This window comes from Nicotiana sylvestris, chromosome 5 (genome assembly GCF_000393655.2).
Source record: "Nicotiana sylvestris chromosome 5, ASM39365v2, whole genome shotgun sequence".
Classification (NCBI taxonomy): domain Eukaryota; kingdom Viridiplantae; phylum Streptophyta; class Magnoliopsida; order Solanales; family Solanaceae; genus Nicotiana; species Nicotiana sylvestris.
This window is the reverse complement of record NC_091061.1, coordinates 140,806,870-140,874,857: the sequence shown is the minus strand read 5'-3', so window position 1 is coordinate 140,874,857 and position 67,988 is coordinate 140,806,870. Positions and strand designations below refer to the sequence as shown.

Genomic DNA, 67,988 nt, shown 5'->3' with positions numbered 1-67,988 from the left:
ATGATTATGTCAGAATGTTTGGCAATGAGGATAAGTTTTGGACTCATTTACGGAACATGGCATGCATTTTGGCGAACAAGCCCATAACTTATCATAATTTCGTTAACATCATTAATTCTTTCTTTTTTGAAATTTTTTCATAAAATACTATCTTTTAGTGGTAATTAGCTATTTATAGATATCATTTGCTATATTATAGATTGTAGATACGTTTTCTGTTGTTATAAGATGTATTAGATGTATTTAAGCTATTGTACTCATGAATACAGTAGCAAAAATAAGCGTGAATCAGGGAAGTCCAGCTAATTAGTTGTTGTATTCGACTGTATTCCTGGCGTGAAACATGAGATTATATATAAATTTTGAAATAAAGGTATTTAATAAAAAAAAAATTCGAAAATGATTTTTTTTTTTAGTATAAATTTTCCAAAATGAATTTTGACTTTATTAAAATTAAATTTCAGATACAAAATGAGCACCACACAAAGTCCCTCATCCACAAGTACGGAAGAATTTCTATGTCAGCTTCAAATGTGGTGGTATGATTTAGGCGAAGACAGTCAAAAATGGGTCGTCAAGCATTTGGGAAATCTCACGGACATTATGAAAGTTAAACCCCGTGATGATCTGATTGCGGCGTTAGTAACTTTCTGGGACCCTGTTCACAATGTTTTTCGTTTCTCTGACTTCGAGCTTACTCCTACATTAGAGGAGATAGCTGGCTATGCTGGTTTTGACGGAAGTCTAAGAAATCAAAGCTTGATATTCACAAAGGCTCCTTCGGTACATCGATTCTTCGGTCTTCTGAACATCAGCAGTCAAATCAGGAAAAGCAATGTCATCAATGGATGTTGTTCCTTCAACTTTTTGTATTCAAGGTTCGGAAAATCAGATGGGTTCGAAATTCATGAGAAAGGCCTTACTAATAAGCAAAACAAAGACACTTGGCAGATTGCACCGTCGATTTGCTTTCATGGTGGCTTTTCTAGGAGTCATGGTCTTCCCAAATAAAGAGCGAACAATTGATATTCGCACCGCAAAAGTTGTGCAAATCCTCACCACTAAAGAAAATCACACCCTTGTCCCCATCATTCTATCAGATATTTATCGGGCTTTGACTTTATGCAAATCAGGAGCAAAAGTCTTCGAAGGATGCAAAATTTTGTTGCAAATGTGGGTGATTGAACATCTCCAACAACAGCCCAAGATCATACAGTATGGGTCAAACAATGATAATTGCATCGAAAGCTATGAGGAAAGAACAAAAAATTATCAGGTTCCAGAAGGGATAGAAGCATGGGTATCTCATCTAAAGGCTTTAACGGCAAATCAAATTGAATGGACCCTGGGATGGCTCCCGATGAGGGAAGTAATACATATGTCAACCTCAAATAGTTATCTACTACTATTGGGATTAAGAAGCATTCAGCCGTATGCACCACTAAGAGTCTTAAGGCAACTAGGGAGATATCAAATAGTTCCTGATGATGAAGATTTGAGTATGCAAGTAATCGAATTACACCCAGAAGCCACTATTCCCGAAGCTCTACTTCAGCAGATGTGGAATGGATGTCGATACTTGAAAAGTGATACTCAAGTCCCAGACACTACAAGGGGTGAGATAAATCCTGGATATGCAAGGTGGTTTGAAAAACGATCTCGCGTGGATGATGTATCAGAGCCTGAGCTAAGAAGGCCAACAAAAAGACCCCATGTTCAAAACTTCAATGATAAAATCCAAGAACGGTTGATCTGGGGAGAAAAGGAAAAAGGGTACAAAGCAACTATCCATGCCCTAAAAGAAAATCTAAGAAGCCTCAGTTTGGAGAAAGATTTGCAAGAACAAGAAGCCGAAGGCGAGAAAAAGAGTCTAGCTTGTGAGAATGAAAATCTTCATGCTCGATTCCAAAAAATGAAAAGAGTTTCTGAAACGCCAAAGAGGAGCTGGAAGGATCAAAAAACCATCGCCAATCCTCTTTGAAAGAATGCAAGATTATGATTCCATTCTTGCGGAAAATGAAAGGGCGTTGAGCAAAGCAAAAGAAAGGATCCAACAATTAAACGAAGAAGCCAGATCTAACAAGGAACGCCAGGATAGGCAATCCGAAAAAGACAAGGCACAATTCAAGAAGGAAAAAGACTATTGGACGCGATCAGAAGACCAGCTTCGTGCACAACTAGAAGAGGCAAGAAGATGCAACAGAGAACACCAACAAGCAGACCTCGACAGGGAAAGATCACAAGCAAGATTAGAGCAGGCCAGACTCCGAGCTCTATTAGAATCAGCTTTAGATCGTGAAAACCGTGTCAGAGACATAGCCACCACTCGTCAGCAGCAATTGCAAGACCAAGACCAACGTCTCCAAGGTTTCAGGGCACAAGTCCACGACTTGGCAGTCTTCACATCTCAAAGTTATGTAAACTGCCAAGGAATGGATTATGAAAGGTTTACAGAGCATGCGCCCACTTTTGCTCGTCATCTAGCAATAGAGTTGGAAAGGATGTATCGTACGCTGGGAGGCCATCCAGGTCAAGCCCCACATTGAGCAGATAATCCAATATTAGAGAACAAAAGTGGAAAGTGGGGCATTTTGTGAGATGTTATGAATTGTATCTTTTATTTTGATTTAAGTGTGTGTGTTTCAAGCTATTTTCTTAAAGTTTTCAAATGTAATTCCATCTTTGTGTAATAAAAAAAAGTGATTGCCTTTGGTCCGAACTACGCAAGGTCTGATTCATGTAAGGCATGATACGTAGGCAATCTCTAAGATTCGACCACCACGATAAAAGATATATATAATAAATAAAAGTGAATAACAATAAAAATTTCAAGAAAGCTGGGACGACACAAGCAGCCGAGCAAATGCATAATAGAAAGGGATTATTTGTCTAGGAGCATTGCATCTCAACGTGTGATTATATATGTGTTAAACTCTCAAAACTAACAAGTTTGTTCATTTTCAGAATTCAAGCAGTTAGTTTCTCTAAAGAGTATACTGGCATATTATCACTATCACACAAGATCAAAAGGACCAATACCCGAAAGTATGTCTATCCCAGATGTTGACACAGGTATGGAGCTAGAGGAGATGGATGTCGGGAAAATGAAAGAAGAGATGTTTAAACTCAAGCAGCAAATGGCTGAGATGTACCAAGCCTGGTCTACAGGACAGTTACCCCCATCTCACCCAAATAACCCTGCTCCATCAATGACCCAAACTCAGGATAATATCACCACTGAATTATCCCCAAATTTCCCCATTTACCAGCACTACCGAGGCACCACCTCTCAGACACCACAGTCTCCACCTCCAAAACCAGTTCCATATTTTCCTCCAACTATGACTCCTGTTTTCGTAGCACCTCCCCTGCTACATTTCACAAATCTCCTAGTGAGCCTACATTTCAGGCCCAAGACAACCAATATTACCCCCCGGAGCCCACCTTCAAAGCCTCCGAAATCAATTCAACTGCTCCTCGGTTTGATCTCCCAACCGAAATTGACAAGCCAGCCAAAAATGCTGAACAAGAAGAGATGTTCAGGAAGGTCAAAAGTCTAGAACAATCGTTCCGAGACATGCGGGGATTAGGTGGGCAAGTCAGTGTAGCATACAAAGATTTATGCTTATTCCCCAATGTACAATTGCCAGTTGGCTTCAAGATGCCCAAATTTGACCTATACAGCGGGCACGGCGACCCAGTAGCCCACTTAAGGGGTTTCTGTAGCAAGATGCGAGGAGCTGGGGGAAAGGATGAATTATTGATGGCTTACTTCAGTCAAAGTCTAAGCGGATCAGCTTTGGAGTGGTATACACGCCAGGACCATGGAAGATGGTACACCTGGGATGACCTGGCACAGGCATTCGCATACCATTTCCAATACAATCTGGAAATCATCCCAGATCGATTATCTTTGACAAAATTTGAGAAGAAGCACAATGAAAGCTTCAGAGAGTATGGTTTTCGGTGGAGAGAACAGGCAGCAAGAGTGGATCCTCCTATGAAGGAGAGTGAAATGGTAGACTACTTCCTCCAAGCCTTGGAACCGACTTACTATGCCCACTTGGTTTCAGCGGTTGGGAAATCATTCAACGAAGTAGTGAAGATGGGAGGTATGGTGGAAGAAGGCCTCAAGACAAATAAAATCATGAGCTATTCAGCAATTAAGGCAACTACTCAAGCTATTCAAGGCGGGGTAGGAGGAATCGGAAGAAAGAAGAGGGAGGAAGCAACAGTAGTTGATTTAGGAATTTGGTCGGGACCCAGAGGTTCACCGCTTTACTATAATCAACCACGACCTCGCCAATCAGCTTACCACCATGATTCATCCCAACACTACTATCACCCTTCAGAGCCTCATTTTTCCATTAACCATGCTCAAGCATACAATCAGCCACCTGTTCACACCAATTGGCGTGCTCCTGTCACACCAAATACTTACCCACGAGCCTATCCCGGACCAGGTTTCAGGCCTAGGCCAGCATTCAGGGGAGAAAGGGAACAGAAAAAGAAAACTTACACTCCATTGGGAGAGTCTTACACCAGTCTGTTCCACAGGCTGAGACAGCTAGACATGCTGAGACCAATACAATCCAAGCTACCCAATCCTCCTCCAAAGAATCTGGATTACACCATTAGCTGTGAATATTGCTCCGGTGCACCAGGCCATGATACGGAGAAATGTTGGCATTTGAAAAATGCAATACAAGAGCTGATTGATACTAATAAAATCGAGGTTCAAACCCCCGAAGCCCCAAATATCAATAGAAATCCAATGCCAGCCCATCAAGAGGCTAATATGATAGAAATCATACAAGCTGATGGGGAGACAAAGAAGCCGTCACAAACTGTCATGATGATCAAATCTCATGAAACCAATCCAGATAAGCAGTTAACAGAGGAGAAGCCGGTATCTAAGCAGAACAGAAATGGTGATGGACCATCTATGATAATCGAGGAGGGATCATCGAGCAAAGTTGCCGCAAAACAAGAAAGGCCGAAAGTGATAGTACCAGGGGTTGCTAACAAACCCATTATATTTGTGGAAGGAGCCCGTACAGATCGGGTTATTATTGCACCTGTAATCCAGCTGCCGGTCATCAACAACAAAGCCATCCCATGGAACTATGAACGGGTGACTGTAATGTACAAGGGCAAAGAAATCAAGGAAGAAGTGTGTGAGGTGCAAGGCTTGACACGTTCGGGAAGATGTTTTACTCCCGAAGAGTTGAGAAAAACTAAAAACAATCCAACGCCAACAAAGAGAGCTGTGACGGAAGAAGAGGCGGAGGAGTTTTTAAGAAAAATGAAACTCCATGATTATTCTGTTGTGGATCAATTAAAGAAGACCCCCGCTCAAATTTCATTGTTGTCATTACTGATCCATTCAGAGGAGCACCGTCTGGCTTTGATGAAAATCCTGAATGAGGCTCATGTTCCTGAAAAGATCTCTGTAAATCATTTGGGAAAAATAGCCAACAAAATCTTTGAGACAAACATAATTACATTTGCTGATGATGAATTACCTGTGGAAGGTACCGAGCACAACAGAGCTCTTTACCTCACCGTGAAATGTGAAAACTCCGTAGTAACCCGGGTATTGGTTGACAATGGGTCCAGTGCAAACATATGCCCTCTCTCCACTTTAAACAAATTAAAAATTAAAGAGGAGAGGATCCAGAAGAATAGTATCTGCGTACGAGGATTTGACGGTGGAAGCAGAGATTCATTTGGCGACATAGTGTTGGAACTAACTATAGGGCCAGTTGAATTCACAATGGAATTCCAAGTGTTGGACATGACTGTTTCTTACAACTTGTTGTTGGGTCGACCATGGATCCATGCTGCTAAAGCAGTCCCGTCAACACTACATCAGGCTGTCAAGTTTGAATGGGATCATCAAGAAATAGTCGTGCATGGAGAAGAAAGTTTAAATGCTCACAACAGTACCATTGTACCGGTCGAGGGAACAGAAATTGACCAAGGACCATGGGTATACCAAGTGTCCGACACGGTGTCAGTAGAGAAAATTCCAGAAGGGAAATACCTTCCGAATCCAAAGATATCCTCTGCATCAGTCATGGTAGCTTATGAAATGTTAAAGAATGGCTTTATACCCGGCAAAGGTCTGGGCTTATCTCTGCAAGGAATTGTACAACCAGTATCTCTCCCCGAGAACTGGGGAACATTCGGTTTAGGGTTCATACCCACCGCCAATGACGTGATAAGGGCCAGGAAGTTGAAACACCGAGCATGGGTTCTTCCAAAACCAGTACCACATCTGTCAAAGTCTTTTGTCAAGACCAGTGCTAAAAATCGCCCGATAACAACAATTCCTAAATCCCGGGTCAATCCTGAAGAGGAATTAATTGAAAGGTTCGAGAAATTGTTTAGTGATGTGAATATGTTGGAAAGCGGAGAAGGGTGTAGCAACGCAGAAGTTCAATTCGTTGGGCCAGAAACAAAGCTCAATAATTGGAAAGCCACTCCTCTCCCAATTCGAAAGGAGTCTTGGTAGTTTATTTTGATTTTCTTTCAGTTTGTTTGGGTTACTTCAGGGTTGTAATCCCAAAGCTTATCTTACAGTTTGTTTGAAGTGTGCAAACCTTGTTATCTTTCATCATCCAATAAAAAGCAGTTTCCTTTTTATTATCATTCCTGATAGTTTTCTTTTCTTTTTCTTCTTTTCTGTACAGTTCCTTTTACGCTGGCTCTAGTGATATGGCATGCATGAGGAATCCTCAGCCCAGTCTTAAAAATCAATCTGGTTCCGAAGTAATAATTCAAGAAATATATTGTGATTATGAATCAGAATATGATGAAGATGAGGTTTTTGAAGAGATTAGTAAAGAGTTAATTCACTTTGAGGAAAAAATCAAACCTAACTTGAGTGATACCGAGGACGTCAATATAGGGGACACGAGTAATGTCCGGGAAACTAAAATAAGTGTCCATCTCGAACCAAAGATCCGAGAGGAGTTAATTAAAGCACTCATAGAATTCAAAGATGTTTTTGCATGGTCGTATGACGACATGGTTCCTAAACCTTGTCCGACTAGATGGAATTACATGTATGAAAGTTTAGATATGGCATATGAATATAGAAACTCAATAAACGCAATGTTTAATGCTCGTGTTGGTGGTGATGATGATGATGATGAGCACCTTACAAATCAGGATTGGACTAATGTTAAAATTCTTGTAGACTTTTTAGAAAAATTTCATGTTGCTACAAATGAATTATCTGGGCAATATTATCCTACTATTTCTAACTGTTTAGTTAATATTGCAGCACTTGCAGATTTGTTTACTCAATTTTCAGAGGGTGAGGTAATTTATCAACTTGCTATTAATTCTATAAAAGATAAGTTTAAAAAATATTTTTTTCCTATCCCCTCTATTTTTGGTGTTGCTGCCATGTTAAATCCTACCATGAAATTAGGAGGTCCTCACTTTTGGTATACAAATATTTATAAGGCTTTATCACTTTCAGATGAGTAATTTTCTACACTTGCAGATGCAAAAGCCTCAATTAAAATAAATGCTCAAAAAATTTATTATGCTTATCAACTTGCCTTAGATCATGCTAGACCAAATATTCCAACTCCTACTTCGTCTAGTTCGCAATCATCTAAAAGAACTGCGTGCCTAAAAGCACTTAGTTCTTGGATGGAGTTCAGGGGTTCTCGAGGTGATAATATTGGTGATAGTTCACAACTAAATGAGCTTCAAGTTTATTTGTCGTAGGGACTTGAATCAGAGAATCCTGACGGCTCCTTTGATGTTTCGAAATGGTGGAAGGACAAAGAAAAATACTATCCGGTTCTTTCAAGGATGGCTCGAGATATTTTAAGTATTCAAGCTTCAACAGTGGCATCGGAGAGCGCTTTCAGTCAAGCAAGACTTCAAATCGGTGATCATAGAGCGTCTATGAGGGAGAGCTTGGAAAAATCAGTACTCTTCAGAGATTGGATCTGTTTAGAAAGAAGAAATTTTGATGTAGATGACAGTAGTAAACAAGATAGGAGGCTGAAATATAACAACAACAAGAAGGTCTACGCATTACCCTTAATTGGTTTATTGGGTAGGCTTCTTAGAAATTCTTGTACAAGTCTTACTGCTGAACAAGTATTGAAGCACATGCCTTCTTTAGCTAGACGTTTGGAGAGTTGTGCATTGTAGAGACTCATTTAACGGGAAAAAGATTAATTAGAACAATTTATTAATATGCGTGAAATCTGATATCTGACTTGAATCAGGATTAGCTAAAGTTTTCTGAAAAATCAACTATCACCAGAGATAGGCGATCAAACACTTAGCTGACTTAGGCCATTTGCGGTTCTAGTCAACACCGGGCAATGTATAGAAGTACATGAAGAAATGAAGCCAAGCAAAAAGAAAAAGTAACAGACTTCAAAATGCAAATGATTGAAAGGATTCTCTTTAGATATCTGAAGTTAGCTTCTATTGTGCTCTAAAGATTTGATCTAATTTATAGCCTCTCCTTTTTCATTCTTTCCACAAACAAGTAAATGGACTTTGAATTCTGAACGGAATATCTAAAGCTTTCTAGTACATACATTTGATCATACCAAATACCCAATTTTGGTTCCATTTATTAAATTCTATACATTCAGAAAAATTAGTCCAAAAAAGTGAAATTTGCAGCTTCTTTTCAATCTAGATTTATAATATATAAAATTTTAACTGCAAAGAAAGTCTGAAAAAGGGGCACTTTATAATTTCACATCATTTAAACGCTTTACAATTAATTTTCATACCTATAAATTAACATAGATTTATAATTAATTTGCATCAATACAAAATAACACTAATAGTTTAGAGTTAATGTGCGACAAGAAATCAAATTTGAAGGATGAGCATATAAATCGCATGTTAAGAGTACGACTTCTAAATCGCGTTGATGAATAAGACTTATAAATCGCATTCTTCTATTGCAATTTATGCACAAGTTTTTTATCTCGTGGAACTTTGTGCAGTGACGGAAAAGGAGGACTGTTCAATCAGGTCGGTTATTTTCATTTTCGTTATTTGTCGAAGATTCAATAGTAGTAAGTATTTTATTATGCTCTGTTTGGTTGCACATTTAGAAAATTTCCTACCGTTAAGCTCAGCTTTAGGTAAATTTGTTGATTTATGATCTCTTCTTTTGTTATTTTCAAGTGTTGTGTCTCCTGTCTTAGTTTTAAGAAAGTGATATATTTTGTTTTGATTTTTTTGGTTAGTGTTACTCCCTCCGTCTCAAATTATCTGTCGTATTTATGTTTTACATGTCTCTTAAGAAAATAATAATTTGAAGGTTCTTTTGACTATTTTATCCTTATTTATGTCTTATTAGTATTTGAGCAATCATAATACTACCCCATAAATTGAGGTATTTATAATCTTCAAGAATAATTACTATTAAGGGTAAAATAGAAAAAATAATTAAGTTTGTCTTGAGCTTCTAAAATAACAAACAATTTGATATAATTATTTTTAAATATCACGACAGATAATTTGAGAGGAGGAAGTATTATACAGTGCAGCGTGTAAAGTTTCCCCTACTTTTTCTAGAGTTATGTCCTAAAAAGGAAAGAATGAATGAAGAAGAAGAAAAATCTATGTCCACAAATTGGATTTCATCAAATTTAAAATTTAGCCACTATTTTCAATGCAATAAGAAAGTGCCTACTATATGATTTTAAGATTTAAGTTATATATAATAACAAGGTAATAATTTTTTTTACACAATTTGTACAATTTAGTCTGTTAAAGCAGGTTATTTATCATTCATTCTAGATTATCAATCAATGCTATTAAATAAAGTAACTTGTAATTACCTTTTAAGTTTTACGTTATTAGTGCATAAAACTTAAACTCATAATTTGGGATCTGGTTAATTTCAAGATAAAACTCTATTCCATCTGTAATAATACAAGCTTTCCATTGCCTATTTTTCAACTGTTGTACAATCTATTTAGAGCTATCATTTACAAAATATGATGTCATGACTTAGTAAATAAGGAGTTGTTGGTTTCCACCTTGGTGCAAATAAGAGGTTGAACAGCAACATGAAGTAATTGAAAGAAGCAATGCTTTGTGAAAATCTGCAGCAACTACGCCTTTCTTGATTAGTGAAACGATGTAGTCCATGAAGTCTGAATCACACGATAATGTAATAGGTCCACCACGTGGTAGCCCGAACTCTTCTTCATACATGTTTAAAAGTTGCCTAATGACTTCAATTTCAAGATAAGCCAAGGGAATTACGAAGCGCTTTTGATCAGTTGTATAGACTACAAAATGGCCTTTTATGGCAATTGAGGATGAAGATGTACTACAACTGTTTGCATCACTACCATTTCTTGGAAATGAAATCCTCTTCCTTTGCTTGGCCGCAAACTTTTGCCATCTCCTGGTCATCTTGATGAGTTTCTTAGCACTGATCATATTCGTAAGCTAAAAATGTAGAGTCTTTTGATAACTGGATAAAAAATGTTCATTCTTGATGATGAAAAGGCTCTTGGAAAAGGGATTATATATATACAAGAGGATGTAGACAAGCTTTGAATTGCAGCTAAAGTTTTGTCACTAATGAATAAAGGCAAAGCCATGTGCTGATGACTGTTGGTCACGTAGATTTGGGCCCTTAAATTGGTGAAAAATTCCTCTCTTCACTTTGGTAGACAACAACTTGGACCTATTAGTTAGGCTATCAACTCATACTTGGGAGTTGGGACTTCTCACAAAAAGCCAATAATTTCAAAACCATTAATGAATAAAGAATTGTTGGTAAAAGAACAAATCATGTGCTAAGGGGTCTTTAAATTGTCATCTTGGCTGGTTTTTCTTTACATAAAAACCACTGCATTAAATGTGATTAAAACCAGTGCAACTTATTTGAATCATAGAGAGACAGGAAAGATCATCACGAGATATTATGGTTTTTTTTTTTGCTTTCTGATCACTCACTTTTAGTTAGGGGCGACAAAATGGTTAAAAGAAAATAGTTAACCACCCATATTATCTACTAAAAAATGAGTTGGATAATGAGTTTTTTAAAAACGGATCAAATATGGATAAAAACCATATTATCCATTTAGAAAATGAATAACTAATGGATAACCAATGCGTCAAACTTTTACATTTGTAAAGTCTCAAATTGGGGTTCCTCAAGTTAGGGAGACTAAGAGCCCGTTTGGACATAAGATTTTTTTTTTGAAATTCTTTTACTTTTTTTTTTCGAAATAGCGTTTGACCATAAAATTTTCAATTTTCACTAATGAATTTTGGAATTTTTCGAAAATTTGAAAAACTCAAAAAAGTTATTTTTCAAAATTTTCACTCAGATCACTCATAAAACTTCAAAAACAACCCAAAACTATATTCATGTCCAAACACGACTCTAATTTTAAAATACAATTTTCACTTGAAATGTTTTTTCAATTGTTTTTTGGAATTTTTACAATTCTTATGTCCAAACGCCCACTTGAAATGTCATGGATAATATGGTTACCCATGTTATCCACCGGTTAACCCGTTTTTTATCCATATTAAATATGGATGGGGTCGGATAATTTATCCATTTTTTTCATTACCCGTTTTCGACCCGAACGATATCCGACCCGCCCCGACCGTCCTACTTTTAGCTATTGGTTAGCAGAAATTAGAAGAGCTTGAATTGAATAAAAATAGAATAATCGTGTTGAACTAGTACTTTTCACCTTTAGTTCTGTTAGTATGAGAATTAGAGACTAAAGTCTTCCATTAGAAGAGTCATGGTTCTTGATTTTTGTTTCAGGATAGCTAAATAATAATAGTACAGAAGTCAATATTCGAACAAAGCTTTCTAAAAACACGTGAAAACTCACCTAATATGTATTCAGTGCGACTAAAGTGTCAAGTAGAGTGGCATTTTAAGAATACTGCATCATTCATTACCTAAATGAAGTCTATGTTTCTCTTACAAATATATTGTAAAAAGAAGTTTTTGTTTTGTGTCCAACCTTTGTTTCCTACAAATTGTTCGTCCAAAGGAACAAAAACCTTTCCGCCATCTGGAGCAACATTCATATATAACAACCATAACAAAGAGCACAAACGCTTGAATACTATTCTATTGCTCTCTTTGACTCTATCTATAGGGAGAAAAAAGTTTTTGTTAGTAAACTGTATTTGTAAAATAATTCTGGAAATATAAATGAACATAACCAGAAATGAACATAAACAAAAGTGAACAACGAAATAACAGAAAACCAATTCGAGCCCACTGAATTCACAGTGTTTCCTTAAGGAATTTAATCCCCCCATAGTGCCCAAGGTTATGGATTATTTCCTTTCAGGATAGAACAAATTACGCACTGGTGTAGTGGTACTTCAAACCCCAGTGTTTCAATGAACACAAAGTTCGGTAGCAAATCACACTTACTATTGCTTTATTTGATGCTAAAAGTATGCAGAAGAAGGAGGAGAAACTCAGAAAATTGTAGTGAAATTCTGAGCAGAATAGTGTTGTATTTATAGCCAAAGTTGGGCTGAAATCCGAAGAGGTGCAACTCTTCAGAATGGTTGTTTCTGCAAAACGGCCACAGCATAAATGCCATTACATAAATGACTATTTACTCAATAATAAAGAGGGAAAATTGAAGAGGGAAGTTAGTTTTCTGTTACCAAAATAGAAAAATGGATTGGATTTAATATTAATATTCTATTATTAAAATAAATATTTAATAACATTTCTGTTAATATTTTACTATTAACAAATAAATTTGGTCCAAAAAGTTAATCAATTAATCGATCATTTGACCAAATCCGAATCCGAATCCAAATTCGAATCCGAATCCGAAGCCGAGCCGAGCCGAGCGAGCGACGACGACGACACGAGGCTTGCCTTCTTCTCAACTCTTTAAGAGCTAGAAGAAGAGCAATTGCTTATATACCCATAAAAACCTCTTCCTCTTCTAATATGGGACAATGACCATTTACCAAGGGGGAGGAAACTTAAAATTTCTCTCAAAAATTTCATTTTCCATTTCCTATTCACTCTCTTTTAAGTATTTAATATATTAATTAAATACATAAAAAACCCAACAATCCCCCACATGAATGGGGAATGGCTATATCACGGAAGTATGCATGAAAAACTGTGTGATTCGCAAGTAAGGATTAATTGCATCTGGATAAGTAGGTTTCCCTTTGAACTTTCCGTAGTGAACTTATGTCGGATATACTCGATCAATCGGTAGATTTGATATCTTTGAACCATCAAACTTTGGTGTATACCTAGATAATCACAAGTCACACAACCAACCCTTAACCGTCTTTGGTTCTCATTGTTATGTTCGTTTCAGCCATGAACACCGCCTAGTTTCATAAGTGCGTAGAGAACTGGCCTTACAAAGTTCTCCTTGAAGCGGCTAACACTTCACACTTACATAGGTGATTCCTATACGTGTCATCCCGTAGATACACTATTTGATATACCCCGTATCAAAATTAGAAATCATTAAAAAGCCTTAATGTTTTATCCTTGGTACTAAACATTGTCTCATCACGAGAATGGACCAAAAGTTTAGTTGACAATGTTGAACCGTCATTAATGACTCTGTTTGATCTCCTTGAACCTAGATCTTGGGATCTCCGGTCTTCTAGGTAGAGTTACCGCCACTATGACTTGTTCTCGGCCGCAGTCCTATTCTCCTTGATGACTTCTCAACTACCTCTCTAGTTAGGCCTTTTGTAAGTGGATTTGACACATTATCATTTGACTTTACATAGTCAATCGTGATAATTCCTCTAGAGAGTAATTGTCTAACGGTTTTATGTCTTCGTCGTATCTGACGAGATTTAACGTTATACATAACGCTCCCAGCCCTTCCAATTGCCGCTTGACTATCACAATGTATGCATATTGGTGCCAACGGTTTGGGCCAAAATAGAATATCTTCCAAGAAATTCCGGAGCCATTCAGCTTCTTCACCGGCTTTATCCAAGACTATGAACTCAACCTCCATTATAGAGCGGGCAATACAAATTTATTTGGATGACTTTCAAGATACCGCTCCTCCACCAATAGTGAATACATATCCACTTGTGAACTTAGAATCAGTTGAACCAGTTATCCAATTTGCATCACAGTATCCCTCTATCCCTGCAGGATATTTACTGTAGTGTGATAACTAGGGATTTTGATACATTTTATACTCCTTCTTGCTTAAGTTTTGATTAGAAATGTGTACAAAATAGTCCCAAAGGCTAACAAGTTGTGCTTGATTGGAGGTTTGATCAACAAAGTGACAAGAAGTCAAATATCAGCTCAAAAGGAGTGAAACTTGCACAAGTATCAAGACAAGACAAAGCTTAAGCAAAACAAGGCCAGTGCGGCCGCACACCATTTTGTGCGGTCAGAGAGCATGACATTCAGGCATAAAGGCAATGCGGCCACACTAGGATTTGTGCGGTTCGCACTAAGATCAATACGGCCGCACTCGATTTAGTGGGGTCCGCAGTAAGGAGGATCAGAGAGTTGCCAAATTCCGAGTTCAAGCCAATGCGGTCCGTGCTCCATTTTATGCGGACCGCACTAGAAGCCTCAGTGGCCGTAGTCCATTCTCTGCGGTCCGCAGTACTCGAGTTCAGAGAGTTAGATTTTCAAGCTTATATCCCTAGTGCAGCCGCACACCATTTTATGCGGTCCGCACTAGCCCCGCAGGGGTATTTTTGTCCAGATTTTTTAACTTAATATAAATAGCTTCTTTTCCCATTTTTAGGGTATCAGATAGTTTTAGAACATAGCTGCGCTCGTGTGTTCGAATATTTTAGCCATTTTGGGCAATTTTATCTACATTTCATCATTGAATCTTATTGTTTATCTTAGTAATTAATTAATATGAGTTGTTCTTCATCTATTTTTTGTTTTTCTTCTTTAATTATGAGTAGCTAGACCCATAAGCTAAGGTTGTGGCTCAACCCTAGTGTGGGTAATTGACGGGTCTTGAATTGTAGGGCTAAATTGACTATGGGTATTTGATATTTGGGCCATTTCATGGTTAATTGCTGAATTAGTGGTTGCAAACACTATTTTGTATTTAGTTGACTTGAGCTCTTCTTGAGAAAGAGAGCCTAAGTCTTCGAAATTGGTCCAACAAGGAATTGGGGCGTACTCAAGAGATTGACAACCCCAATTAAAGGGTTAAACCTCGAGAGAGTAATACCCGACTTGAACAAAGATTGCTTGTGCAAATTTGCATACCCAATTGGTCTTGAGAAAGTCAATTCAGGCATAATCACTCAAACCACCGAGAGGTGTAGAGTGGGTAATATCGTTCAACGATTATATCATACTCCCCAATTATGTCAATCGTGTCTTAGACTCAATTACCCGTCAATTGACCACCTAGGCGAAAGTCACTACCCTAGTGCCTTTTAAACCATTTGAACAATCCTCATTAGTTTTACTCTTCGCTTAATCTAGTTTTATTTACCATTGTAGTTTGATAAAAGTAGAAGTAAATCAAAAACCCCAAAAATTATTAGAAGTGCAATTTGGAATACATACGCAACTCTAAACTAGATAGATACCCGACTCCAAATTCTAGCTCTCTGTGGAAATTGATCCCGACCCTAAATCGGGTAAAAGCTCTTCGACCCTCTCTCTCTACTCAATAGTAGTGCAGGGTAGGCTGTGATTACTTTTTGGCACCGTTGCCGGGGAGTTAACGGTTTTGGTTATCTATATAGTTAGTTTTGTGTATTGTTCTTCTTTCCTTCTTTGTTACTAACTTGTTTGTGTCACAACTCAGGTACTAAATGATAGCGAACAACGCTAATGACCCTCTTGGAAATGTGATTGCGGGGGAGGAGGTAGATGATGTTGGAGATGATGAGGTACCTCTTGTACCTCAAGGACAACGTAGAGGCAGCCAGGCTAGTGCTAATATTAATGACAATATCTCAGACCCTCCTCCGCCACCTCCAAGAGTGGCCCCTAGAGTGCTTCTGAACCAGGGCTATGCAAGTGCTATTGTTCCACCCCGAATCGGGGCGGGCAATTTTCAAATAACCAACGTGATGTTGACCTTGCTTGAGCAGCGTGAGTATTTCACGGGCGCTGCAAATCAAAATGCTTACAAGCATCTCAAGGGGTTCGTGGATACATGCTAGGGGAGCAAATAGACTAATGTGTCCGAGGATGCTCTTAGGTTGAGACTTTTCCCATTCTCACTTAGGGGGAAGGCTTTGGATTGGCTCGAGCGTCTTCCCAACCATTCCATTACAACTTGGGATGAGTTGGCGGATAAGTTCATTGCTAAATATTTCTCATCGGGACATATGGCGGCATTGCGAGATGAAATATTGGTCTTCAAGCAAGAGCCTACAGAACCTTTGCATGAGATTTGGGAGCATTATAGAACAATGGTGAAAGAATACCTCAACAATGATATGACCGAGGCTATGATCCAACCAACTTTCTACCGGGGCATTAACACCACAAACCAATGCATAGTGAACCAACTTGCCGGGGGCAACTTTATGAAGCTGTCATATGATGAGGCATGTGATATACTTAACGAGATGGCTGACACTTCTTCTACATGGCAAAGTAGAGCCAATGTGCCTCAAGGTGACCCCATGGTCACTCATTTGCACAAGGAATTACATGATCACGGGAAAGCTATAGCTGAGCTGACAACTACTATGAACCAATTAGCAAAGTCACAGTTGCAACAAGTCCAAAATCCTCGCCAAGTGAATGCCATGAAGGGAGTCAATATGCTTGTCAACAAAAGAAGGCAACAAAACCAAGGGAACTCTGAGCAATTTGATGATGACTGTGATGGATTTCAAAACGATGGTTATGATGAACAAAGTGAAGTTGTTCAATACGTGAATAATTATCAAGGCCAACGGGGAAACTCTTCCAACCAACAACAATGGAGACCTTAAGGCAATTGGGGAAATCAACAACAAAACAATGGTAATTGGGGGAACAACAACCAAAACAACAACTGGGGCAATCAGAATAACAATCAGAGCAACCAAGGGAATTGGAATGGTAATAACAACAATTGGGGTGGCAATAGCAATCAAGGTGGATGGAACAATGGAAACCAAGGAAACCGAGGGCAAGGCTTTCAAAGGCCCCCAATGTACCAACAACCGAACAATCCACCCCCATTTCCATCCCAAGGTCCTAGTTCTTCTAGCAATTATATGGCTAGAATTGAAATGATGTTCGAACAGATGATGAAGAAGAATGTGGACTCGGATGCTCAGTTGGCTTCCCACAATACCTCTATCAGAAACTTGGAGGTGCAGTTAGGCCAAATCTCACAGTCTTTAAATACTCACCCTAAGGGTGCTCTACCAAGTGATACGGTAGTGAACTCGAAGGGTGGGAACAACCATGTTATGGCGGTTACAACAAGAAGTGGGAGAGGCGGTGATGTGAATGCTTCCAAATAAAAGCAAATCTTGGATGATGATGTTGAGTTGCAAGAAGATGAAGTCCCTTTGGTAGTTGAAGATGCGGTTGATGAAAATGTGAACAAAAAAGTGAGAATTGATATTCAAGATGTCGAGGTGGAAACTCAAAATGATGTGAACCCATCTAGGGAACACATAATAGACATGCCAGAGCCGGTTGTGCCAAAAGCCAAGGCTCCTTTGCCAAGACCACCTCCACCTTATCCTCAAAGGCTTGCGAAGAAGAAAAATGAGAATCAGTTCAAAAAGTTTATTGACATGATAAAGAGCTTATCCATCAATGTGCCTTTAGTGGAAGCTCTGGAACAAATGCCGGGCTATGCAAAATTCATGAAAGACTTGGTCACAAAGAAGCGTTCTATGGATTGTGAAACTATAAAGATGACTCACCAAGTTAGTGCTATAGTGTATTCAATGGCCCCGAAGCTTGAAGATCCTGGTGCTTTCACCATTCCTTGCACCATTGGGAGTGCGGACTTTGCCAAGGCCCTATGTGATTTAGGGTCTAGTATCAATTTGATGCCCTACTCAGTTTTCAAAACCTTGGGTATTGGGAAACCTAGGCCGACTTCCATGCGATTTCAAATGGCGGATAGATCGATGAAGAGACCATTGGGTATTATTGATGATGTGCTTGTCCGAGTGGACAAATTTATTTTGCTAGCTGACTTTGTGATCTTGGACGGCGTGGTGGATTACAAAGTTCCTATCATATTGGGAAGACCTTTCCTAGCTACGGGGAAGACCTTGGTTGATGTGAAAGCAGGAGAACTCACCTTCCGGGTGGGTGACGAGAAAGTGGTCTTTCATGTGTGCAAATCAATGAAGCAGCCCAACAGTACCAAGGTGTGCTCTTTTGTGGACCTCATCACAGCAGTGATAATTGATGACACCAGTGCAATGATTAATGTGGAGGACCCATTGGAGGCCGTACTATTGAATCTTGATGTCAATGAGGATGCAAGCCGGGTGGAGTGCATGAATGCTTTACATGGAATGGGCTCTTATTCGTATGTGCCTAGGAAATTATCTTTGGACATCGAGAATAGAAATACTCCACCAACAAAACCTTCAATTGAGGAGCCTCTGGTGTTTGAGTTAAAACCACTGCCTCCACACCTCAGGTATGAGTTCTTAGGCTCAAATTCTACTTTGCCAGTTTTCTTTCTTCTTGTCTTACTAACCTGCAGGTTGATGCCACATTGGTGGTGCTTCAAAAGTGGAAAAAGGCAATTGGACGGATTTTAGCTGATATTCGAGGGATAAGCCCCGCATTCTGTATGCATAAGATTATTCTGGAAGATGATGCAAAGCCTTTCTTGGAGCATCAAATGAGGTTGAACGAGGCAATGCAAGAAGTTGTGAAAAAGGAGGTGATCAAGCGGTTGGCTGTCGGGGTTGTGTATCCCATCTTTGATAGCTCTTGGACTTCACGTGTGCAATGTGTACCGAAGAAGGCTGGCATGACCGTGGTTGCAAATTCACAAAATGAGTTGATTCCTACCAGAACCGTCACCGGTTGGAGGGTATGCATGGATTACCGCAAGTTGAACAAAGTGACACGCAAGGATCACTTTCTTTTGCCTTTTCTTGATCAGATGTTAGATCGACTTGCTGGGCGTGCCTTCTACTATTTCTTGGATGGGTATTCTGGGTACAACCAAATCTTGATTGCTCCGGAAGATCAGGAGAAGATCACATTCACTTGTCCATATGGCACTTTTGCCTTCTCTAGGATGCCTTTTGGGTTGTGTAATGCACCAACTACATTTCAGCGATGTATGATGGCCATTTTCACCGATATGGTGGAAGAAATTTTGGAGGTGTTCATGGACGACTATAGTATTGTGGGGGATTCATTTGATGAGTGCTTGAAGAATCTTGATAGAGTTTTGGCCCGTTGTGAAGAAACCAATCTTGTCCTCAGTTGGGAGAAATGCCACTTTATGGTGGAAAAAGTAACTGTTCTTGGGCATAAAATTTTGAAGCATGGCATTGAGGTGGACAAAGCAAAGATCGAAGTGATTTCAAGGTTCCCTCCCCTACATCTATGAAGGGAGTTCGAAGTTTTCTTGGGCATGCGGGGTTCTACCGGAGATTTATCAAAGACTTTTCGAAGGTAGTGAATCCCTTGTGCAAGTTGTTGAAAAAATATGCTAAGTTCGTGTTTGATGAAAAATGTATGCAAGCCTTTGAACTTCTCAAGCATAAGTTGACCACCACTCCTATCATTACCATGTCTAATTGGAGCTTACCCTTTGAGCTCATGTGTGATGCGAGCGATATTGCGGTTAAGGCAGTTTTGGGTCAAAGAGTGAACAAAATGTTTCATCCGGTGTACTATGCGAGCAAGACAATGAATGATGCTCAAGTGAACTACACGGTGACCGAGAAAGAACTTTTGGCTATTGTGTTTGCAATGGAAAAATTCCGGCCGTATCTTATGGGTGCTAAGTTTATTATTCATACCGACTATGCCGCACTCCGGTACTTGATGACGAAGAAGGATTCCAAAGATAGACTGATGCGATAGGTCTTGTTACTTCAAGAGTTTGATTTGGAGATTGTGGACCGGAAGGGTAGTGAGAACCAAGTGGCGGGCCACTTGTCCCACTTGGAGGAGGAGGGGAGGCCTCGTGATGGCCTAGAGATCAATGATTCATTTCCCGACGAACAACTCCTTTCGGTGTCGATAAATAATATGCCATGGTTTGCCGATATTGCTAATTTCCTTGTGACTGGTATCATCCCGTGTGAGCTCTCTTCTAACCAAAGGAAGAAGCTCAAGCGGGATAGTTTGGACTTCTATTGGGATGAGCCGTACTTGTTCAAGATTTACACAGATGGTGTGATCCGAAGGTGTGCCCCGAAGGAAGAGCAATTGAGTATCTTGGAGGCTTGTCATTCCTCTCCCTATGGTGGCCATCATGGCGGGGCGAGGACGGATTCTAAAGTTCTTAGTTGTGGGTTTTATTGGCCAACTTTGTTCAAAGATGCGGGTAATTTTGTGAAGAGATGCGACGAATGCCAAAGAGTGGGTGGAATTTCAAAGAAAGATGAGATGCCTCTCAATCCCATCCTTGAGGTTGATATTTTTGATGTGTGGGGCATTGATTTCATGGGACCATTTGTTAGCTCTTATGGGAACATTTACATTCTTGTGGCGGTGGACTATATTTCAAAGTGGATTGAATCCGTGGCTTTGCCCAACAATGAGGCCCGAAGTGTTGTTGCATTTCTCAAGAAAAGCATTTTTACAAGGTTTGGTACTCCGCGTGCAATCATAAGTGATTGGGGGTCTCATTTTTGCAATAGAGCTTTCAATACTTTGCTTTCAAAGTATGGTGTCAATCACATAGTTTCTACTCCCTATCATCCTCAAGCAAGTGGTCAAGTTGAAGTCTCCAACAGGGAAATCAAAAGCATATTGTCAAAAACGGTCAATGCAAATAGGATCGATTGGTCAAATAAGTTGGATGACACTCATAGGCTTATAAGACTGCTTACAAGACTCCGATTGGTATGTCTTCGTATCGGTTGGTGTTTAGGAAAGCTTTCCATCTCAGTCGAGTTAGAGCACAAGGCCATGTGGGCTTTGAGGAAGCTAAATCTTGAGTGGGATGTTGCAGCCAATCTTCGTGTGGAGCAGCTTAATGAACTTGATGAATTCCGATTCCATGCCTACTCTAGTTCGTCCTTATACAAGGACAAGATGAAGTACCTTCATGATAAATATGCTCGTGGAAAGGAGATCAAAGTAGGCGATTTGTTTCTCTTGTTCAACTCCCGGTTATGGCTTTTTTTGGGAAAGCTCAAGTCAAAATGGAGTGGACCTTTTGAAGTGGTGTGTGTGACACCGTTTGGTGCTCTTGATTTAAAGAACAAAAATGGTGAAGTATTTATAGTGAATGGGCATAGGGTTAAGCACTACTTGGAAAAAATTGATGACAGCCACTTGGCGGCCCTTCTTTATTTCAAATGATGTGATGGTAACCTGCGTCGTGCCGCGATGTTAAATCTGGTGCTTCTTGGGTGGCAACCCATGTATTTTTCTTCTTGTTCTTATTTGATTTTCATTTGTAGTGTAGGATTGATTTTTGGGCTAACTGGTTGTGAGATATTACAAGATTGTGTTGATACAGTGCAGGACATAGTGGAAAAAGTGTTCAGGTCTCTAAACTTTGCAATGCGACTGCACTACATTTAGTGCGAACCGCACTGGTGAAGGAGGAAATGTCCAACTCTCTGAAGTTTGCCACCGCGGACGAAATACATTTTGTGCGGTCCGCGGTGGACCACTGTGGCCGCATGCCATTTTGTGTGGACCGCGGTGGGTTGTCTATGTAATCTTGAAAAAGGCTATGTGGTGCGGACCGCGGTCCATTTTGTGTGGTCCGCACTAGGTATGTAAGCTGGGCCCCAGGACTTTTTCTATAAATAGTGCCTGAGGCCCAACGTTCACACTTTTGATCCTTTAATTCTCAGACTCACAAAAGTACTGTTCATTCTCCATCTTTCTCGTAATTACTGCTTGGAATCATTAACTTTAAATTTTTCTCACATCTGGTAACATTCCCTTCCATTTAGTTGTCTTTATTTTATTATTTTCATTAACTTGTTGTCTTCTTAGTTTATCTCTTGTATTACCATACTTATTTTGATTTGATTAAAATTAGATTAGTTAATATCTTGTTAGAGTAGAGTTGGATACTTGACAACACTGGGCAAACATGTTGGGACACTACTTAGGTGGAAAAATAGACTTAAAATCAAGATTTATGAAACCCTAAGTAATGTTGCTTCTGGGCACTCAGTGCGGACCGCGGTCGATTCTGTGCAGTCCGCGGTGCCCTTGTGCCGTCTGCATTACCATTTTGTGCGGACCGCATTGCTAAAAGTCCTGAAAGCTGAACCTTGGGGACTGCGGCTGTACTACATTTTGTGCGGACCGCATTGGTCCTTGTGCGGCCGCACTACATTTTGTGCGGTCCGCACTGCCTGGATACAAAGAGTGGGTAGTCTGAGCCCCACCTCTGTGCGGACCGCATGGCCATTTTGTGCAGTCCGCATTGACCCTTGTGCGGCCGCACACTATTTTGTGGGGTCCGCACTATGTGACTTCTGAGAACTGTCTGCAACTTTTCCTCCCTGTTCTGCAAATCTGTTTCTTAACTGCTTCTATTGATACTATCAAGCTTATTGGATTGTATTTGCAGACAATGGTGAAACAACGAGGTAAAGGTTCTAAACAACCAAGCAGAGGAGAATCCTCCCGGGGAGGGAAACAAAAAATGGTGAGATTGACTATTCAATCCCGGCAAAACATTAAAACAAGAGGAAAATGATTAAAGCTGTTGATAGGGTCATTGACATGCCGGGGAGTGAGTACAAGCCCTCCTAGGAGATATCTTTAGACTCAATCCCAGAATACATCCCTGACTGGCCGGAGAGGCACAGACTACGAGACACTCCTCCCACTTCACCCGCTGCCCAAACATCAGTAAATGTGTCTTCTGGGTCGTCTGAGGGCTTAGCTGAAGGCGGTGGGGATGAATACTCCACCTCTCCTACAGCTTTATTATCTGGAGAGGGTGCAATAGGTGATGATGAGGAAGTATGCGGAAAAGAAGTAGTTGGAGAAGGGGGTGAACCTTAGGTGTGGGGTATTTCTAGAACTAGGAAACCGGAGGTGTGGCAAGACCGATTTGTTAGTGAGGTAGCGTACCACAAATTCAGGGAATGATGGCCGGTAAGGAAATTAATCCCGGAGCGTAGTTTTGTTGTTAGAGATCTACTGCCTCACAACCCCAATATGAGGAGGCAGTTTAGGAAGAGAGTTGATTGGGAGCATTTTCTAGATGAATGTGTAGATGCCAATGAACACTTGGTAAAGGAATTCTACACCAATGTTGCCCACATCAAAAAGGGCTCCAAAGTGACCAAGGTGCGAAACCTGAAGGTGCTATTTGACGGAAAAACCATAAATGACTACCTTGGCTTTAATGAAGAGGATGAGTCACTATATATGGCGAAGATGGAATTAGGCAAGGAGGTCCGTCCCTGGTTGACACAGTACCTGGCAATCCCATATACTACCCCCAATTGGTTGACTGCGAGAGTCAAGATTTTGAGACGTAGTTTGAATTTCGAGGCACAGGGGTAGGAAACATTTGTATGTAGCAGGTTGGACCCCACGGCTCATGACAACTCCCTCCCTCTTCACCGGGCAGTTTTGGTGGCTTCGATTATGGCGGGGTATCCAATCAATGTGGGAAATGTGATGTCGAGGATAATTACAATTGTGGGTGCTGAGAATAACAAAAACTTACCTTTCCCCAGCTTTTTGACTATGTATTTCCGGGTCCTCAAAGTTGAAAAGAGGCCATTCGAGATTAAGGTCAAAGTGAAGGCCCCATTTTCGTGGTACAACATGCAGGGGGATGATAACACCAAGAGCAAGAAATTCAAGGGAACAACTACTGCTTCAACTGGCCAGTCTGAAGAGCTAGTTGTGGTAGTGGCTTCTGCTCAGCCTGCCTCCACCTCCACTGATATCCCTCCTGGCCCATCCACCTCAGCAGACCCAGAGATCCCTTCTTCCCGTGCCTATTCAGTAACTGCCCACCGACTGAGCCAGGCTCTCCTCAGTACCAACAACTGGATGTAGACTGCGTCATCCAAGTTGTCTACCCTCACTACCATAGTAGAGGCTCAGTCGGCACCTCCACTTACATAGGTCCCCCAGTCCATAGAGGATGCTCTTAAGGAGATTTTGGCCAACCAGCAGAAAATTCTCGACACTCAGAAGGTGCTCACAGAGGTAGTTGATTCACACAGCAAGGCTCTCAAGGAGCTTTCTAGGAAGCACAAGAAGCTGAGGAAGACACGGACCTCCATGGAGTCCGTGAAGGCGCTGAGGGTTGATGTTGACAGAATGAAGGCAGATCATCAACCTTTGGACTTATTACTATAGGACCCAACACCATCAGCTCATCCCCAGACCGAGCAGTCCCATAGGCCTCCCAAGAGGAAGAGGATGATTCCCAGAGCGGACGATGCAGTCATCCAGTTGGCAGACCCTTCGGAGACCTCCTCAAGTCAGCCACAGGATGCACCTCGGGAGCCTGTCCAGGCCTAGGTCACAACAGCACAGCAGCAGGCCACAGGAAACCAGTCTGAGGTTCCCGAGCACAGTGAGGACCCAGGGACCACTCAGGAGCCCATGCAGACATACATGCCATAGGGAGTCCCTATATCCTTTTTCCCTTTCTCTTTTTGGTGCTTTATTTAGTTTAGTTGGCATTGGGGACAATGCCAGCTTTCATTTGAGGGGGTAGACCCTACTTTTATGGATTCATTCGGATGATTGTATATATATTTGATACTTTTTATGCTTTCCTTATCTTTTCATCTTTGGGTTGTATATAATTTTAATATTCGTTACATTTATTACACTTTTAACTTTGGGTATGTATATAAAGTTATGTTATATATTGTACATATTCATCCATCTATTATATATTCAACAAATCCCCTCTTGTATATATTCATTTTACTTTTCGCAACTTTTCGTTCTTAGCTTCTTATTTATGATTCGTAGCTTCTTGTTTTGAAAGTTTGCAATAAGCCTTTGGTTTTCTTAAAGCCACGGTTCTTTCCAAAGGTGGAGTTTTGTGTGAACCGGGTGGCTCTTCCCAATGATGGATGGCATGACAACCTTCTTAAGGGTTTGAGTCCATTTTTCTTTTTTGTTTTTAGTAGTTAGTAGTTAAGGGTGCCTCAATTAAAGCTTCACTTGGGCCTAGCACATTTGCCTTTGATCTTATGATTTTAAAACAAATTGTTGTGTTTAGGATGGTGAAAGTCATGACCTTGAGACTCTTATGTTGACCGAAAATCATCAAGTGATTTTTTGGGACCAGTGTGTGCTCAAATCTTATCTAAGGTTGTTGTGCGCCCCTAACTCTATGTCTTTAGCGACCCCATAGCTTGTGTGGTGAGTAATTGCATTGCAAGTCCAAGTCCCGAGCCATTGGTCTAGAACTTGCCCTGAATGTTTGTTGAGGCGAAATACTAAGTGAATTTGACTTGAGACATGATTATAGGCTCTCCTTAATCCAAATGATAAATTGAACACTTCCATAACCTACCAATGATAAGATCCCTAGTCAACCCTTTTGAACCTTAGACCTTTTCCCTTCAAGACCCATAATACAAGCCTATACCCGTTCTAAAAGATACCCTTTCTTAGCACCCAATCTTTCCTTTAGCACATGGCTTTGGGGGGGAGACGAGGATTGCAACAAAGTGGTAAAAGGGCACAAAAAAATGAAGAAAAAGAAAGACAATGAAAAAGAAAGAAAAGCAAAAAAAAAAGAAGACAAAAAGAATGTTCAATGTGAAAAAGAATAAAAAGGGACTCAAGAAAAGCAATGAATTAAAGGTGTGGAAAGTTGAAAAAAAGAGAGAAAAAGTTTGAAATGTATAAGAAAAAGTGACAATGTGTCTCTCTAACTCCTTAGAAAGAAGTGAAATGACTCAAAGAGTCAAGTGAAAGTGTGCCAAATGAAACAAAAGAAGTGCTTAAGGGAAGATGAAACCTACTTAGACCAAAAATTTCCTACCCTGAACCAAAAGACTTCACAATGTCTCCACAAAAGCCCTATATGATCTTGAGTTGAATGAAGCTTACATTAGTGGTGACTCAGATAAGGGGCAAGCATATGGTACTTAGAGCCGGACTTGTGACCTTTTTCTTGAGAGATATGAGTGGATTTCCAATAACCTCGTTCTGGGTGCCACTATTCTAAAGGTGAGGTTTGTTTAAGGAGAGTTGAGGATGTGTGAGTTTGGGTTCCACAATGACCAAAGTAATAGAAAGTTCTTTGATGTGTTAAGTCAACTCTTGATGCTCCTGTGTCACACTTAATCCATGGAGTTTCAAAGAGTAAAAGTTGTTAATGATTCATTTGTATTGAGGGCAATTGTTAGTCCCAATTGATACTAGATGAGGTTACTTTAGGATAGCTGAAATTTTCTTGGATGTTCTCTTGAGGGACGGGTCTTATTTTGTTTACTTGAGGACAAGCAAAAGCTTAAGTTTGGGGGAGTTGATAATTAGGGATTTTGATACATTTTATACTCCTTCTTGCTTAAGTTTTGATTAGAAATGTGTACAAAATAGTTCCAAAGGCTCACAAGTTGTGCTTGATTGCAGGTTTGATCAACAAAGAGACAAGAAGTCAAATATCCGCTCAAAAGGAGTGAAACTTGCACAAGTATCAAGACAGGACAAAGCTCAGGCAAAACAAGTCCAGTGCGGCCGCACACCATTCTGTGCGGTCCGCACTATGAGGTTCAGAGAGCATGACATTCAGGCACAAAGGCAATCGGCCGCACTAGGATTTGTACGGTCTGCACTAAGATCAATGCGGCCGTACTCGATTTAGTGGGGTCCGCAGTAAGGAGGATCAAAGAGTTGCCAAATTCCGAGTTCAAGCCAATGCGGTCCACGCTCCATTTTATGCGGACTGCACTAGAAGCCTCCGCGGCCGCAGTCCATTCTCTGCGGTCCGCAGTACCCGAGTTCAGAGAGTCATATTTTCAAGCTTAGAGCCCTAGTGCGGCCGCACACCATTTTGTGCGGTCCGCACTAGCCCCGCAGGGTTATTTTTGTTCAGATTTTTCACCTTAGTATAAATAGCTTCTTTTCCCATTTTAGGGTATTAGATAGTTTTAAAACATAGCTGCGCTCGTGGGTTAGAATATTTTAGCCATTTTGGGAAATTTTATCTATATTTCATCATTGAATCTTATTGTTTATCTTATTAATTAATTAATATGAGTGGTTCTTCATCTATTTCTTGTTTTTCTTCTTTAATTATGAGTATCTAGACCCATAAGCTAGGGTTGTGGCTCAACCCTAGTGTGGGTAATTGTTGGGTCTTGAATTTTAGGGCTAGATTGACTATAAGTGTTTGATATTTGGGCCAATTTCATGGTTAATTGTTGAATTAGTGGTTGCAAACACTATTTTGTGTTTAGTTGACTTGAGCTCTTCTTGAGAAAGAGAGCTTAAGTCTCCGAAATTGGAGCATACTCAAGAGATTGACAGCCCTAATTAAAGGGTTAAACCTCGAGAGAGTAATACCCGACTTGAACCTTGATTGCTTGTGCAAATTTGCATACCCAATTGGTCTTGAGAAAGTCAATTCGGGCAAAACCACTCAAACCACCGAGAGGTGTAGAGTGGGTAATATCATTCAACGATTATATCATACTCCCCAATTATGTCAATCGTGTCTTAGACTCAATTACCCGTCAATTGACCACATAGGCGAAAGTCACTACCCTAGTGCCTTTTAAACTATTTGAACAATCCTTATTAGTTTTACTCTTAGCTTAATCTAGTTTTATTTACCATTGTAGTTTGATAAAAGTAGAAGTAAATCAAAAACTCCAAAGTGATTAGAAGTGCAATTTGGAACACATATGTAACTCTAAACTAGATAGATACCCGACTCCAAATTCTAGCTCTCTGTGGAAATCGATCCCGACCCTAAATCGGGTAAAAGCTCTTCGACCCTCTCTCGCTACTCAATAGTAGTGCAGGGTAGGTCGTGATCATAGTTCAAAGCAAAGCCCCGGGTATGTTCTAAATATTCCAAAACTCGTTACATTGCCATCCAATGAGATTGGCCTGGATTGCTCGTATATCGACTCAATTTACTTATAACACAAACTATATCTGGTCGTGTACAATTCATGATGTACATTAAGCAACCCAACACACGAGCATAATCCAATTGTGATATGCTTTTGCCTTTGTTCTTTGCTAATGCAAGATTCACGTCAATTGGAGTCTTTGCAACTTTAAAGCCCAAGTGCTTGAATTTTTCAAGTATTGTCTTAATATAATGAGATTGTGACAATGCCAGACCTTGAGAAGTCTTATGGATCTTAATTCCCTGAATTAAATTAGCAACTCCCAAGTCTTTCATATCAAACTTGCTAGTTAGCATACGCTTAGTAGCATTTATGTTGGCAATGTCATTATTCGTTATGAGTATATCACCACATAGAAACAAACAATGACTATGTGATTTGGAACATTTTTAATGTACACACATTTATCAGATTCATTTATCTTAAATCCATTTGACAACATTGTTTGGTCAAATTTTGCATGCCATTGTTTGGGTGCTTGTTTTAATCCGTAAAGGGACTTAACAAGTCTACAGACCTTCTTTTCTTTACCTGGAACCACAAACCCTTCAGGTTGTTCCATGTAAATTTCTTCCTCCAACTATCCATTTAAGAAGACCGTCTTTACATCCATTTGATGAATTTCAAGACCATAAACTGCAGTTAACGCTACTAACGTTCGTATGGACATAATTCTTATAACTGGAGAGTATGTATCAAAATAGTCAAGACCTTCTCATTGTCTATACCCTTTGACCACAAGTCTTGCCTTATATTTGTCAATAGTGCCATCATATTTCATTTTCCTCTTAAATATCCATTTAGAACCCAACGGTTTATTTCCAGGAGGAAGATCAACCAATTCCCATGTATGGTTGTTCAATATGGATTCTATTTCACTATTGACTGTCTCTTTCCATGACAATGATTCCGAAGAAGACATAGCCTCTTTAAATGTTTGAGGCTCATTTCCCAATAAGAAAGTCACAAAATCTAGTCCAAATGAAGTAGACGTTCTTTGACGTTTACTACATCTTGGATCCTCCTGGTTAAGTGTACTTTCTTTTGTTTCTTCCCGAGGTCGCTTAGATCCTTCACCAATCGACTCACATTCCTTTTTATACGGATATATGTTTTCAAAGAACTCATCATTATCTGATTCTATAACCATATTATTATGAAATGTCGGGATTTTCTGATTTATGAACCAGAAATCGATATGCTTTACTATTAGTCGCATATCCTATGAAAACACAATCAACGGTTTTCGGTCCTATATTTACCCTTTTAGGTTTAGGAACTTGCACTTTTGCCAAACACCCCCACACTTTAAAATAATTCAAGTTGGGCTTCCTTCTTTTCCATTTTTCATATGGAATGGATTATTGTATTTTGCTATGGGGTACTCGATTTAGTATTCGGCTAGCCATAAGAACGGCTTCCCCCCCAAGTTCTGTGGCAAACCAGAACTTATCAATAATGCATTCATCATCTCCTTTAATGAACGATTCTTTCTTTATGTAATCCCATTGGATTGGGGTGTGTAAGGGGCCGTTGTTTGATAAATAATTCCATATTCTAAACATATTTGTTCAAAAGGAGATTCATATTCACCACCCCTATCACTTCTTATCATTTTGATTTTCTTGTTAAGTTGCGTTTCAACTTCATTTTTGTATTGCTTGAATGCGTCTATTACTTTATCTTTACTATTAAATAAGTAAACATAGCAATATCGAGTACTATCGTTAATAAAAGTTATGAAATACTTCTTTCCACTGCGAGATGGTATTAACTTCATGTCACAAATATCTGTGTGAATTAAGTCTAAAGGATTTGAATTCCTTTCAACTGACTTATAAGGATGCTTAACATACTTAGATTCCATACATACTTGACATTTTCATTTATCACATTCAAACTTAGGCAATACTTCCAAATTAATCATTTTCCGTAAGGTTTTATAATTAACATGACCCAAATGTATATGCCATAATTCATTTGACTCAAGTAAGTTCGAAGCTGAAATTTTATTATTATTTTCAACAACCATTACATTCAGCTTGAAAAGGTCCTCAGTGAGGTAACCTTTTCCTACAAACATTTCATTCTTACTTATTACAGGAAACAAAAACACATTTAAAACCATTCTTAACAAGAAGTCCAGTAGAGACTAAATTCTTCCTAATCTTGGGAACATGACTTTGCCGGAAGTCATTTTGAGAAATATCTTCCCACATCCTTCAATCTTGGCCTTTGCAGCATTTCCTATAGAAATCGTCTCATCGGGTCCAACAGGAGCATAAGTAGCAAAAGCTTCTTTAACAGCACAAATATGGCGAGTGGCTCCAGAATCAATCCACTACTCTTTAGGATTGCCCACCAAGTTGCATTCGGAAAGCATGGCACATAAGTCATCAACATCGTCATGCTTTTCAACCATGTTTGCTTGACCCTTCTTCTTGTCTTTTTTCGGAGTACGACACTCCGTAGATTTGTGTCCGATTTTTCCACAGTTGTAGCAGTTTCCACTGAACCACTTCTTGCTTGGGTTGTATTTCGGTCCAGAAGCCTTCTTCCTCTTTTTGTTCTCTTCAACAATATTTGCTCCCATTATTGTTGAGTTTCCACGGCCTCTCTTTTCAGTAGCTTTGTTGTCCTCTTCGATTCTCAACCGAACAATGAGATCTTCAAGGGACATCTCCTTACATTTATGTTTCAAGTAATTTTTGAAGTCCTTCCACAAAAGAGGCAACTTTTCAATCATCGCTGCTACTTGGAATGCTTCATTGATGACAAGACCTTCAATGAAATTTCTGTTAGTAAAAATACTAAGATTACTACTTTTAAAATCAATATTAATTTGATTTATACCTTCAGCAAGGAGATCGTGAATAATCACTTGCAATTCTTGGACTTGGGTAATAACAGACTTGCTATCTACCATTTTGTAGTCCAAAAACTTTGCAGCAACAAACTTTTTCAATCCGACATCTTCAGTTTTGTATTTCTTTTCAAGCGCAGTCCACAGTTCCTTTGACATTTCCACGCCACTGTAGACGTTATACAAAGCATCCTCCAGCCCGCTTAAAATATAATTCTTGCTCAAAAAATCTGAATGCTTCCACGCCTCAATCACGAGAAAGCGTTCAGTTTCTGGAGTTTCATCGGACAGCACATGAACATCTTCCTTGATGAACTTCTGGAGACTCAGAGTAGTCAAATAGAAGAACATCTTTTGCTGCCAGCGCTTGAAATCAATCCCGGAAAATTTTTCGGGTTTCTCCGCCGGTGCCAATGCTGCCGGTGTTGTTCAGCTTGTTGAGGCATTGGCAGTCACTATCGGAACAACTTGGTTTTCGTTATCATTAGTCATTTCTGTAAAAGAATGACACAAACATTAAAATCACGTAGATTTTAATCTCCAATAGAGTACAAAACCACAAAAGTTTTACTCTCGAGAAACAGTGAGTACAAATATAGAAAATAGTTAAATTCCATAAGCTTGTTAGTAAATTGTATTTGTAAAATAATTCTGGAAATATAAATGAACATAAATAGAAGTGAACAACGAAATAACAAAAAACCAATTCGAGCCCACTGAATTCACAATGTTTTCTTAAGGAATTTAATCCCCTCCTAGTACCCAAGGTTATGAATTATTTCCTCCCAGGATAGAACGAATTACACACTGGTATAGTGGTACTTCAAACCCCAGTGTTTCAGCGGACACATAGTTCGGTAGCAAATCACACTTTCTATTACTTTGTTTGATGCTAAAAGTATGCAGAAGAAGGAGGAGAAACTTAGAAAATCGTAGTGAAATTCTGAGCAGAATAGTGTTGTATTTATAGCCAAAGTTGGGCTGAAATCTGAAGAGGTGCAACTCTTCAGAATGGCTGTTTCTACAAAACCACCACAACATAAATGCCATTACATAAATGACTACTTACTCAATAATAAAGAGGGAAAATTGAAGAGGGTAGTTAATTTTCTGTTACCAAAACAGAAAAACAGATTGGATTTAATATTAATATTAATATTCTGTTATTAAAATAAATATTTAATGACATTTCTGTTAATATTTTACTATTAACAAATAAATTTGGTCCAAAAAGTTAATCAATCAATCGTTTGACCGAAGCCGAAGCCGAAGCCGAGCCGAGCGACGACGACGACGAGGCTTGCCTTCTTCTCAACTCTTTAAGAGCTAAGAAGAGTAATTGCTTATATACCCATAAAAAACCTCTTCCTCTTCCAATATGGGACAATGTCCATTTACCGGGGGGAGGGGGACTTAAAATTTCACTTAAAAATTTCATTTCCCTCCATTTCCCATTCACCCTCTTTTAAGTATTTAATATATTAATTAAATACATAAAAAACCCAACAGTTTTGTTGTATATATACACATTGTTGAATCCTCCTTAAAATAACGGAATCTTCTAATGCAGCGACAACTGCCTTTTTCAATTTTCTGTTTACATTCCTAATTATTAGTTTTGTATTTTCGTTTCGGTTGTCAAATTTGGTTTGCTTGTTATTGTCCCTTCCATTTATCTTTCCTGAGCCGAGGGTCTACCGGAAACAATCTCTCTGCCTTCTTAAAGGTAGGGCTAAGTTCTGCGTACACTCTAACCGCCCCACACCCCACTTGTGGGATTACATTGGGTATGTTGTTGTTATTGTTGTTCAAATGCAGTGACAAATGGGATTCAAAAATTATTTTAACTGATATGTTCAAATAAGTGTTGCATTCTTGCTTGTTTGTAAATTCTTTTATTAGAATTCCTGACTGTACATGTGATAACTTTTGCATAATATTTTCTTCTTTTGTTAAACAGCCAGTGATTGCTTATTCTCAAAAGACACGAAACTTGAAATCCGGACAACCTATGCATTCTGAGAGTGGATATTGGAGACCTAAACTCGACGGGACTATTGAAGTCGTCTTTGCTCAGAGCACTGGTCTTGTTGAAGTCCAGGTGTTCTAATTTCCTTATGAATTACATGCAATTTATTGCATCCATAGACATTTTACATAAAAACTTTGCAGCGATAACCCAAATTTGAGAGACATTTTGTGGAGTTTAAATTCTGTGCACGGACATATTTACAAAATCAAGTCACTTATAAGGTAATTATAGCTAAATATATATTACAAACATTAGTTGGTAACCTGATAAAACAGTAATTAACTTACTATCAAAGGTAAAGTTTCACTGATAGTGTACAAAAATGTGAACTGTCAAGTGTTTATAATTTAAATTCATTTCTGTGCTTCATGGATCATGCCTGAGAATTTCGTGTTATCAGATTTTTTACATGTGCGAAGACAATTTTTTCCATGATTCAGCGAGCAGTACTAATAGTGAGCTGGTAATTTGAAGTGACTTTTGATGCTAAAAAAACAAGACTCATTGACAATCCAGGAGGTCAATTGTATATGTTGGCGTGTTCGGGTTGTTTATCCATTTGGTTAACCATAAAATTGTAATCTTTCTAGTTTGATTCTAGAGAAAGGAACATATGACATGGAAGAGGGAGTTGCGAAGCTCAAGAGCGAACATATAACTGTATCGACATTTTATCTGGTCTTACCACAAGTATGATATTGAATGTTAATTTCAAGATAAGGCTCTATTCCCTCTTTAATAATACAAGCTTTCGGTTGTCTATTTTTTTCAACTGCTATACAATCTATTTTGTGCTATCATTTACAAAACATGATGTCATGACTCAATAAACAAGAATATGTTGATTTTCACTTTCTTGCAAATAAGAAGTGGAATAGCAACATGAAGTAATTGAGAGGAGCAATGCTTTGTGAAGATCTCCGTCAAATACACCGTTCTTGATTAGTGAAATGATGTAGTCCATGAAGTCTGAATCACACGGTAATGTAATAGGTCCACCACTCGGTAGCCCAAACTCTTCTTTAGACATGCTTAAAAGTTGCCTAATAACCTCATTTTCAAGGTAAGCTAAGGGAATGATGAACCGTGCTTGGTGAGCTGTATATACTACAAAATGACCCCTTTCAACTATAGAGGATGAGGATGTACTACAACTGTCTGTGTCATTGCCGTTTCTTGGACATGAAATCCTCTTCCTCTGCTTGGCCGCGAACTTCTGCCATCTCTTGGCCATGTCGATGAGTTTCTTAGTACTGAGCATCTTCATTTCTCTGGAAGACTAGAAACAAGAAAGTAAATTAGAACCTTAGGGATCTTTGATGAATGAACTGATAATGCTTGTTTTATGATGAAAAGGCTCATGAAAGGAGGATTATTTATACAAGAGGCTGTAGATAGGCTTTGAGTTAGAGCTGAAGTTATGTTACTAACAGCAAAAGGCAAAGCCATGTGCTAATGCCTTTTGGCCAGGTTGATACAGGGCCTTAAATTTGTGGATGAATTTTGTTTGAAATGATAAAAGATGATAAGTTTCTACTTTTCTTCACTTTGGTCGACAACCGAGGCCTATTAGTTATGAGAATTTTGTTGTCGTTCCACAAATATGGCATTTTCTTCTAAGTGCTTGTCAAAGAGTTAGAAGACAATGTTTTAAGGGTGTCTTTTTCTGTTCCAAATCATAGAAGCAGTAGGGCCTAGTGAAACTTATGGTCTGAATACTTTTACAATAATAGAGTAGGCAAAACCATGTAAAACTTCATGTGCCATTGTCCCTCACCAGTAGCCACAAATTTCTCTTAACCACTAAACATTTGGATATGAAACTTGTCATAAACTTATATATAATGAGACACAAAGCATTTGAGCAAAACACAAGTATCCTGATATTCAAAAAACATTTTATTTTTGTGCAATTCTCAAAATTCTTGTTATTTATTTTCCTTCATCATTTACAAGTTACATCATATTCCTTGAGACAATGGGTATCAAAGTGACTCCATTTATTCAGGCTAGTCGAATCCTAAGGATGTCTTCAACAACTGGAAGCGTTCCAAAAGGACATTGCGCAGTATATGTAGGAGAGAGCCAGAAGAAGAGATTCATCGTGCCAATATCATACCTGAGCCAGCCTTTATTCCAAGACTTATTAGCTCAAGCTGAAGAAGAGTTTGGATTTGATCACCCAATGGGCGGTCTCACAATACCTTGCAAAGAGGATGTGTTCGTTGATCTTACTTCCCGCTTGAGGAGATTATGAGTAGAACCATGGTGCAGATTCTTCGGCCCATGAAATTTTGTAAAGCAATAGTTTTAGAAATGGGAAAGATGAGAGATAGTAGAGATGTCACTTCCATTTAAGTGGGACTTGACGATGAGGGAAACAATTCCTTGTTTTTTCTTAACCATTTTATATAGTAGTAGTAGAAAACAAGGATTTTCTGCTTGTAACTATTGAGTTAAAATGACTAACCTCCTGTCAAATGGATATAACCAATTTTTATATAAGCAAATTGTTTCAAGTCACTTTATGAGAAGACTCAATACTTTATATATTCATGTTTCCTAATTCAGCAGACAGATGTACCTGACATTTTGCACAATTGTGCTGCTGGCTCTATTGACACCATCAATTAAGTACTACTATCGCTTTTTATAGCTCTTCGACCCTCCTTTGTATGTCTGGTAAAACTCCTAAGTTTACAAGCTCCGGATCTCCAAATGCTTTCTTTTGTGTTTTCTATCTCAATTCTAAATTTAGCAACCGATGGATCTCTCAGAGAATCAAGAGAATTGTTTGTTGCTTTACAAAGATGAGAAGTTCTGTTTCATTGAATGAATAGGCCATAGTTATGTTGCTCCATAATTAGTCCAAACTTAAGGCTGCTTTACTCTTCAATTCCACTAAGCCTATCAGAGACCATGTCGCGAAATGCACTATTCAAAGTCTTTTTCAATTGTTCCAACTTACTAAACTACTTGTTCTTGGCACGTGGTTTGTCTTGCAATCTTTGCAGATATTATTACTTATTTACATCCGAGTTATAAGGTAATTGAAATTACACATGTAAATATCTTGACATATTTGTGAGCATGTCACCATCTCTTAAGACCTACTCTCTGGTGTTATGGCCCGAGGAAAACTTGTGGGATCTATTTTTACATCTGGATATGAATGACCTATTACCATAAACAATAATCAAAGTGGTGGCAGTTAGGGTGGCGTAGGAGTAACCGTTAAGCTTTGTTATTACTTTCTAAATGGTTGCTGTAATTTGCAGCTTCCTTTCAATCTATATTGATCAAATATGAAATTTAACTGTCAAGGAAGTGTCGAAAAGGAACAGTTAATGACTTCACTTCATTTAAACTCTTTTCGATTCACTTTTCATGTCATTTAAACTTGCATTGTTTGGATTCTTATGTCTTTAAGTTTCGATAGACAATAGTTGATTGCCTGCAATAAAATAATAGTGCTACTCCAAGCAGAGGCGGAGGTAAAAGTCGAGTTATGGGTTCGGACGAACCAAACAGCTTTTGCTCAAACAATATATTTGTATTAAGAAATTTATTATATATGTGCACATTTTAAATTTGGAACCCAATAGAAATCATTGTTCTAGAATACAGAACCCAAAGAATTTAAATTCTGGCTCCGCCTCTGACTACAAGATGAGAATGTTAAAGCTCTATTCCATCTGTAATAATACAACTTTCAGTTGCCTATTTTTGATGTGCTATACAATCTGTTTTGAGCTATCATTTACAAAATATGACCATTTCATGTCTCAATGAACAAGAATCTCTTGATTTCCACTTTCTTGGTGAAAATAAGAAGTTGAACAACAACATAAAGGAATTGAGAGGAGCAATGCTTTGTGAAGATCTCCAGCAGTTACACCTTTCTTGATTAGTGACATGATGTAGTCCATGAACGCTGAATCACAGGGTAATGTAATAGGACCGCCACTTGGTAGTCCAAACGCTTCTTCAGACATGCTCAAGAGTTGCCTAATGACCTCATTTTCAAGGTAAGCCAAAGGAATGACAAAACGCTTTTGATCAATTGTATAGACTACAAAATGAACTTTCCGAGCGATAGAGGATGAAGATGTGCTACAACTGTCCGCATCACTACCATTTCTTGGAAGTGAAATCCTCTTCCTCTGCTTGATCGCTAACTTTTACCATTTCCGTGCCATTTTGATGATGTGATGATCTTTTTACTTGTTTTAGAAATGAATTCTGCATTCTAAGGCCTTAAAAACCTCTTTCAGCATCACCTCGATTTGCATGATCAGTTCAGACGCGTAGTAGGAAAACCAATATGTGAAAATTTATGAAAAAATTCTGAATTCTGAATTTAAAATGAATTTAAGTTGACTTTTGGTCAACATTTTGGGTAAACGGACCCGGACGAAAATTTGGGACTTGAACGTATGCCCGGAATCGAATTCCGAGGTCCTAAGCCCGAGAAATGAATTTTTAAAGAAAATTTTTTTCTGGAATATTTATGAGTTTTTGAAAGTGAAATGTGTTTAAAGTTTGGTGGTATCGGCTCGTATTTTGGTTCCGGAGCCCGGAACAGATCCTATATGTGATTTAAGACGAGTCTGTGAAATTTGGTAAGAAACGGAATTGAAACGACGTGAATCGGACCGTATTTGAGAAAGTTGAAAAATTTGAAGTTCTTAGGAAATTTCATGATTTTGATGCTAAATTCATAGTTATTGATGTTATTTTGGTGGTTTGAATGCACGAGCGAGTCCATATGATGTTTTTAGATTGGTGTGAATGTTTGATTTGGAGCTCCGAGGGCTCGGGTGAGTTTTGGATAGGCCACGGAGTAGAATTGGACTTGGAAAAATTGCAGGTTTTCAGCTGGTATGCGAAGCCTGACTCGCAAATGCGACAAACCTTCACAAATGCAAAGAATGGACCTGGCAGCCTGAGTCGCAAATGCGATTGTTTTCTCGCAAATGTGATTTCGCATTTGCGAATGGTCTCTCGCAAATGCGATGATGACTGGAAAGCTGAGTGGGTCGCAAATGCGGAAGTCCCAATTTTCTGAAGGGTTCGTAATTTGCGAACCCTGGTCGCAATTGCGACATCAAAGACTTGTAAATTCACACTTAGATGCATTTTCAACCATTTTTTACATCTTCTCAAAACATAAACCCCCTAGGGCGATTTTTCAAAGGCAACTTCTCTTCCTAATCGATTGTAAGTGATTTCTAACTAGTTTTCTTCAATTCTTAACATCTTTTCACATGATTTCAACTCAAAATCAATGATTTTCATGGGGAAAATTGAGTGTTTTGGGTAGAACCTAAGTTTTTCAAAAATTGGGGATTTGGACCTCGATTTGAGGTCCGATTTCAAAACAAATTATATATTTGTGTTCGTGGGGGAATAGGTAATCGGGTTTTGGTTCGAACCTTGGGGTTTTGACCATGTGGGCCTGGGAGCAATTTTTGACTTTTTGGGTAAAACCTTGGAAAACTTATTTTCATGCATTAGAATTGATTCAATTAGCATTTATTGATCTAATTAAGTAACTTGTGGCTAGATATGAACGAATTGGTGGTGGAATAAAGAGGTAAAGCGATAGTAGAGACTTGAATTATGTTCGTAGCATCGAGGTAAGTGTTTGGTCTAACCTTAGCTTGAGGGATTAAGAGTCGTGTCTTATTTGCTACGTGTTAATTGTGGAGTACGACGTATAGGCATGGTGACGAGTATCTATACGTCGGTGTCAAGCATGCTCGTGAGTCTTGTATTGTAATTGTTATGACTCCGTTGTGGTTTATTGTGCTTCACATGTTATTATCATTATTGTTCCCTTGCCGGGATGTTATTATCATTATTGTTCCCTTGTCGGGATATTATTGTCATATTATTGTTCCCTTGCTCGGATGTTTGTTTTGATATTATTGATCCCTTGCCGGGACCCCTTTTTTTGATTGGTGTTGACAAAAGAAATGGGAGAGGGTTGCACGCCTGCAACGGTAATATAAAAAATAGGAGCGGGTTGCACGCCTGCAACGGTAATATGTGAAATGGGAGCGGGTTGCACTCCTGCAATGGTAATATAAGAAATGGGAGCGGGTTGCACGCCTGCAACGGTAATATGTGAAATGGGAGCGGGTTGCACACCTGCAACGGTAATATGTGAAATGGGAGCGGGTTGCACGCCTGTAACGGTAATATGTGAAATAAGAGCGGGTTGCACGCCTGCAACAGTATTACGTGTGTGCCTGTTTCTTATAATTCCTTATTTTTATGCTGGTAATTGATTTATGACATTCCTTATGTTTCTCTACTTTCGTTTTGTTATTACCTGTTACTCCCCGCAGCATGTTTTCCCTATCCAATTTTGATTGTAATTATCTGCTTCTATTTCCGCTGTATATGATTTAACTGCACAAGTTTATTTGGTATTCTAGTCCTAGCCTCGTCACTACTTTGCCGAGGTTAGGCTAAGCACTTATCAGCACATGGGGTCAGTTGTGCTGATACTAGACTTTGCACTGTATGCAAATACTGATACCGGAGCGCTTGAACCGCAGTAAGGGTGTTGTCTTCAGTCCACACAGGCGACCCGAGGTAGTCCTGCAGACGTCCGCGGGCCTTGGCGTGACCTCCTATCTTTCCTTTATCCCGTTTCCTTTACTTATTTCAGAAACAATGTATCTTTTATCTTTCAGACTTTGTATGTAGTATTCTTAGACCGTTTGTAAAATTGTGACACCAGTTCTGGGTAGTCGATGCTCAAGCAGTTGTATTGGATACATATTCATATAGTTTATTGCATTTCTTCCGTTTATTGTAAATTCCGCTGTCTACATGTTATTGCTTCATAATTGTTAAAGAATATAAAAAGATAATTTGTTCAAACAGTCGGCTTGCCTAGCTCACATTAGTAGACGCCATCACGACTCCCGAGGGCGGGAAATCCGGGTCGTGACAAGTTTGTATTAGAGCTCTAGGTTACATGTGTCTCACAATTCACAGACAAGCTTAGTAGAGTCTGAGGGATCGGTACAGAGACGTCTGTATTTATCCCCTAGAGGCTACAAAGTTAGGAAAAACTTCATATTTATTCCTTTCTGTCGTGCGGTTTGGTTTCTCAATGCTAATTGAATTTTTACTCTGTTCTTTCGCAAATGGCGAGAACACGCGCTTCCTTATCCACCAACCCACAGCCCGAGCCCCCAGCAGTAGCTCCCACGAGGGGCAGAGGGCGAGGCCGAGGCCGTGCTAGAGGCCGATGTAGTGGCAGAGCTCAGCCCAGAGCAGCGGCACCAGCGGCGGAGCCTCGGGTTGACTTTGATGATGAGGTTCTGGCCCCGACAGTTCCGGTGGGCCCAGCTCAGGTCCCAGAGGGGTTCATTGCTACCCAAGTACTCCAGGATGCTCTGGTCCGTCTAGTGGGCCTTATGGAGAGTGTCACCCGGGCATGCTTGCTTCTTGTAGCCCCAGTCGTCTCTCAGGCTGGAGGAGGAGCCTAGACTCCTGCTACTCGCACTCCGGAGTAGGTGGCTCCCTAGTTTCAGACTCCAGCAGCTCAGCCAGTTGGAGCAATTCAGCCGGGTGTGGTAGCTCAGACCGGTGATGGAGCAGCTATGTCTGCCGATGCTTTGTGGAGATTGGACAGGTTCACCAATCTCTTCACTACTACTTTTAGCGGTGCATCTTCTGAGGATCCCCAGGATTATCTAAACAGCTTTCATGAGGTTCTCATGAACATGGGGATTGTGGAGACCAATGGGGTCGATTTTGCTACTTTTTGCTTATCTGGGTCCGCCAAGACTTGGTGGAGAGACTATTGTTTGGCTAGACTAGCCGGATCACCAGCTTTGACTTGGGAGCAGTTTACTCAGCTATTTCTGGAGAAGTTTCTCCCTATCACTCAGAGAGAGATCTATCGGAGGCAGTTTGAGCGTCTCCAACAGGGTTCTATGACTGTTACTCAGTATGAGACCAGATTCATTGACTTGGCTTGTCATGCTCTATCATACTTCCCATCTAGAGAGATAGAGAGAGAGAGAGGATGAGGAGGTTCATTAAGGGACTTATCCAGCCTATTCGACTTCAGATGGCCAAGAAGACGGGGAGTGAGATTTCCTTTCAGGCGGCAGCCAATGTGGCCAGGAGAGCTGAGATGGTTCTATCGCAGGGAGGTGGTCAGAGGTCTGACAAGAGGCCTCGTCATTCAGGCAGATTCAGTGGTACCTCGTCTGGAGCGGATTCGTATAGTAGAGGCCATCCTCCTAGGCCTTTTCAGTCAGCACTTCAAGTTTTTCATGGTGCTTCAGGTGGCCGTGGTTCTCATATGTAGTATTCTGATCAGTAGTCCTACAGTGCACCACTAGATCCTATCAGTGCACCGCCGCTTCAAAGTTTCCAGGGTCGTCAGCCCCAGCAACTGAGGGTTTGTTTTACTTGTGGCGACACGAGGCACATTGCTAGGTATTGCCCTCGAGCATCTCTCAGCATCAGGGTTCCCGTGCCATGGTTCAGGCACCAAGTGTTCCACAGCTCGCCCAACCAGCTAGAGGTGGGGGTAGAGGTGCTAGAGGTGAAGGTATAGGTATTATAGGTGGAGCTCAGGCCGCTAGAGGTGGAGTCCATCCAGCAACTGGCCGTCCCAGAGATGTAGTTCAGGGTGGTGGGGCCCAGCCCCGATGCTATGCTCTTCCAGCCAGGCCCGAGGCTGAGGCTTCCGATCCAGTTATCATAGGTACTGTTCTGGTTTGTAGTAGAGATGCTACGGTTTTATTTGATCCAGGATCTACATACTCCGATGTGTCATCTTATTTTGCACCGTATGTGTTCATGCCTAGTGATTCTTTGAGTGCTCCTGTTTATGTGTTTACACCGGTGGGTGATTCTATTGTGGTAGATCATGTCCATCGTTCATGTATAGTTGTGATTGGGGGTCTTGAGACTCGTGTAGATTTTCTCCTTCTGGACATGGTTGATTTCGATGTCATATTGGGGATGGATTGGTTATCACCTTACCACGTTATCTTGGACTGTCATGCCAAGACTATGACCTTAGCCTTGCCGGGTTTACCTCGTTTAGAGTGGAGAGGGACTCCTGGTCATTCTACCCGTAGTGTTGTCTCATATATGAAGGCTCGGCGTATGGTCGAGAAGGGGTGTTTGGCCTATTTGGACTATGTTCATGATTCTAGTGCTGAGGTTCCTTCTATTGATTCTATGCCTGTTGTTCGTGAGTTTCTTTAGGTATTTCCTTCAGACCTGCCAGGTATGCCACCCGACAAGGATATTGACTTTTGCATTGATTTGGCACCGGGCGCTCAGCCCATTTCTATCCCGCCGTATCATATGGCCCCGCCTGAGTTGAAAGAGTTGAAGGAGCAGTTGCAAGACTTGCTTGAAAAAGGTTTTATTAGAGCTAGTGGTTAGCCTTGGGGTGCGCTGGTGTTGTTTGTTAAGAAGAAGGACGAATCAATGAGAATGTGTATTGATTACCGGTAGTTGAACAAGTTTACCATCAAGAATAAGTATCCATTGCCGAGGATCGATGATTTGTTTGATCAGCTTTAGGGTGCCAAGGTATTTTCGAAGATTGACTTGAGATCTGGCTACTATCAGTTGAGGATTAGGGCATCCGATGTCCCTAAGATAGCTTTCCGCACTCAGTACATGCATTATGAGTTCTTGGTGATGTCATTCGGGTTGACAAATACACCAGCAGCTTTTATGGATTTGATGAACCGAATGTTCAGGCCTTACTTGGATTCATTTATGATAGTCTTCATTGATGATATTTTGATCTATTCCCGCAGCCTGGAGGAGCACGAGCAGCATCTTAGAGTGGTTTTTCAGACTTTGAGGGATAGTCAGTTGTATGCCAAGTTTTCGAAGTGCCAGTTTTGGTTGAGTTCAGTTGCATTACCGGGTCATGTTGTATCAACAGAGGGTATTCAGGTTGATCCGAAGAAGATCGAGGCAGTCAAGAACTGGCCTAGTCCAGCATCAGCTACAGAGATCCGGAGTTTCTTGGGTTTGGCAGGCTACTATCGTCGGTTTGTAGAGGGGTTTTCGTCTATTGTAGCCCCGATGACCAGGTTGACCCAGAAGGGTGCCTAGTTCAGGTGGTCGGACGAGTGTGAGGCGAGCTTTGAGAAGCTCAAGACAGCTTTGACTACGGCACCGGTGTTGGTTTTGCCCACAAGTTCAGGGCCTTATACAATTTATTATGATGCATCTCGTATTGGACTTGGTGCGGTGTTGATATAGGATGGCAAGGTCATTGCATATGCTTCACGGCAGTTGAAGATTCATGAGAAGAACTATCCGGTTCATGATTTGGAGTTGGCAGCCATTGTTCACGTGTTGAAGATTTGGAGATATTATCTGTATGGCGTGGCATGTGAGGTGTTCACTGATCACAAGAGTCTGCAGTATTTGTTCAAGCAGAAGGAGCTAAATTTGAGGCAGAGAAGGTGGTTGAAGCTATTAAAGGACTATGATAGCACCATCTTATATTATCCAAGAAAGGCCAATGTGGTGGCCGATGCTTTGAGTACGAAGTCAGCCAGTATGGGCAGTCTTGCTTATATTCCGGTCGGTGAGAGACCGCTTGCTTTGGATGTTTAGGCTTTGGCCAATCAGTTCGTGAGGTTGGATGTTTCTAAGCCCAATTGCGTGTTAGCTTGCACAGTCGCTCGTTTTTCTTTACTGGAGCATATCCGAGATCGGCAGTATGATGATCCTCATTTGTGTGTCCTTAGAGACACGGTGCATTACGGAGGTGCCAAGCAGGTTACCTTAGGAGATGATGGAGTTTTGAGATTGTAGGGTCGAGTTTGTGTGCCTAATGTGGATGGACTCCGAGAGTTGATTTTATAAGAGGCCCATAGTTCCCAGTACTCTATTCATTCGGGCGCCGCGAAGATGTACCAGGATTTGCGGCAATATTATTGGTGGAGGAGGATGAAGAAGGATATCATTGCATATGTGGCTCGGTGTTTGAATTGTCAGTAGGTTAAGTACGAGCATTAGAGACCTGGTGGTTTGTTTCAGAGGATTGAGCTTCCCGAGTGGAAGTGGGAGCTGATCACTATGGATTTCGTTGTTGGACTCCCACAGACTCGGAGGAAGTTCGGCGCAACGTGGGTCATTGTTGATAGGCTGACCAAGTCATCACATTTCATTCTTGTGGCAGTCTCCTATTCATCCGAGAGGTTAGCTGAGATCTATATCCAGGAGATTGTTCGTGTTCATGGTGTGCTCATGTCTATCATTTCGGACCGAGGTACGTAGTTTACCTCACGTTTCTGGAGGGCAGTTCAGCGAGCGTTGGGCACACAGGTTTAGTTGAGCACAACGTTTCATCCTCAGACGGAGTCCGAGCGGACTATTCAGATTTTTGAGGATATGCTCCGAGCTTGTGTCATTAACTTTGGAGGCTTGTGGGATCAGTTTTTGCCTTTAGCAGAGTTTGCCTACAATAACAACTACCAGTCGAGTATCCAGATGGTCCCTTATGAGGCTTTGTTTGGTAGGCGGTGTCGGTCGCCGGTTGGATGGTTCGAGCCGGGAGAGGCTCGGTTGTTGGGTATGGATCTAGTGCAGGATGCCTTGGACAAGGTCAAGATCATTCAGTATAGGCTTCATACAGCTCAGTCCAGGCAAAAGAGTTATGCCGACCGCAAGGTTCATGATTTGGCATTCATGGTTGGTGAGCAGGTATTGCTTCGAGTGTTGCTTATGGAGGGCGTGATGAGATTTGGGAAGAAGGGCAAGCTTAGCCCTAGGTTCATTGGCCCGTTTGAGATTCTTGATCGAGTGGGAGAGGTGTCTTGCAGACTTGCGTTGCCGCCGAGCTTATCAGTCGTGCATCCAGTGTTTCATGTGTCCATGCTTCGGAAGTATCACGACGATCCATCCCACGTGTTAGATTTCAGCACTCTCCAGTTGGACAAGGACTTGTCCTATGAGGAGGAGCCGGTAGCTATTCTAGACCGGCAGGTTCATCAGTTGAGATCGAAGAGTTTACCTTCTGTTCATGTTCAGTGGAGAGGTCAGCCTGCTGAGGCATCCACCTGGGAGTCCGAGTCCGATATGTCGTTATCCCCATCTTTTCCCCGACTCAGGTACTTCCTTCTTATGTCCGTTCGAGGATGAATGATTGTTTAAGAGGTGGAGAATGTGATGACCCAAAAGGTCATCACTAGTTTTAGAAATGAATTCTGTGTTCCAAGGCCTTAAAAACCTCTTTCAGAATCACCTCAATTTGCGTGCGTAGTCCGAACACGTAGCCGGAAAGCCAATATGTGAAAATTTGTGAAAAAATGATGAATTTTGACTTTAAAATGAATTTAAATTGACTTCGGTAATATTTTGGGTAAACAGACTCGGACCCGTGATTTAACAGTCCCGGAGGGTCCGTAGGAAAATATGGGACTTGGGCGTATGCCCGGAATCGAATTCCGAGGTCCCAAGCCCGAGAAATAAATTTTTAAAGAAAATTATTTTCTGAAATATTTATGAGTTTTTGAAAGTGAAATGTGTTTAAAGTTTGGTGGTATCAGGCCCGTATTTTGGTTCCAGAGCCCGGAACAGGTCTTATATGTGATTTAAGATGAGTGTGTGAAATTTGGTAAGAAACGGACTTGAAACGACGTGAATCGGACCGTATTTGAGAAAGTTGAAAAATTTGAAGTTCTTAGGAAATTTCATGATTTTGATGCTAAATTAATAGTTGTTGATGTTATTTTGGTGGTTTGAATGCATGAGCGAGTCCATATAATGTTTTTAGATTTGTGTGAATATTTGGTTTGGAGCCCCGAGGGCTCGTGTGAGTTTTGGATAGGCCACAGAGTAGAATTGGACTTGGAAAAATTGCAGGTTTTCAGCTGGTATAATCAGGTCTGCAGACTTCGCAAATACGAAGCCTGACTCGCAAATACGAGCTCGCAAATGCGACAAACCTTCACAAATGCGAAGAATGGACCTGGCAGCCTGAGTTGCAAGTGCGACTGTTTTCTCGCATTTGCGAATGGTCTCTCGCAAATGCGATGATGACCGGAAAGCTGAGTGGGTCGCAAATGCGAAAGTCTCAATTTTTTGAAGGATTCGCAATTCCGAACCCTGGTCGCAATTGCGACATCAGAGACCTGTAAATTCATACTTAGACGTATTTTCAACCATTTTTCACATCTTCTCAAAATATAAACCCCCTAGGGCGATTTTTCAAAGGCAACTTCTCTTCCTAATCGATTGTAAGTGATTTCTAACTAGTTTTCTTCAATCCTTAACATCTTTTCACATGATTTCAACTCAAAATCAATGATTTTCATGGGAAAAATTGGGTGTTTTGGGTAGAACCTAGGTTTTTCAAAAATTGGGGATTTGGACCTCGATTTAAGGTCCGATTTCAAAACAAATTATATATTGAGTTCGTAGGGGAATGGGTAATCGGGTTTTGATTCGAACCTCGAGGTTTTGACCATGTGGGCCCAGGGCGATTTTTGACTTTTTGGGTAAAACTTTGGAAAACTTATTTCCATGCATCAGAATTAATTCAATTAGCATTTATTGATGTAATTAAGTAACTTGTGGCTAGATACGAGCGAATTGGTGGTGGAATCAAGAGGTAAAGCGATAGTAAAGACTTGAATTGTGTTTGTGGCATCGAGGTAAGTGTTTCGTCTAACCTTAGCTTGAGGGATTAGGAATCGTGTCTTATTTGCTACGTGTTAATTGTGGAGTACGACGTATAGGCATGGTGACGAGTATCTATACGTCGGTGTCAAGCATGCTCGTGAGTCTTGTATTGTAATTGTTATGACTCCGTTGTGGTTTATTGCGCTTCACATGTTATTATCATTATTGTTCCCTTGCCGGGATGTTATTATCATTATTGTTCCCTTGTCGGGATATCATTATTGTTCCCTTGTCGGGATGTTATTGTCATATTATTGTTCCCTTGCTGGGATGTTTGTTTTGATATTATTGATCCCTTGCCGGAACCCCTTTTTTTGATTGGTGTTGACAAAAGAAATGGGAGAGGGTTGCACGTCTGCAACGTTAATATAAAAAATAGGAGTGGGTTGCACACCTGCAACGGTAATATGTGAAATGGGAGCGGGTTGCACTCCTGCAACGGTAATATAAGAAATGGGAGCGGGTTGCACGTCTGCAACGGTAATATGTGAAATGGGAGCGGGTTGCACACCTGCAACGGTAATATGTGAAATGGGAGCGGGTTGCACGCCTGCAACGGTAATAGATGAAATAGGATCGGGTTGCATGCCTGCAACGGTATTACGTGTGTGCCTGTTTCTTCTATTTCCTTATTTTTTTGTTGGTAATTGATTTATGGCATTCCTTATGTTTCTCTACTTTCGTTCTGTTGTTACCTTTTACTCCCCGCAGCATGTTTCCCTCGCCCAATTTTGATTGTAATTATCTGCTTCTATTTCTGCTGTATATGATTTAATTGCACAGGTTTATTTGGTAGTCTGGTCCTAGCCTCATTATTACTTCGCGGAGGTTAGACTAGGCACTTACCAATACATGGGGTCGGTTGTGCTGATACTACTCTCTGCACTATGTGTAGATATTGATACCGGAGCGCTTGAACCGCAGTAAGGTGCTGTCTTTAGTCCACATAGGCGACCCGAGGTAGTCCTGCAGACGTCCGCGGGCCTTGGCATCACCTCCTATCTTTCCTTTATCCTGTTTCTTTTACTTATTTCAGAAATAGTGTATCTTTTATCTTTCAGACTTTGTATTTAGTATTCTTAGACCGTCTGTGAAACTGTGACACCAGTTCTGGGTAGTCGATGCTCAAGCAGTTATATTAGATACATATTCAGATAGTTTATTGCATTTCTTCCGCTTATTGTAAATTCCGCTGTCTACATGTTATTGCTTCATAATTATTAAAGAATATAAAAAGATAATTTGTTCAAACAGTCAGCTTTCCTAGCTCACATTAGTAGGCGCCATCATGACTCCCAAGGGCAGAAAATTCGTGTCGTGACAGATAAGCTTCTTAGTATTGACCATTGTTTTTCTTTCCATTTTTTTTCTTGAAAGTTAGGAAGCAAGAAAGTAAACTAGAAATTTAGAAACTTTTAATGGCTGAATCGATAATGCTTTTACTTGATGATGAAAAATGTCCATAGAAAAGGGGGGTTATATAACAAGAGGTTTTAAACAGGCTTTGAGTTGGAGCTGAAGTTTGCTACTAACAACCAAAGGCAAAACCATGTGTTGATGCCTGTTGGCTATGTTGATATGGGCCTTAAATTTGTGGATGAAGCTAAGTTTCTTTTTTTTTTCTCTTTACTTTCGGGGCCTATTAGTAATGATATCAGCTCATACTTGGGTACTTCTCACCAATGCCAATAATTTAAAACCATTAGATGATCAACTGCAGGTTAGAAGCAAAACCATGTGCTTCTCCCTTCTTAGTCATGTAGATAAGGGACCTTTGAATTGTCATCTTGGTTAGTTTTGCTATAAACACAAATACATTAAAGCTAAGTTTTAGAGGAGGGTCTCTGTAGGAATAGTTTAAGTTAATCGTAGTATGAGAAACCTGTTCTTATTCCACATATATAGCCTTAAAATTCTAAGTGCTTGTCAAGGAGTTAGAAGGAAATACCATGTGATACTAAATCATCGACTTCATCCATTCTTGTGACTTGTATTTTAAAGGTGTCTTCTATTCCTAATCTGAGAAGCAGTAGGGCCTAGTGTTGTTGTTCAACAAATTGATGGATTGAATACTTTGAAAATAATAGAGTAAGCAAAACCATGTGAAACTTCATGTGTTGTTGTCTATCACCGGTTTGTTATGAGACTTTCTATTAACTTATATATACTCAAACAAAAAAAGTTTAAGCAAAACACAAGTTTGCCGATTACAAAAAGACTTCCATTTTCTGTACAATTCTCAAATTCTTGTTCTTTCTTTTCCTTTACCAATTAGAGTTACCAAATACTCTTGAGACAATGGGTATCAAAATGACTCCATTTATCCAGGCTAATCAAATCCTAAGGAGATCTACAACATGTGGAGGTGTTCCAAAAGGACATTGTGCAGTATATGTAGGAGAGAGCCAGAAGAAACGATTCATCGTGCCAATATCATACCTGAGCCAGCCTTTATTCCACGACTTGTTAGCTCAAGCTGAAGAAGAGTTTGGATTTGATCATCCAATGGGCGGTCTCACAATACCTATCAAAGAGGATGTGTTCATTGATCTCACTTCCCGCTTGAGGAGATCATGAGTAGGACCGTGGTGTAAATTCTTTTGCCTATGAAATTTTGTAAAGAAGTAGGACTAGAGATGAGAAAGAGGAGATTGTAGAGTTCATTGTATAGTTCAGAACCACAAGAAACCTTTGGAGGGAACATTTCCCATGTAAAATTCATGACTAGCAGAAGTTCTAGTTCTTATTAATCACTTTAGTCACGTTTACCTAGACAACTCTTGTTCTTTCACAGTCTTTTAGTTTTTCAGTTTTTAGATATTTAGTCTGCTTTATAGCCTATTGTTTTTCATTCTTATTTCTTTCTATCAAATAGTAAATGGACTTTAAGTGCTGAAAGAAATGTGTAAACAAGCAGGGGACACGCATGATATATGAATCATCATTGATTATTGAGTTTGTCCTTGAAAGAATCGAGTAACACGTGTAACAACAGAAAAGAACACAGAAGAACTACACAAGTATATGGCTGACTATATGATAATTATTTTGTTATGACTATACAAACCTTATCCTAAGTGAATTGCCACTCTTTGTCCCTAAGTTCAGTATATCAGGTCCATGCCAAATTCAGAATCACAAGGCACTAATGATGCCGCATAATGACCAAACTCAAAGCTGTTCTGCGCTCTTGGTGGTGCAAGTGAAGTGCAACAAGCCTCACACACAAACAAAGGTGGCACAACCTCAGAATCTTCAATCCCACAACAGTGACTGTACTGCCATATATCACATGAAACCATCCTTGGACCATCATCTTCTCGAGCCCCACACCTATAGTTTACAGTCCAATTATCAACCCCTCCTTCATTTTTCAACTCAATCTCCAAATCCAACCCAAAACCCCTGACCCAAAGTTCTGAGCCAGACTCGACAATGGCAAAGAGCACTTCACAATATGCCAGAGAGCTACTTTGAGCGATAAAGAGAAGACCTAGCTATTTTGTTCATCAATTCTTGCTCAAGGCTTGAAGATTTCACAAGATCTTCATCTAATAGGTAAGATTTTACTCCCTACCCCTAAATTTGAAATTTGGATTAAAAGTAGGTCATAAGAAGTATGATTCTTGGGTGTGAGAGTATTATGTATACATGTATGTACAAATAAGGTTGTGGGAAGATTGTTGAGCTCAAATGGGTAACGATTGGGCTGTGAAGTGAAGAAAATCTTGTGGAAGAACCTTGTAACCAATTTGCACACCTAGTGTTTGATAAAATGCTTAAGTGAGGTGAACCCAGTAATATCTTCCTAATTATGGTTTACTTTGTTATGTTTCTAAATAGATTGAAGTTGCTAGAATTTTCGAAATATCATAGTAATGTAAGAAAAGCTCAAGAAAGACATGTTGGCTAAACTTCTCTCTTAGAATTGAATCCCACGGTGTTCATGAAATTTATGTAAGTCCCAAATTGTTCATTATAAAATTGGCTATTCCGAATAAGCTAATGTTGAAAGATATATGTTCAATATATATTCCGAATAAGCAAAGTATCGAGAATTATGTATCCAAAACGTGTTCCGAATGTTCCTACCGTGTTATGTTATCTTTTGGGAATGTGTTAAAAAATGATATGTGTATTAAAATACTATGTCTTTGAGTCGTGTTTCAAATGAAGGTTATGATGCCAAATTGTGTGAGAAAATCTCAATATGCTTAAGACTCTTAATTTCTCATATGTGTACCTAAAGTCTTGATTGGAAATGTCTTATTGTTGATAAAATATAAAGATGTTTGAAAATAAAATAAGCGAATTGGGGATATAAAGTGTGGCCAACGTGCCAAGAAAGAAAGTTATGCTTGTGGCCAAAGGTGCCGATGAAATGAAATGATCGATGTGAGGAAGGTTATGAAATGAGCCTTGATTCAAGTGTTTTAAATGAATTCGAAAATAGATTTGCCTAAAAGCTTGTACAAGTCATGCCCAAATGTGGTTGTTTTAACTAATGATATGTCTTGTAAGTATTTCCAACGTGTTTTGAGCTCTTACATATTCATGAGTTGAAATTGTGTATTGCCCTCTTTGAGAAAAAATATTTCAAGAATAAATGGTGTGTTACTTGTTTATGATCTTAACTTGCGTTTCGATTGCCAACCATTTTACTCCATTTATTGGAAAGAAATCTATTGTTTTTAAATTCTTCATTTCTAATGAACTTAAAATTGTGACTTCTGGAATATTCTATATATTGATATTTATGATGATGACCCATGAAAGGAAAGAAATGAAAGTGTGGAATATGAAATACGGCCATTGTGCCATGAAAGAAGAATCATATGTATGGGCCAGAGAGCCAATGAAATAATGATGATGTAAGTAGTTAAAAGTACCAATGAAGCTATGTACTATTGATACCCAATTTTTCCCTCATATATTTTTAACATGCACATATATTTTCAAAATAGTGCACATGCATTTACAAACATGCACAAGTATTCCTATAATTGTTTCTATAATTTTAAGGCTTTCAACCGATTTATTTATGCATTTTTACTATACAAATTTCCAATATTTATCCCTCATGTTATTTTTATGATGAGTTAATCATCCAAATTCATCATTAATGCCCAAATAGTGCTTAAATATTTTAATTTCATTTTTTATAATTACATTTGCATTTATAAGGCTAGAATTGCATGTTTTGCAATAATAGCCCATATATATGCATAATTAAATTATCTATACCGAAAATAACTTTTTATAATATTAAGTAACTATTTTAAATTTTTTTATGTACAAATCACATTTTTATCATCTATTACTTATTTTTATAAATTATTTGGGTATTTAAAATATAGCCCCTTTTCTCAATTAATTTTCGGACATTCCTTAGCCCAATACCCTAATCAGACCCAAACACATCCAAATTAACCTGCCCCGGTCACAATCTAATCCTAGCCGTTGATCTCAGAAGATCAACAACTCACAATACATCCGGCCCTTTTAACCTACCCAACCAACCCTAATCCCTCATAATCCCAAACCCTCCTCCCCTGAATGATCTCAATCTCCCCTCTCTTCACTCTCAAACCCTAAAGCGCCGTCACCCAAAATTCTCTCCAAATCCCTTTGATTCCCAACCAGATATGGAATCATCTGGTGATTTACTACCTTATCCGGCTCCCTTTCTCTACTGGCTAACCGATTATGGCGTTAGATAATCACTTGCCTAACATGGCAAGTGAATCTTTTTTTTTTTGAACCAAATCTAATTCGAATCTTCATCTCCTTCCATCTATGTTTTTTCTCCGTTTCCTTATAGTTTGAATCTCTGAGATTTTGTGTATTCCTTATTTTACCCTAAAGGCTAGGGTTTAGATCCTTTGAAATCCGTTAAGATTCAGTACTGATTTTCGTTAAAAAATATATCTATGTTTCTGAATGACTACATGGGTTTCTTTTTATAATTTTATTAAAGATTTTTCGCTCAATTTTAGTTATCCTAAATTAGGACCCAGATTTTTTCATATCTGTCAAGGTTCCTTAATTTTGAGTATTTTTATTTAATGTTTTGTGTATCTATGCTATTTCTATAGTTTTTTCTTTAAAATAATTTATTCTTCCTAAAATTAGTGTTTCAGATCTCTCTAGATCTAATTCGGCTTTTAATTTTTTAACTACTTTTTTTAATACTGATGTTTATGTGTCTCTATGCATTCCATCGCAACTCTTTGTTTCTTGCTTTAAATTTTGGTGTTTTGATTCTTTAGAATCAAACCTAGTCTATTCGATTTTGGTTTTCTTTTTGAATTCTCCTGTCTACATTATGTACCTTATTTTACTGCTAATTTTTTGGTTTGCTGAAATTAGGGTTTTTGAAATCTTTTACTAAGATTCCAATCTTTCCTTTCCTGTACGATACTAATACTTCCTTATTTTGTTCAATTTACCTGTCCTTACCTTATTTGGACCAATATCTGATTAATAATTTATGCTACTTCCCTTTGACTTAACCTTACTGGCCTGATTTTATGCTCTAGTTATTTAAGTCAACTTCTAATTAATTTCGGAATTATTCCTTACCTTATTTGACTACTGGTTGAGTCTATTAACTGATGCTAGCCCGATTTTACGCTTGTTAATTGATCTATGCCGACCTAAACTGATTGTTAATTATTTTTTAATATCTTATTTGTGTATGATTGGTTCATTACCTTGTGTGTTCTGCTTTATTGCATGATATAAAACCCTTCCCCTTCTCCCTTTTAGAGATCACTAGAACTCTCCTATTTTTCACTACAAACTTAAGCTCTCTCTGGCTTATGTGCTAAGTGGCTATTATTTGGCCGGCTGAAATCCAAGGCCAAGCTATTCTGGAACCTACCTATTTCTGCATATTTACTTTCTCCTTTACTGGTATGTGCTAGCTCCTGTTATCTCGTTCTATTCTGTATGTTCATATAGTTAGCTTTATCACAACCCTCAACATGCTCCTGTTTGATACATGATTCCTGACCATCTCTTTTCTCAACTGCTATGCCTTAGCTCTTGTTATCCTATTTTGTTCCATGTGATTATATGATTAACTCACTTCAAATCTCGATATGCTCCTGTTTGTCATATGCTTTCTTCCTAACTATTATGCCTAACTCTGGTTAACCTACTCTGATCTTTGTGCTTGTGTGGATAGTTTACCTTAGCATGTCTGACCCATGACCTCTGTTTCCTTTTCCTAGGCTAGTATGCTTTAGTTCTTGCCACCCCATGCTATATGTGTTTGTTTGGTTAGTTATTTCAAATTTCAGCATATTTCTGTTTAATACATGCCCATATGGTTCCACCTAGTGATAATTAATAAACTAAGTAACCATTAGTAATATGAAATCTTGATGGATTAAGTTGTATGCTCCCTATTTAGAATAGGTTTCAGGTATTGCCAACAATGGGTGGTCAGTACTGTCTGTAATTCAAGTACCCCTGCTCTGTTGTGATTGCTTTAATATCACCCATGGCTGAACTAATACCAATCTGATCAATATGGATTCTGCCCTGTTTGTAGTCTTGTAATTTGAGTCTATTTGTTCCTAAAAATCAAACTGTTTTCTAAAACTATCCCTTACCCCTTATACACTATTTTTAAACCTCTACTCTTAGTTATCTAGGGTCCTACCACCCCTAGTGTGAGCAGTGCCTAGGGTCCATGAGACTCCTCTGACATATTGGGGCTGGTCTTCCAATATGTTACAAAACTACTTTCTTTGAAAGGTTCTGGTGTGAGCATTGCCCGGGGTCCCTGAGGCCCTTGGGAACTTTGACACATCAAAAGCCCATTTGTGTATCATAGATGGACTACTTGTGTACATTAGACTTGCTTGAAGGCCTGGCTTCCAGGTTGACATTGGGCCTACTAAGGCTCCCTATAGTATAATTTTTGTTATTGTGTAATTTATTCGTATTGGTCTATAATAATGTAATAATCCTTGTAAAAAACAGATATGGGGGTTATTAGTAAAGCTGGGGGTTTATTCTATATCTTTGCTTGAAACTCGGGTAGAAATCCTGCCTATAGGATTATTGATGATTATGCGAGCGATCATGTTTACAGGGCTTTCTAATTGTTTTGTTCTGTACTTCACTCGTATGCTGGAAATTCTGTTCACAGATTCTTTGCATTAGAAATGATGACCCCAAGATCCATACACATTTTATGCATTAGTAACCATGTCTATACGATCTTGTCCATTTGGATAACAATTTTCTTGGCAATGTGCTTAAAGAATTCTGCCTACACATGATTAATAGAGATCCTGCCTATAGGAACTAAAAATCACCTAGATACCATGCCTATAGGAAAATAATCAATTCTGCATATAGTTATCATGGCTATGGGAAATATCAGTTTTGCGCTTAGATATCATGCCTATACGTAATAAGTGTAAAAACAGTTTCAACACTAGATATCATGCCTATAGGAAGTAAGTGTAAAAAATCAATTTATGTGTTTAGATATCATATCTATAATGCTTATAATCAGTTTCAGCACTTAGAAAGCATGCCTATAGGATCTAAAATATGAAATCTGCCCGTTAAAATCAAAAACTGGTTTACAGCTTAGATACTATGTGTGATGACCCGACCAGTCGTCTCAGGAGTTACCGTTGCGATTTCCCTATTTCTACTTCTTTATGCTTTATTTATCCGTATTATGTGGTATAGGGTTGGTTGGATCGAATCCGGAATGATTTTGGTAAGGTTTGAAACACTTAGTCTCTTTTAAGAAAGCTTAAGTTGGAAAAGTCAACTGGATATTGACTTATGTGTTAGAAAGCTCGGATGTGAGTTTCGATGGTTCGGTTAGCTTTGGGAGGTGATTTGTGGCTTAGGAGCGTGATCAGAATGAATTTTGGAGGTTCGTAGTAGATTTAGGCTTGAATTGGCGAAGTTGATATTTTGGTGATTTCCGGTTGATAGGCGAGATTTTGATATAGAGGTCGGAATGGAATTCCAAGAGTTTCAGTAGTTCCGTTGTGTCATTTGGGATGTGTGTGCAAAATTTCAGGTCATTCGGATGTGGTTTGGTTGGGTTTTTGATCAAAAGCGTAATTTGGAATTTGATGTTGTTTGAGGTGTTTTGGTGATTGGAAGAAGTTTGAATAAGGTTTTAGGACATATTGTTGCCTTTGGTTGAGGTCCTGGGGGCCTCAGGTGAGTTTCAGGTGGTCAATCGGATCATTTTGAAGTTTGAAAAATTGCAGAAGTTGTAGGTTCAGCTGTTGCAGGCTTTTACTCTTCGCGTTCGCGAGTGGACCCTCGCGTTCGCGAAGAGTCAGTGGAGGTCAGTGGAAGTTTAGCCTTCGCATTCGCGAGGGAGGATCCACGTTCACGAAGGGGCTGGATGCTCGTGCATCGCATTCGCGAGATGTAAGTTGCATTCACGTAGGGTCTTTTTGGTCATTCGGTCTGAGGTCGTGTTGTTCTTCGCGTTCGTGAGAGAGGGTGTATGTTCGCGAAAGGTAAGGTTGAGGAACCATCGCATTCACGATGGTCATGTCGCGTTCGCATCAAGGAAAAATTGGTCAAAGTAAGATTGTGCTTCGCGAATGCGAGGGTTTGACCGCGTTCGCGAAGAAGGAAATAAGGCCTGAGCAGAATGTTTTTAAACTCGTCTTGTCCGCGAGGATTGGGTTTATTTTCTCCATAGTTGGTCATTTTGGGAGATTTTTGAAGGAGATTGAAGAGGGATTCAAGGGGGGGCGTTGGGAGGTAAGATTCATGGACTTAAAACTCGATTATTATGTGAATTCCACCTAGAAAATCATGGAAATTAAGCTAAAAATATAAGAGCTAGGGCTTGGAAATTTGGACTTTTGATTGGGGATTTGAAGGACCATTTGGGGTCGGATTTGAGAACTTTTGATATGTATGAACTCCTGGGGAGATAAGGAATCTATTGGTGTGAAATTTTTTGATTTTTGAGACGTGGGCCCGGGGGTCGGGTTTTGGTAATTTCAGGATTTGTGCCCTTTATTGATTGTTTTTGCTTGGGCTTTGTTCCCTTAGCATATTTTGACATCCTCGTTCTGATTTTGGATAGATTTGATGCGCGTGGAGGCCGATTCGAGGGGTAAAGGCATCGTGAGCTAGAGATTTAGCCGGTTCGAGGTGAGTAATGATTGTAAATGATGTTCTGAGGGTTTGAAACCCCGGATTGCACATTGTAGTGCTATATTGAGGTGAGACACACGCTTGATGACGGGCATGGGGTCATGCACTATTGGGGATTGTGACTTGGTCCGTCCCGGTTGATGATTTTACCGCATATTTGACTGAAATGTATTTGTTATCATCATGATTTGGGCTAAATGCCATATTTGGGCTTCGTGCCAACTATTTGAACCCTTTGGGGATTGTTATTACTATTTTCTCACTGTTTTGACTTATTACTTGAACTCAGTCACGTTATTTTTCACTATTTTCATACTCAACCATGTTTACTTAGTTTTAAGACTTAAATGATATTTGTAAATGATGTTTGGGCTGAGAAACATTGTTTTACTATTGCCCGAGGGGCTTGTGAGGATTTTTGACTGAGTAAGGCCGGGGCCCTATGTTGTGAGGAAACACTGATACTGATATGAGGCTGTGGGCCTGAGATATGTACGCCATGAGGTGGCTTGATTGATATGAGGTCGAGGGCCTAGTTTTGATGCCACGAGATGGCTTGTTATTGTGCTTGGGCCATAAGGGGCCCCTCTAGGAGTCTGCACACCCCCAGTGAGCGCGAGTACCCATTGTGATGTGAGATCGAGCCCGAGGGGCTAGTATTATTCTGAGATGTTGCCCGAGGGGCAGATCCGTTGATATTGTTCCCGAGGGGCGAACTTCTATTTGTTTACTTTACCTTAACTACCTGTCAATTACTTGTTTACTTGTTGAAAGAGGATTATACTTGACTTTTCACTGGTTTACTGTTTTTTAAATGATTTTACTGCTTTATTATAGAATGCCTTGTGCCTTACATGTTTTCTTACTTTCAGTCGTTATTTACATTTTTTATTCACTGAGTTGGAGTACTCACTTTACTCCTGCATCCTGTGTGTAGATTCAGGCATAGCTGGTCCCGCTCCCGAGTGCTGATTCATTCCAGCTTCAGGCGGATCTTCGAGGAGTCTTTAGGTAGCTGTTGGCATTCGCAGCCCGGAGCTCCTCCCTATCTCTTTCCTTTATGCCCTTAGTTCAGTATTTTAACTCTGCAGTTACATTTGAGGACTTAGTGTTGTTAGATGCTCGTGACTTGTGACACCCTAGTTAGGGCTGTGTCGGGTTGTACTTCCGCACTTATTTGCATTTATCATTAAATCATGTTCTAGATTGTTTTTATGTTGTTTAACTATTTAAAAAGTGAATTGGGTTTAATTGGCTAGCCTTGTCTACACGAGAGGCTCCATCACGACTGTGTTCAGGATTAGGGTCATGACAAGTTGGTATCAGCACCTGCAGATCCACCAACCACCCCAGTTCAGGATCAGGTCCCAGTTATGAACGCTCCTGCAGCACCAGCTCAGGCACCAGCTGTGCCCATTGTGATTCCGGGTCTTCAGAAGGCCTTGGCTCAGATCTTATCGGTTTGCACTGGCCTAGCTCAGGCGATTTCATCCACTACAGCCGCAGCTACTTCTCAGGCCGGGGGAGGCAATCAGGCTTCCGCCGCTCGCACACCTGAGCAGGTCGTGCAGGGACTTCAGACGCCGGGGGCGCATCTGATCGAGGCCAACCCTACACTACTATTGAGTAGCGAGAGAGTGTCGAAACAGCTTTTACCCGATTAAGATCGGGATCGATTTCCACATGGAGCTAGAAGTTGGAGTCGGGTGTCTGTCTAAAGTGGAGTTGTGTATGTGTTCCAAATTGCACTTCTTAGCATTTTTGGGTTTTTGATTTACTTCTAATTTTATCAAACTACAATGCTAAATTAAACTAGAATAAGCTAACACTATTGCGAGTTGTTCAAATGGCTAAAAGGCACTAGGGTAGTGACTTTCTCCTAGGTGGTCAATTGACGGATACTTGAGTCTAAGGCATGATTGACATATTTGGGGAGTATGATATAACCATTGCACGATTTTACCCACTCTACACCTCTCGGTGGTTCGAGTGATTTTGCCCGAATTGACTTTCTCAAGACCAATTGGGTATGCAAATTTGCACAAGCAATCAAGGTTCAAGTCGGGTATTAGTATCTCTAGGTTTAACCCTTTAATTGAGGCTATCAATCTCTTGAGTATGCTCCAATTCCTTGTTGGACCAATTTCAGAGACTTAAGCTCTCTTTCTCAAGAAGAGCCGAAGTCAACAAAACACAAACTAGTGTTTGCAACCACCAATTCAGCAATTAAACATGAAATTAGCCCAAATATCAAACACCCATAGTCAATCTAGCCCGAAAACACAAGACCCATCAATTACCCACACTAGGGTTGAGCCACAACCCTAGCTTATGGGTCTAGCTACTCATAATTAGAGAAGAAAACAAAGAAATGGATGAAGAAAAAACTTATATTAATTAATTACTAAGACAAACTAGAAGATTCAATGTTGAAATGAAGCTAAAATTACTCAAAATAGCTAAAATATTCGAAGTCACGAGCGCAACCCAGTACAAAAACTATCTGATAACCTAAAAATAGGAAAAGTAGCTATTTATACTAAGTTGAAAAATCTGGACAAAACCCTGCGGGGCTAGTGCGGACCGCAAATTATCACATGCGGCCGCACTAAAGCTCTTGACTTAAAGTTCAGTTCTCTGAACTCGGGCAATGCGAACCACACAGAATCGAGTGCGGCCGCGGTGGCTTCTAGTGCGGTCCGCATGAAATGGAGCGCGGACCGCATTGGCTTCAATTTTCAAGCTGGCACTTCTCAAATCCTTGGTTTTGCAGACCGCACTAAACTGAGTACGGCCGCATGTCGACGCCCCCTTTTTCTCTAACCGTGGGGGCCAGAAATCGGGTATACAACATTGGGAAGGACAACTCTATTCTCTTTCGAGAATTGGGTTTCAGAATTTGAAGAGTCGCCACCTAATGATTATAGTGCATTAGGACACTTTTTTAGAAGAGTTTGAGTTGGAAAACCAGAGTTCGGGTAAGGGCTAGAAATTATCTCGAGGGGAAGGTGTTAGGCACCCCTCAAGATCCACTAGTGTGGTCCCGGCCATGTTGCAATTGTGACTTTACAAGTAAACAATCAAGGCTCAAATAAGGACTCGCATATAACATTGCAATTAGGTTAAAAACTTTTGAAAGTATATAGAGAGGGCAGAAATTAAAAAAAAAGAGATTTGAATAATTTTACAAGAAAAAATGAAAGCAAATAAAGGGAGGGGGGTCCTAGGTTTATAATTAATATGCATCACTTCAATGCAATATCCAACAATCACTCCTCGGAAGAGGGGTCGCACGTGATATTAGCGCACCGGTCATCATATCCATATTCTACCCTTACCACCCGTTAAGGTATTAAAGCATGGAATGGTATCATTACTTATTGCATGCTACTACCAGCCCCCAATCCTATCAGTCCCGGAGGCATTTAGGACTACTAATCCACGGAGTTTAGCATGTCTTGCACGTACTGGTTTGGTCTTTAAAATTAAAGCGATAACCGGACTGGTTTAACTCATATTTTTAGACAGGAAGTACGCATTAGGCTTACTCGAATGTTGTCGTCAAAGACTGAACCACTTTAGCTATGTGTTGGACAGAACTAACGATTTCGAAAAGCAAACTGATTATAAAGAGTTATCAGGTTTTCAGAATGAAACGAGTTTCAGGAAAAGTGTGTTCTATTTTGAAGAGGTCTAAAAGAAATGAAAGGAACTTCAAAAGGTATGCAGACTAGTAAAAGATTTCACGAACTTATCAGAAAAAGAGAGTTTCAGAAAATTCCAGTTTGTTTAGGAAATGTTTGTTAACTTACGAGGCTCAGAAAATCGCAGAAGACTGCCAGTTTTACCAAAAGTATTTATTAATTAAACGGTTGGTGCTGTCTTGCACAAGAATGAGATAGTTCAAATTCGAAATTCCTATAGGCATGCTTTCTATATGTCAACTGATTTTAACACCTTTTTTTTAAAAACAGGAATCTTACAAACATGGTGTCTATATGCAACCTTGTTGTTAAACCTACAGTTTGCCAAATGGTATCATTATGCGCAGAAAATATAAACCCTTATGAGCATGGTATCTATATGCGTAGTTGCAGAAAGTTTAGAAGTTAATCCCTATAGACATGCTTTCTACGTGTAGAGTTGCATAGACCAAAAATTAAATCCTATAGGCATGATCTCTACCCTTTGTGCATAAAGTAACCCCTTCCCTTTTCACTAAATCCCCATGAGTTTATACAAATTATTACAGGCCAATAAAAAATAAGACAGAAATTAAAAGTACATCAGAAATCACAGCTACATCCGAGCAGCCTAATTCAGACTTAGTGTCTAATAATATGAAATTGAACCACTTCCGAAATCCAGATTTCCAAAGCCTTCTCTTATTTGGGGTGTTTCAGAGATCCAAGGAGTTTCAGGAACTCCAGGCAGTGCTTACACCCCAAATATATTGCAGATTTAGATTATAGTGTAGTGTGGAAATGCTAGCTCTCAGATGTCTAAGTTCAGAGAGAACTCAAGGTCCCAAAGCAAGGCTCAATAGAGAGGGGCAAAACTTAAGATTCTAGGAATAGGTGTAAGTGCACAAGGGGGGAAGGGAATCAAAGAGAGACAGGGCAAGCTAGGGGTCATGCCCAGCAATTGGGATGTTGGCACACCCCTGACCAACCTGCTAGTCAAGCATTGAGAGTTAGGATCCATTATGGATCAAGCCAAGGCCTGGACAGTAATTAGGATAGTGTCAGGCCAAGAACTTAACTCAGCACGTAGAAAGGGATAGGGGTAGAGGATTCATAACAGAAATAGAAGCAAGGAAGAAAAATATTTAACACAAATTACTGAACATAGGCAGTAGAGTAAACAACAGTCTGAAGCACATAAGGGTGAGGCAGAAAATTAAATGAAGGACATACCAGTTTCAGGGAAACAAGAAAAGAAAAGCAGTAGTCTTGTAAAGCCAACAAATAGTCAGAAGATCTTAGAAGAGAGTTGTGAGATTATGTGTGTAAAGTGCTGAATTGAGTGTGTGTGTGTAAGAGTGTGCAATTCGAAGTGTGTTGTAAAAGTATTGAATTGTAAGTTAAGGATGATCAAAGTGCAGAAGGGTCGTGCCCCTTTTATAGTGCAGAAAACAAGTAAGAAAAGGTAAGGAAATAACATTGAAATCAATCTCCCTTTAGTTAAGGTATTCTGATTTCAATGGGTAAAAGCCAATTAAGGAAAGCAGTTTTGATTAAAACCTTTTCAAAGTAGCACAAAAGGGGTAAATACAGAGAAGTTATTAAAGGAAAGAATTCAATAGTACACGGCTTGGAAAAAATAAGGAAAGGGAATCAATCAAACAGCCAGGGAAATCAAAATTACAATACAATTCAAATAAACCAAGTCAGGAAAAGGTAAAGGAGGTTCAATAAAAGAAAAATCAGTAACAATCAATCAAATCCCATTAGAGGATTTTAGAATCAATCAAAAACCTTTGAAGGCAGAGTCCTTATATATAAAGCACACAAATATGTGAATACCAGAGGGGTTTGTCAAATTATTTAGAAGAGAGTTTAACAAAGAAAGGTTCAAAATCATAAGCAAGAAGAGGTATAAGTCTAGTTCGCAGACTCACAATGAGTCTGAGAGTCCAGGGTCCCGAAGTGGAACCTAACTCGCACACAAAAGATCAAAATGCCAAGATATCCCCGAACCTTAGGGTTTCGAGTTGAGTCAGACATTAGAGATGAGAAGGCAAACCATTCAATAGAGGCTCAAGAGTCTTTTCCAAAGACTTATGAGAAACAAACAGACATGATACACAGTCAAAAACATGGAGAACACGTTTTGAGAAAAACTCAGAACTTAAACAAGTTCAGAAGAAAAAGTGATACAAACTTAAGAAGCAGTAGATGAAACACATTTAGCAAGAACACGAACAGAGTCCAGTAAAGCAAACAAAAATCGAAGAACTTAACAGTAAACACATATAGTAGAAGAGTAATGAAAACATAACAAGGATAATCATGTGAGCACATGAGTAACATGTGTAAAAGAAAAGTAGAAGGACAATACAGGCGTGGTAGAAAAGAAAACGTACGAACATAGTATAGACACATACATATAAAGAAAAGAAAAGGAAGAGTCAGACAAACATTTTAAGCTTTTCAGAAACCCTAGATCGGAAAGAAGTAATTTTTGAAAGAAAAATTGGGGAAAGCGTTTTAAAACTCCAGTAAAGCACAGATATAACATAGATTTAAAAGAACAATCAGAGAAAACCTCGAATAGCTAGGGTTTCAGAGGAACCCTGGAATGAGAAAGGCTTGGAAAGAGGTTCGATCTAAGTCGGATGAGGTCAGAAACAGGCTCAGGAGACCAAGAGCCACCAGAGCAAAGTCAGAGATGGCTGGAATCTTCGAATCGGTGAAGGTCTGAGTGAAGACCTTTGAGGTCTGGCCTCGAACCTTCGAGAATCAGGCATGCAAGAGCCGTAGGAGGTGAATATAGGCTGTCCATGGCCTAAGAACCCATGGATTCCGGTGAAAACACGGTGGAACAAGGCAGGAGAAGGCTAGGATTTGAGAACCCTTGAGAGAGTTTAAGATAGTGGAGGGTTGCAGAGGCGGCGGTTGGTGAGAATGAGGTAGGGTAAATGGGTCGTTTGAATTAAAAAAGGAAGGGGATGAGGGGAGCCGTTGATCTGATTAAAAGAAAACCGGGCGGGTCGGATAAATGGGTAAAGGGGTTGGGTTAAATCGGAATTGGGTCAGTCCAATTGGGTTTCAGAATTGGGTCAATTAGGGGGGGATCAATTTGGCTATGATTAAAATAGAAATGGGCACTATTTTAAATAGCCAGTTTTTCCCTTTTTATTTTTATAAAAATGGTAAAATGATCTTGAAAGAAAATTAAAAGTACTGAGCCAACAAATAATATATAAGTATTAATTTAAAAATATTGGAACCAATTTTACAATTATAAAATGCTATTAATCTTAAAGTAGGCTACAATTGCAATTATATGCAATTTAGCTTTTAACATACCAAATAAATTTGTAAAAATATGCAAAAATTATCTTAACTATATTTTGGTATAAATATGGGAATGAAATAAATTATTCACCAAAATTGATAATTTTGGGAATAATTATGGGTTTTGCACTGCTAAAATAGACAATAAATTAATTTTAAAATCTTTAAAAATTAGGAAAAAATACCAAAACTCTTAGGCATACTTATATATGCATACACATGCTATTTTGAAAGTGTTTTGAGTATAAAAATATATAGTGAAAAATTGGGTATCAACGGCTGCCCCTCTTTACCCGAGGAGGATGAAAGAGTTGTCGGGTAAAGATAAGATGGCCAATTTTAACCGAAAGAAACGATTTGCAAAGAATTCTGACCGAGCTCTAGCTTTTGAGCTGCCTACATATCCCTAGTCTTACAGGAATCAGGCCATATGTAGTTTAGGATCAATCGGCGGAATATGCCGATGGAGATTTGAAAAGGACGGACGCGATGTTTTAGATTGAGAGAGGTTTTCTGAAAAACCGATAGACTACGGGAACCGGAGCGGGATCGCTCCTACTGATACGGTCGTTGCCATCCGATGCACCTGCAAGTAAGCAATACGAGCGCATATTTGCGTAAATTTAAACGTGATGCAAATTCCCATTGGACCATGAATGTTGTCCTTAGACGGTTAGGATGATATCCTCGAACCATGACGTCCTGGGCCATGAGGCGTATGGTAAAGGATTTGCAGCCTATGAAATGATGTTCTCGGGCTATGAGAATGGTGCCTCTGAACCATGATGCCTTTGAATAATGATGTGCAAAAGATAAAATGGGGTCCTCAGGCCATGGCATGGCGTTCTCGGGCTATGAAAATGGTGCCTCCGAACAATGACGCCATTGGACAATTTGGCGATCTTTCAGCCCATGAAATGCAGCAGGTGGCGATCTTTCAGCCGATGCAAGATGTAAATAAAAGGTGGCGATATTTCAGCCGTGCAAGAAAAATAAAGTGGCGATATTTTAGCCATGCAAGAAAATAAAGTGGCGATATTTCAACCATGTAAGAAAATAAAGTGGCGATATTTCAGCCATGCAAGAAAATAAAGTGGCGATATTTCAGCCATGTAGGATGGAGACAAAGCTTAGTCTCGAAAGGCAGAAAGGTAGGCTTATGCAATGCAGATGGAGACAGAGCTTAGTCTCGGAGGGCAGAAAGGTAGCGTTATGCAGATGATGATGGAGGTAGAGCTTAACCTCGAAAGGCAGAAAAGTAGCCTTATGCAATGCAAAAAAAAAAAAAATGCAGATGGAGACAGAGCTTAGTCTCGAAAGGCAGAAAGGTAGCCTTATGCAAAATGCAGATGGAGACAAGGCTTAGTCTCGAAAGGCAGAAAGGTAGCCTTATGCAATGCAGAGAAATGCAGATGGAGACAATGCTTAGTCTCGGAAGGCAGAAAGGTAGCCTTATGCAATGCAGAGAAATGCAGGATGAAGACAATGCTTAGTCTCGTAAGGCAGAAAGGTAGCCTTATGCAATGCAGAGAAATGCAGATGGAGACAATGCTTAGTCTCGGAAGGCAGAAAGGTAGCCTTATGCAATGCAGAGAAATGCAGGATGGAGACAATGCTTAGTCTCGGAAGGCAGAAAGGTAGCCTTATGCAATGCAGAGAAATGTAGGATGGAGACAATGCTTAGTCTCGAAAGGCAGATAAATAGCCTTTATGCAAAATGCAAATGGAGACAGAGCTTAGTCTCGAAAGGCAGAAGAGTAGCCTTATGCAGTGCAAGAATGTAAAAGGATGATTAGTAGTAAGCTCTCTTAGCTGATAGCCGATTATGACAATATGACTGCTGGGGAGATTGTGTACAGATAGCAATTGCGGGCAAGTGATAATTCTGAGAAGTTGCATTCTTGGGAAAGTATGCGTACATAAATATACCTGACAATATTGCAAGTCGAGTGCCTGCATCCAAAGAAAATCGTGAGTTCTGTGAGGGGAAAGGTTAGTTCGTCTTCCCCGGGCTCTTGACATTGTGTGTCATTGGGGTAGCGTCGCTAAACAACAGCAATTCGGATAATAGTTATGCATGCTTTAGTAAATATATAATCGAAAATATTTTTCTTTAGATGAACCAACGACTGCGACGTGGTTCAAGACATTGCAACCTTTTTTGCTCCGGAATTTTGAGGGTCCTCCTCAAAATTCTGCCCCAGTTTGCTGAGCGGACATTTCTGACGGTTATGCTAAATGACTAAAAAAAAATCATCTTCGGAATTTTGAGGGTCCTCCTTAAAATTCTACCCTAGTTTACTAGGCTGGCGCTTCTAGCGATGCATGGACTGAAATTAACTTCGGAATTTTGAGCGTCCTCCTCAAAATTCTGCCCCAGTTCCAATAGCGGGAGAGAATAGAATTTTTTTTAGTAAATTATGACCAAACCCATAGGGCTGCCTACGTATCCCCTCTTAAACGAGAATCAGGTCAGGCGTAGTTCAAATTACATCATTAAGGGAATCATAAGTGGTTACACATAATATCGTTTCACTGCATCTGAATTGATTAGCTTCGGCCAGACTTCTCCATCCATCTCTGCAAGAATAAGGGCTCCTCCAGTTAGAACTCGGTGAACCATGTACGGACCCTGCTAATTGGGAGAGAACCTCCCCTTGGCTTCATCTTGATGTGAGAATATTTTCTTCAACACCAGCTGCCCCGGTGTAATTTCCTTGGCTTAACCCTTTTGTTGAAGGCTTTGGACATTCTGTTCTGATACAACTGACCGTGGCAAACCGCATTCATCCTTTTCCCATCTATAAGGGCTAACTGCTCGTAGCGACCTTTTACCTATTCTACATCGTCCAACTCTACTTCTTGTATGATCCTTAAGGAGGGAATTTCTATCTCGGCGGGGATGACCGCCTCTGTCCATAAACCAGCATATAGGGAGTTGCTCCGGTCGATGTGCGGACTGTGGTACGGTATCCCAATAAGGCGAATGATAATTTCTCATGCCATTGTTTGTGCCTTTCGACCATCTTCCTTAGTATCGTCTTAATATTCTTTTTGGCGGCCTCCACAACTCCATTCATCTGAGGCCTGTAGGCTGTAGAGTTCTTGTGTTTGATATTGAAAGTTTCACACATTGCTTTCATCAAGTCGCTGTTGAGATTGGAACCGTTATCAGTGATGATTGATTCTGGAACTCCGAACCGACAAACAATGCGGTCGTGGACAAAATCTGCGACAACCTTCTTAGTGACTGCCTTGTATGATGCTGCTTCGACCCATTTGGTAAAATAATCGATTGCTACTAAGATGAACCTGTGCCTATTTGATGCGGCATGCTCGATAGGTCCGATAACATCTATTCCCCAGGCAGCAAATGGCCATGGTGAGCTCGTTGCAATAAGCTCGTTTGGAGGCACTTTTATCATATATGCATGTATCTGACAACGATGGCATTTGCGAACATACTGGATACAGTCTGTTTCCATAGTCATCCAAAAATACCCTGCTCGGAGTATCTTCTTTGCTAAGACAAAACCATTCATGTGTGGCCCACATGTCCCTGCATACACTTCGTCCAATAGCCTGGATGCTTCCTTTTCTTCGACACACCTTAGTAAACCCAAATCGGGAGTCCTCCTGTACAGGATTCCTCTGCTATGAAAGAAGTTTCTGGATAACCTACGAAGTGTGCGCTTTTGAGTAGTGTTGGCAAGTTCTGGGTATTCCCCTTTTGTCAAATACTCCTTGATGTCATGGAACCATGGTTTTCCATCTGCTTCTTTCTCAATGTGGGCGCAATAAGCCGGCTGATCATGAATCTTTACTAGGATGGGATCAATGAAATTTGTATCTGGATGCTGGATCATGGACGATAAGGTAGCTAATGCATCAGCAAACTCGTTCTGGACTCTAGGGACGTGCTGAAACTCTGTCTTTGTGAACCTTTTCCTCAACTTCTGTATGTGATGCAAGTAGGGAAGTATCTTAGAGTTCTTGG

The 67,988-nt window shown here is 39.8% G+C and overlaps 4 protein-coding genes across 4 annotated transcripts; 2 read left to right on the top strand and 2 right to left on the bottom strand.

The window, feature by feature from the left end:
- Nucleotides 1–10,014: 10,014 nt before the first annotated feature.
- Nucleotides 10,015–10,452, bottom strand: LOC104240286 (auxin-responsive protein SAUR68-like). Its single transcript, XM_009795114.2, has one exon. The coding sequence runs from the start codon at nucleotides 10,450–10,452 to the stop codon at nucleotides 10,015–10,017; it is 438 nt and encodes a 145-aa protein (XP_009793416.1).
- A 23,478-nt stretch (nucleotides 10,453–33,930) lies between these two features.
- Nucleotides 33,931–34,374, bottom strand: LOC104240287 (auxin-responsive protein SAUR68-like). Its single transcript, XM_009795115.1, has one exon. It carries the CDS (start codon nucleotides 34,372–34,374, stop codon nucleotides 33,931–33,933), a length of 444 nt encoding a protein of 147 aa, XP_009793417.1.
- A 711-nt stretch (nucleotides 34,375–35,085) lies between these two features.
- Nucleotides 35,086–35,364, top strand: LOC104240285 (auxin-responsive protein SAUR21-like). The gene has a single exon (XM_009795113.2). The coding sequence runs from the start codon at nucleotides 35,086–35,088 to the stop codon at nucleotides 35,362–35,364; it is 279 nt and encodes a 92-aa protein (XP_009793415.1).
- A 13,742-nt stretch (nucleotides 35,365–49,106) lies between these two features.
- On the top strand, nucleotides 49,107–49,385 carry LOC104240283 (auxin-responsive protein SAUR21-like). Its single transcript, XM_009795112.2, has one exon. The coding sequence runs from the start codon at nucleotides 49,107–49,109 to the stop codon at nucleotides 49,383–49,385; it is 279 nt and encodes a 92-aa protein (XP_009793414.1).
- Nucleotides 49,386–67,988: the final 18,603 nt, after the last annotated feature.

What these genes read in the sequence shown, in the direction of transcription:
- LOC104240286 (XM_009795114.2), bottom strand. Translation starts at nt 10,452, where the DNA reads ATGATCAGTGCTAAGAAACTCATCAAGATGACCAGGAGATGGCAAAAG.
- LOC104240287 (XM_009795115.1), bottom strand. Translation starts at nt 34,374, where the DNA reads ATGAAGATGCTCAGTACTAAGAAACTCATCGACATGGCCAAGAGATGG.
- LOC104240285 (XM_009795113.2), top strand. Translation starts at nt 35,086, where the DNA reads ATGGGTATCAAAGTGACTCCATTTATTCAGGCTAGTCGAATCCTAAGG.
- LOC104240283 (XM_009795112.2), top strand. Translation starts at nt 49,107, where the DNA reads ATGGGTATCAAAATGACTCCATTTATCCAGGCTAATCAAATCCTAAGG.